This window comes from Peromyscus eremicus, chromosome 15 (genome assembly GCF_949786415.1).
Source record: "Peromyscus eremicus chromosome 15, PerEre_H2_v1, whole genome shotgun sequence".
NCBI classification, from domain to species: Eukaryota; Metazoa; Chordata; class Mammalia; order Rodentia; family Cricetidae; genus Peromyscus; species Peromyscus eremicus.
This window is the reverse complement of record NC_081431.1, coordinates 87,441,312-87,513,400: the sequence shown is the minus strand read 5'-3', so window position 1 is coordinate 87,513,400 and position 72,089 is coordinate 87,441,312.

Genomic DNA, 72,089 nt, shown 5'->3' with positions numbered 1-72,089 from the left:
GGCTTCCTCATTTGTGAAACATATCAATATCTCTTTTGTCTCCCGCGTGTGGTTGAAGAAGTCACCATATAATAAGATTGCCTAGCACATGGTAAGTTCTACATTCGTTAGTTGGTAGAATAGACTGCAAAGCCCGAGGCTTAGGCATTCTGCTTCTTTCCAAGTGTTTGCATATCACAACGATATTCTAAATGACTAAAGTGACATTCTTCTCCATCTCACATTCTGCTCTTACAGGTAGTCAGAGCTGCTTTTTTTAAATGCATGAGTCCATCAAGGAAGTAAAGGCAGGAGAAAGACCTGGTACCCTTGGTTTCACCTTGAGTCTGACTCCTTAGTCTTAAAACTTAGGATAAACTCCCTGCTTACTCTGTAGGAAGAGGTGTTAATCCATCAAGCAGTGTAAACACTGCAGATCCCTGAGCTGTGTCACCCCTTTCAAGGCTAAAGGCAAAAAGCTGAGTCATTTGGGGTATCTTGATGTCAGCTTTTACAATGTCCTATTCCAAACCTCCAAGAAGGTTCCAGAAACTCTGTCATTTTGTCAGCCATCTCTATTACAAGATCACCTACTGATCACTGTATGATGAGTTTACCCAGTCTAGAGAAGCAGTCATCTCATGGGAACCAGACTGGCCCTCTCAAGCAAAGATGGTTTGTAGAACCAGGATGGAGATAATAATTAACCAGAATTAGACCAATACTCCTTAATTAGGCATACATCTCATCCCATCTCTATTTTTCCTATATTTAAACTAAAGTTCTTAATAGTGTTCCAAATTTGGGGTGAGAGGCTTGAACCTGCTCATCTTTCCAATATAGCTTGCCTTTTAATGATTACTTTTGGTTTCTTTGGGGTCAGGACTGATATGTTGGAATCCCGAGTTGTATGTCTGACCTAGGACTCCCATTAGACTCTCACCTCTCCTTCCCACTGTTTACCTCCATAATTAACCTGCTTCTTCGGGCAATTATTCATCCATATTTGTGAGAAGTAAAAGCATATTTCTCCTGGAAGAGCACCCATCTTCCTCAACCCACAAATAATAAGCAAGAAGCTTGCTAGTTTTTCGTGGGAGCTCCACAGGATTCCCATGATGAGATGTGAGTCATCACCTACACCTGTCACACTCTCCAGAGAAGAGTCTCCTTAATGTCAACTGGACAGAATGCTCTACACTGCCCTCTTTGACCAAGAAACAAACAAGGAAAGCATGCTATTCAACACTATTTTTACATTCTTTTCTAAATACATAAAGTTTTCTATCTTCCACCATTTCTATGATGCAATGTTCTTCCTTAAGACTTTTTTTCTACAGAACAATGTTAAAGTGTGTGTGTGTGTGTGTGTGTGTGTGTGTGTGTGTGTGTGTGTTACATGGGGAAGATTTACCTTGTAATTATTTTAGAAGAAGGTAAAAAGCAAGGGCAAGAGACTTCTGGGGAGGCAGTGGAGGTACTTTGGAGGGAAAACAAACTTTACAATGAACAACACTTTCTATTCTCTTGCTCTTCGTAATGGAAGGCATTAAAATAGAAAACAGATCTTTTTTCCCCCCGCAGCCAGGGCTTCTGTTGTCTGCATGCACTAACAATTGTCTGTTTGTTGCCTTGCACCCTCATTAGAATTTGTGTGATTCTTTGTCTTTATATTGTATAATGCAGTGGTTTTCAACTTGTGGTTCATGACCCATTTGGGGATCAAAGGACCCTTTCATAGCCATCACCAAAGACCATTGGAAACAACAAATATTTAAATTATTATTCATAAGTGGAAAAACTACAGTTATGAAGTACTAATGAACATAATTTATGGTTGGGGGACACCACAACGTGAGGATCTGTATTAAAGAGTCACAGCATTAGGAAAGTTGAGAACCACTAGTATAATGTTTCCTTCAGAAGTTTGACATATAGCTCAGTAGCCCTAAAGAATGCTGCAAACTTCAGGGATAAAAATCACAGCAAAGTAAGAAGACTCATGCCCAATTATTCTAGAACTCTGCCAGGCTCCCAATGAAGTCATTCTGGAAACTGACTCCTCTGTGGCTGCCCACTCTTGAGTTGCTAAGGGAGAAAAACACCCACTTCTGAATGCAAAAGTACAGCAACACAAATAGTTGGTTTCCTGGGCACCATTTACTAAGATTGGAATGGACACTGGGGTGTGGCAGCTCCATCAGTCCCTTGCTCCCATCCTGCAAATGCTATCCTGGCTTTTCTCTCTCCTTTTCTTTGGATGAAACCAGTGCTTGGGGAAAGAACCTGATATTTGCAACTGAACTACAGTGAAAACATAAGCTGAAGTTAAATTATTCAGACCTTTATGAAGCTTTCTAATTGTAGACCCAGAGCTGCCACTCACACTCTGAACATTCTTGCATTCTTCATAAGTGTCAGGCACTCTGCTCCATTCTGGAATCAGAAAATTTTACACGTACAGAGTTCTTTGCAACTTACAAAAGCTGTTACACAGTTAAGCTCAGAACACTGAATTCTGAGTCACAAGCTAACAGAAACGAGTTATTTGCTTTGCTTCTTTCATGACTTGAGCACAGTAATCATTGTTCTGTGGTTCACAAAGAGTTTAAAATCTCAAGGTTGCCTCAACTAGATTTCCAAAGAAATTAGACTTGAAACGAACAAAAATAAACATTCTAACTTAGCACTGACTCAATGAACTAGGAAAAATAACACATTAAATCAACAGTTTGCTAAGTGCAGTGAGGGAGAAGGAAAAATGGTGCATTGCATCTGATCAAAAAATGTTGAGTTTTATTTGAACTATTCATTTATTCATAGAAATCTTACATAAGATCTTATCATACTGAACAGTCTTTCAAGAAAAAGAAAATTGTTCTCTATATTCCAAGCACTGAGAAAAATGTCAGAAATGCCAACATAAAAATATTAACTGTGCCTGGCAGTGTGGTGGATGCATTTAATCTCACCACTTGCAGTTGGATCTCTGAGGTCGAAGCCAGAATGGGTTCCAGGACAGCCAGAGCTACACAGAGAAAACTTGTCTTGAAAAAAAACAAATTATATATGTATTTTCACATTTTCAAATATATATATGCATTCAAAATTTCAAAATCCAAGTTAATATAGATAACATATATTATATAATTATATTATTTATATTATATAATATATTCAATATATTAACCTAGATTTGGAAATTTTGAATATATATTGTTGGTTTACAGCCATGTTTTCTTCAAGCAAAAGTTTCTTGGAGCAAAAAACCAAGTCCTGTTGGCTAAAATTGTTTTCTAGTCTCATTTTGACTCTGGGCCCAGGTGATCTGAACCATAGCTTAAAAAGGTATTATTGTTCAGGCAAGAAACATTACCTATTGTGTTTATATAACATGTTTACATAATCCTTTAAAAATCAGTGTAATATTAAATTTTCTATGTAAGTCACTTTGGTGAGTAACATAAAGAGTATAACAAAGCAATGCTGGCAGAGGATGCCTGGGCAATTAGACATACCAAAGTTACATAATGAAGATCAAACAATTAGTTCTATAAAGTATAAAGGAGAAGAACTCTTTTCTTGTTGTTTTGTTTTGTTTTGACATATTGTTAGGTAAATTTCTCAAATTAATATTAAAATTACAATGTACTTTTTAATTTATCTCTTAAATTAATTTTCTTTTTTCTGACATTTTCTTTCCTTTTTTCCTTTTATTGAAAATAGATTCATTTCTCATACAATGTATCCCAACTATAGTTTTCCCTCTTTCCAATTCCTCACCACTTCTTCTCCCCTCCAGATCCCATCTCTTACTGTCTCTCATTAGGAAAGAACAGGCTTCTAAGAGATAGCAACCAAACACAATAAAATAAAATATAATAAGAGGAAGCAAAAACTATCACATCAAAGCTGGAAAAGACACCCAAGAGCAGGCACAAGACTCAGAGACCTACTGGTTCTCACAGTTAGAAGTCCCATAAAAATAGTAAGCTAATAGCTATCACACATGCACAGAGGACCTGATGCAGATCCATGTAGGCCCTGTGCTTGATTCTGATTCTGCAATCTCTGTGCTGTCATATATGCCTTGCTTAGTTGATTCAGAGCACCTTGTTCTTCTGGTATTCTTCATCCCCTCTGACCCTTACAGTCTTTCCGCTTTCTTTTCCAGGCAATTCCCTGTGCTCTGAGGGGAGAAATTTGATGGAGATCTCAAATTTAGACACTCCACATGTTGTCCAGCTGTAAGTATCTGCATCTGTTCCCATCTGCTGCCAAAGGAAGCCTATCTAATAATGATTATATAAAGCACTTATCTATGAGAATAGCTGAATATCATTAGAAATGATTTTATTGGTTTTTTTTACCAGTACTGTTTGGTTTTGCACTAGATCTCTGGGTTACCTAGTCTCTGGTTCTTGGTTACTTAAGCAGTGGATAGAGAGTGGGCCTTAGATCAAACCAGACCTTGGTTAACTACTCTCATACATTCTGTGCCACCATTGCCCTAATATATTTTGTAGGCAGGATGCATTTTAAGCTAAAAGTTCTGTGGCTAGGTTGGTGTCCACATTTCTCTTTCTGTAGCCTGCAGAGTAACTTCCCATACCAAAAAGACTAGAATGTAGGAGTGAGGCCTCAGTGTAGGCACCAGCTTGACTTCTACATGTTCAATGAGTTCTACAGGTATTATCCTCAGCAATGGGGCCCCTCCAATATAACTGAAAATCTATTCTATTTCTCCCTTCTGGGGAGATTGCTGTGTTTCACCTAGATCCCTCCTCTCAGATTGTAGCTTGGTTATCATTTTATTAACAGTTAATATGCTCTTATAAGCAAATAATGCCATAGTTATATTTCTGGGACTGGGTTACTTTACTCTGAATTTTTTCTAGCTCCATCCATTTGCCTGCAAGTTTCATGATGTCATTTTTTTAACAGTTGGGTAATACTGTATTGTGTAAATGTATCATATTTTCTTTATCCATTCTTCCATTGAGGGATATCTAGATTGTTTCCAATTCTTGATTATTATGAATAGAGCAGCAATGACCATGTTGAGCAAGTATCCTTGTGGTAAGATAACATAGTGTCCATTAGGTATATGCTCAAGAGTGCTGTAGCTAGGTCTTGAAATAGATTGATTCCCAACTTTCTGAGAAACCACTATATGAATTTCCATAGTGGCTGTACAAGCTTGCATTCACAACTACAATGGAGGAGTATTCCTCTTACTCCATATCCTTTCCAGCATGAGCTGTCACTTGTGTTTTTTATCTTAGCCACTCTGACAGCTGTAAGTGGATCATAGAGTCACTTGGATTTGCATTTTATAGTGAAAAATATTTCATTGGGTGCTGGCTAACAGTTCAGATGTTTATTCCATATTGTCATGGAAGGAAGCATGGTGGTATGAGTCATACATGGTGCTGGAGAAGTAGTTGAGATTTTACATCTGGATCATTTGGGGTCACTTATACATACTATCATATCATCAATGAATAATGATACTTTGACTTCTTCCTTTTCAAACTGTACCCCCTTAATCTCTGTTGCTGGGTCCTAACAGCTCCCTTGGGGGAAGGGGGTAAAAAGGCATGGTGTCAACAGCACAGACACTAGGAGTCAGGTAAAAGGCAAATAGCAGAATCCTTTTTTCAGCAATGGGGAGAGACTTATATACCCTCCTCCCAGCACCCAGGCTGCGTCCTGATCCAGCGACATTGCATGGTCACCGCTCATTAGCTAGGCATGATCAGGACCTCTGACAGCACCTGTTGCTAAGCCCTTAGGCAAATTCCAGGTTGGCTCATTTCTTGGCCTCTAGGCCTTATCTTCTTACATATCCATCCCTTTTATTTATTACATGGGTTCTCAGTGGGAGCCAGAGTTCTTTGCTCAGGCCTTGTTGACCTTGCCTCAGGAGAGCACAACAACTGGATTGTGCCTGTCTTAAGGTGGCCTGCCTAACAAGATCTTAATCATCATTCACTACAAGCCCTCAAAGAAGATCCATTCCTGGAGAACTGCTCAGGTGGAGAGGATTAGGCAGTAGCTTCTGAATTTCAGATAACCAGGCATGCATAACCTCCTGGAGAGGACTATGAGAAGGATGCCTAAGATCCATTAACACCTGAAGAGTCACCTTAGTTGCTGCCCATTGCTGTGGAATATGCTGCAGGAGACATTTAAAGAGAGTAAATATTAACAATGCCACCTTGACAATCAAAGCATATGTGAGCATCCAGGAGGGATCAAATAGCCTTTTAAAGTTGTACCAGACCTTAGTTAAAAAAATCTGTCTCTGATGGCATAACTGGGACCCTGGTCATATTGAGATGGGATATTTGTTCCCAAAGTAGAAGGGAGTAATTAAAGCAGTGAGGTAAATTGTCTAGATGCAAGGATTGCAGGACATTAGGGACTTGTCCCTTATTAATTCTATTTCTTAGGCATTGGACAAGAAAGAAAGAAAGAAAGAAAGAAAAAAAGAAAGAAAGACTCCTTAGGAATACCAGCCCAACTCAGCCCCAGTTGCCAGTTAGCAGGCAGGGCTCCTGAAGGAAGGCCCCTCCCTCACCAAGACACTACAGTGGACCCTGCAATCTACATGCCCTGTCCCCATACCCATCCTCCCGAGACCCAGCCACTTCCTGAGGCTTTGAAACAAATCCCAGCTCTTATGGGGCCTAGAGAGAGCTCTCATTGGACAAAGAGCTGTCAATGGACCAAAAATAACCTCAGGAGACAGGGAATCTGCCAGCCCTTATTAGAACAAGAGTGGCTTTCTGAGAAGTAGAATCTGCAACATCTGATTGGACCAAGAGAGGATTCCTGAAGCACAGAATCTGTCAGCTCTGACTGGACCAAGAGCCCTGATAAGACCAAGAGCAGATCAGTGAGTCACAGAATCAACTAGCTTGGGTTGACACAAGAGAAGCTCCCTGAGACAGAAAATCTGCCTGCTCCAATTAGACCAAGAGCTAAGATAGGAGCCAGACAGGCCCCCTGAGACACAGACACAACAAGCACAGAGTGGACCAACAGCAACTTACGCAGACACAGGCACCTCTTATACCCATTAGAGGAGGAGATGGGCAGACATCAAGGCAAATGTACAACAACATAAAGAGCAATACAGCATCACCAGAACCTAGCCCTCCTCCAATACAAGATCTAAACATCACAAGGTAGAAAAAGCAGAAGAAAGCGACCTTAAGAATAGCATCATGCTCTGAATGGGTGAGACAGTTGATTGGATTGATCTGTTTGGGAGGCATCCAGGCAGTGGGACCCGGTCCTGTGCTCATTGCATGAATTGGCTGTTTAAAACCTGGGGCCTGTGCAGGATCGCTTGGCTCGACCTGGCAGGAGGGGACTGGACCTGCCTGGACTGAGTCTACCAGGTTGATCTCCTTGAGGGAGGCTTTGCCCTGGAGGAAGTGGGAATGGGGGGTGGGCTGGGGGGAAGGTGAGGGGGGCCGGAAGGGGAGAAGAAGGGAATCCATGGCTGATATATAGAACTGAATTGTATTGCGAAATAAAAGTAAAAATTAAAAAAAAAAGAATAACGTTGTGAAGATGCTACAGGCCTTTAAAGAAAAAATGAAAAATGAAATTGAGGAAAAGACAAACAAAAAAGTGGAAGAAATCAATAAAGAAATTGAGAAAAAGACAAAAAAATTGGAAGAAATCTATAAAGAAATAGAGGAAAAGACAAATAAAAAATTGGAAGAAATCAATAAATCCCTTAAAGAAAATCATGAAAAAGCAATGAAACAGGTAAAGGAAATGGTTCAAGACCTGAAAAGGGAAGTAGAAACAATGAAAAAGACACAAACAGAGGGAATGCTGGAAATAGAAAATCTGAGTAAATGAACAGAAAACACAGATGCAAGCATAACCAAAGAATACAAGAGATGGAAGAGAGGAGCTCTGGTGTAGAGGATACAATAGAGGAAATGGATTCATCAGTCAAAGAAAATACCAATGCTAAAAAGTCATAACACAAAATGTCCAAGATATCTGGGACACAATAAAAAGACCAAATCTAAAAATAATAGGGATAGAGGAAGGAGAAGAATACCAACTCAAAGACACAGAAAATATATTCAACAAGATCATAGAAGCAAACCTTCCCAACTTAAAGAAGGAAATACCTATGAAGATACAAGAAGCCTATAAAACACCAAACAGAATAGACTCCCAAAAAAGTCTCCTTGCCACATAATAATTAAACAACTAAATGTACAGAATAAAGAAAGAATATTAAGAGCAGCAAAGGAAAAAGGCCAAGTGACTTATAAAGGCAAACCTATCAGAATAACACTCAGTTTCTCAATGGAGACTCTGAAAGCCAGAAGGAACTGGACAGATGTAATGCAGACACTGGATGCCAGCCTAGACTAATATACCCAGCAAAACTTTCAATCACCATTGACGGAGTAAACAAGACATTCCAAGACAAAGCCAGATTTAAGCAATACTTATCCACAAATCCACCCTACAGAAAGCACTAGAAGGAAAATTCCAACCTAAGGAAGTCAGATACACTCACAAAAACACAGGCAATAGATAACCCCACAGCAGTAACCCCAAAGAAGAGAAGTACACAGACACTGCCACCAAAAAATAGCAGGAACGAACAATCACTGGTCATTAATATCCCTTAATATCAATGGACTTAATTCACCTATAAAAAGACACAGGCTAACAGAATGGATATGAAAGCAGGACCCATCTTTCTGCTGCATACAAGAAACACACCTTAATTTGAAAGATAGACACTACCTCAGGATAAAACACTGGGAAAAGTCTTCCCAATCAAATGGTCTTAAGAAGCAAACTGGTATAGCCATCCTAATATCCAGCAAAATAGACTTCAAACTAAAATTGATCAAAAGAGATCAAGAAGGATATTACATACTCATCACAGGAAAGATCCACCAAGATGAAGTTTCAATTCTGAACATTTATGCCACAAACACAAGTGCACCCATATATGTAAAAGAAACATTACTAAAGTTTAAATCACACATAAAACTCCACACATTAATAGTGAGAGGCTTCAACACCACTCTCACCACTGGACAGATCTGCCAAATCAAAACTTAACAGAGAAATAAAGGACTTAAATGATGTTATGACTCAAATGGACTTAATTGATATCAACAGAATATTCGATCCTAACAAAAAAGAATATATCTTCTTCTCAGCACCCCATAGAACCTTCTCTAAAATTGACCACATACTTGGCCACAAAACAAATCTCAACAGATACAAAAAAAATGGAATAACCTCCCGTGTTCTATCAGACTATCATGGTTTAAAGTTAGATTTCAACAACAACAAAAATTACAGAAAGCCTACAATCTCATGGAAACTGAATAATGCTCAACTGAATCACCAATAGGTTAAGGAAGAAATAAAGAAAGAAATTAAAGACTTCCTGGAGATCAATGAAAATTAATATACGACATACCAAAACTTATGGGACGCTATGAAAGCAGTGCTAAGAGGAACATTTAAAGCACTAAATGCCCACATAAAAACTTGGAGAAATCTCACAATTGTAACTTAACAGCACATCTGAAAGCTCTAGAACAAGAAGAAGCAGAATCACCCAGGAGGAATAGATGCCAGGAAATAATCAAAGTGAGAGTTGAAATCAATAAAATAGAAACAAAGAGAACAGTACAAAAAAATCAATGAAACAAAGAGTTGGTTCTTTGAGAAAATCAACAAGATAGACAAACTCCTAGCCAAATTAACCAAAAGGCAAAGAGAGCATCCAAATTAGCAAAATCAGAAATGAAAAGGGAGACATAACAACAGAAAATGAGGAAATCCAGAGAATAATCAGGTCATACTTCAAAAACCTCTACTCCACAAAACTGGAAAATCTAAAAGAAATGGATAATCTTCTGGATAGGTCCCACATACCTAAGTTAAATTAAGACCAGATAAACTATTTAAATGGACCAATAACCCCTAGGGAAATAGAAACAGTCATTAAAAGTCTCCCAACCAAAAAAAAGCCCAGGACCAGATGGTTTCAGTGTAGAATTCAACCAGATCTTCAAAGAAGAGATAATACCAATGCTCTTTAAATTGTTCCACATAATAGAAACAGAAGGAATATTACCAAAATTCTTCTATGAGGCTACAATTACCCTGATTCTCAAGCCAAACAAAGATGCAACAAAGAAAGAGAACTACAAACCAATTTTCCTCATAAATATTGATGCAAAAATTCTTAATAAAATATTGGCAAACAGACTCCAAGAACACATCAAAACAATTATCCACCATGATCAAGTAGGCTTTATCCTAGGGATGCAAGGTTGGTCCAACATACGAAAGTTGGTCAATGTAATACACCATATAAACAAACTCAAAGAAAAAAACCACATGATCATCTCACTAGATACAGAAAAGGCATTTGACAAAATCCAACACCCCTTCATAATAAAGGTCTTGGAGCAATCAGGAATACAGGGAACATATCGAAACATAATAAAAGCAATTTACAGCAAGCCAACAGCCAACATCAAAATAAATGGAGAGAAACTCAAAGCGATTCCACTAAAATCAGGAATGCGTGAAGGCTGTCTGCTCTCCCCATACTTATTCAATATAGTACTTAAAGTTCTAGCCAGAGCAATAAGACAACATAAGGAGATCAAGGGGATACAAATTGAAAAGGAAGAAGTGAAGCTTTCATTATTTGCAGATGACATGATAGTATACGTAACTGACCCCCAAAATTTGACCAAGGAACTCATATAGCTTATAAACACCTTCAGTAATGTATCAGGATTCAAGATTAACTCAAAAAAAAAAATCAGTAGCCCTCCTATATACAAATGACAAATGGGCTGAGAAAGAAATGAGTAACATCATCCTTTATAATAGCCACAAATGATATAAAATACATTGGGTAACTCCAACTAAGCAAGCGAAGGACCTGTATGAAAAGAACTTTAAGTCTCTGAAGAAATTGAGATGTCAGAAAATTGAAAGATCTCCCATGCTCATGGATAGGCAGGATTAACATAGTAAAAATGTCAATCTTACCAAAAGCAATCTACAGATTCAATGCAATCCCCATCAAAATACCAACACAATTCTTCATAGACCTGGAAAGAATAATACTCAACTTCATATGGAAAAACAAAAACCCAGAATAGTCAAAAGAATCCTGTACAATAAAACAACCTCTGGAGGCATCACAATCCCTGACTTCAAGCTCTACTATAGAGTTACAGTAATAAAAACAGCTTGGTACTGGCATAAAAACCGACATGTGGACCAATGGAACCCAACTGAAGACCCTGACGTTAATCCACACACCTATGAACACATGATTTTCGACAAAGAAGCCAAAACTGTACAATGAAAAAAAGAAAGCATTTTCAACAAATGGTGCTGGCACAACTGGATGTCAACATATAGAAGACTGCAAATAGATCCATATCTGTCACCGTGCACAAAACTTTAGTCCAAGTGGATCAAAGACCTCAACATAAATCCAGCTACTCTGAACCTGCTAGAAGAAAAAGTAGGAAGTAGTTTTGAACACATTGGCATAGGATATCACTTCCTAAATAGAACACCAGTAGCACAGACACTGAGAGAAACAATCAATCAATGGGTTCTCTTGAAACTGAGAAGCTTTTGTAGAGCAAAAGTATACGGTCAACAAGGCAAAGTGACAGCCTACAGAATGGGAAAAGGTCTTCACCAACCCCACATCTGACAGAGGACTGATATCCAGAATATATAAAGAACTCAAGAAATTAGACATCAAAATGCCCAACAGTCCAATTAAGAAATGGGCTATTGAACTAAACAGAGAATTCTCAACAGAAGAAGCTCAAATGGCTGAAAGACATTTAAGGAATTGCTCAACACCCTTAGTCATCAGGGAAATGCAAATCAAAAGGACTCTGAGATATCATCTTACACCCGTCAGAATGGCTAAGATCAAAAAACACTTAAGACAGCTTATTTTGGAGAGGATGTGGAGCAAGGTGAACACTCCTCCACTGCTGGTGGGAGTGCAAGCTTGTACAATCACTTTGGAAATCAATACGGTGTTGTCTTAGAAAATTGGGAATCAATCTCCCTCAAGACCCAACTATACCACTCTTGGGCATATACCCAAGGAATGCTCAATCATACCACAAGGACACATGCTCAACTATGTTTATAGCGGCATTATTTGTAATAGCCAGAACCTGGAAACAACCTAGATGCCCTTCAACTGAAGAATGGATAAATAAAATATGGTACATATACACAATGGAGTAGTACTCAGCAGAGAAAAACAATGACATCATGAGGCTTGCAGGCAAATAGATGGAACTAGAAAATATCATCCTGAGTGAGGTAAACCAGACTCAGAAAGACAAACATGGTATGTACTCACTCATAAGTGGGTACTAGATGTAAAGCAAAGGATAACCAGACTGCAACTCACAACTCCAGGGAGGCTATCTAGTAAAGAGGACCCTAAGAAAGACATAGGGATCGCCCAACAACAGAGAAATAGATGAGATCTACATGAGCAAATTGGGGGTGGGGGAGTAATGGAAGGCAAGGGTAGGGGAAAGGGAGCTTAGGGGAGCGGGAGGTCCCAGCTGGATCAGGAACAGAGTGGGAGAACAGGGAAAGAGATACCATGATAAACGAAGACCCCATGGGAATGAGAGGAGGTGGAGAGGTCCTCAGAAATCCACAAAGATAACTCGACTATGGACTAGTGACAATGGTCGAGAGCATGCCTGAGCTGACCTACTCTGGTGATCAGATGGCCGAACACCCTGGCTGTCATGATAGAACTCTCATCCAATGGACTGATGGAAGTGGATGCAGAGATCCATGGCCAGGCCCCAGGTGGAGCTCCGGGAAGTCCAGTCGGTGAGAGAGAGGAGGGATTGTATGAGCAAGAGATATTGAGGCCATGATTGGAAAATCACAGGGACAAATAGCCAAACTAGTGGAAACACATGAACTGTGAACCAATGGCTGAGTAGCCCCCATGGAACTGGACCAGGCCCTCTGAATAAGTGAGACAGTTGATGAGCTTGAACTGTTTGGGAGGCCCCCGGGCAGTGGGACCAGGACCTGTCCTTGGTGCATGAACTGGTTTTTTGGAACCTAGGGCCTATGTTGGGACATTTTGCTCAGCCTTGGTGTAGGGAGGAGGGGACTGGACCTGCCTCACCTGAATCTACCAGGCTGGGCTGACTCCTCAGGGGAGACCTTGCCTTTGAGGAGGTGGGAGTGAGGGGTAGGTTGGGGGTGAGGGCTGGGGGTGGGAGGAGGGAGGATGGAGGAATCCATGGCTGATATGTAAAATTAAATTAATTATAAAATAAAAATATTTATAAAGAAAAAAACAAAAAAGAAAGAAAGAAAGAAGGAAGGAAGGAAGGAAGGAAAGAAGGAAGGAGAGAAAGAAAGAAAGAAAGAAAGAAAGAAAGAAAGAAAGAAAGAAAGAAAGAAAGAAAGAAAGAAGAAAGAAAAAGAGAAAAGAAATGTGGGTAGCAGTAAAGCAAAAGGCTTCCTCCACAGACCAGGCACCCTCCAATTTTTTGGTGGTCAGTACCAAGACCAAAAGGACAGGCCTAGGGAAAAGTTGGTGGTAAATATCAAAGGGAAAGCAGGGGATTTAATTGCCACTGGCAACAGAATGGGAGGCAAGGGAACCAGAGCCCATAGATCCTCTGCTTTGGGGGGAATAAAAGGAATAATGGTGGTGAGTATGTACATTATGCATCAATGGTCAATTCTTCTTTGGAGGAGGTGGGCTGGTCCACAGCAGGATGTGTCTCTCTTGTTGGGACCCATATTGGTATAGTTGTACTCTGAGGAAAAACACAAGCATATCCTCTTCCAAAGGTCAGCAGGGAGGCTGGTGGCTGCCATTGGAAGAAGATAGGGTTTTTCCTTCTTACTAGGGGTAGAGGCAAACCACAAATGGCCTGGTTTGCCACATCTCCAGCAAGATCTATATACTTGGGGCCCCTTGCGTGTGTTGTTGGCATGCTGTCTGTCTAAAAGAAGGGCATCCAGGTAAGCAGTGAGGGCAGCAATGGGGCCATTATTGGGGTCAAGTTCTCTTGTGGGCAGTACCCACTTGTGAATGTCCTCATTGTGGACTAGTGTGACCACATTGCAGGTGGGGGCATTAAGCCCTTCCCAAAACAATTGTTTAATTAACATTTCCCTAGTGGAGCCCAGGTCTACTCTTCACTCCATTGCCTCATTCCATGTGAGGAAATCAGTAAAACGTTCCCCTGGCTGTTGAGTAAGATTGTGGAAGTAAGCTGAAGGATCCTGTGGGGTGCATGCCTTAAGAGCCTTGAAGGCCAGGTCAGAAACCTGTTGTAGTGGGCTTGATGGTCAATCTGTGCCTGGTGGCTAAGATGGACAAAGTTACCTCATTCATTGAGCATGTCAAGGGTCATTGGAATGTAAATTAAGAGGTTTGTTTATGCATGAGCATGCTTGACCATCCTAAGCCAATTTCCAGCTAAGAAATGCAGCCAGCTCCAGCACAGCTTTGAACAGACCATACCAATCAAAGTAAGTCTGTAGTTACATTGCTCATTGAGTGAGGACCTGTGCGAAGTCAGGTGAGTCTGGGCCTGACTCATTAATCACCTTCCAGATAAGGGAGAGTCCACTAAGGGGTGGGAATTCAGGGCTGGTTAGTGGCGTTTTGTCCCAGGTTGACCAGAAAGGCTTCTGCTGGCCTTTGAGGGCTGAGATGGGAGTACTGTGGTGGTTGGGGGGCATACCACAGTGTGAGGGAATTTGTACCTTCAGGGGCAGGTGGCCATTGAGGTACTTGACTTCAAGGGTACTGCAGTAGAGATATAGCCTCCTGCAGCAGGAGTGGAGCTGAGGGGAAACAGCACATGCAGTTTTAACACACTCTACAGGAGGTTTTGTGGGGCCTGAACTGTCTGCCTCCTCATCTTGGATGCCATAGAGAGAGCAGACATGGAATAGGTGGGGGTGATGGAGAAGTCACCCATTTTATAGAAGGAGACAGAGGCGAGCAACAGTCAGAGAGAGGATGGCAGTCAACAGGGGTGGAAAACTATGTCAGACCATTTAGGTTTTACGCTTAGTGGGGGACTTCTGTGGTTTGTTTCTTAGGCTATGGTCATATGCCCACATGGTGTCTCCAGGTGAGGGATGGCATTTGGGAGCTGAGCCATGGTTCAGCCTCCTGGGGGTGGTCAGCCCTTATGTGGAGGCACTGAGCAAACTGAAACAGAAAAAAATGTGTCTTCCTAACCAGACAGGCAGATAAACATGACAGACAACACAAAAGAAGGAAAGAAAAGGGGGTCCCAATGTTTACCTGCCAAAGGGACCAAAAACATACAACATTGAGGGCCCTTCTCATTGAAACACACTGTCTTGGTGCTGTCTAGCATCACAAGTAGGGAGATGACTAGAACTGGCACTGGGAAAGCAAAAGTAACTACTCATGCCATAAACAGAAATGGCAAAAACAGACAAAAATCAAAACCCCAAAATTACAGCTGCAATGAAAAAAAAAAAGAACTCTGACCCAGGCAAGCACATAATCTATGCATGCATGAAGCCCCTGTTCAGATGCCAGATGTTGCTAGGTCTGAACAGCTCCCTCTGGGGAAGGGGTCAAAAGGCATGGAGTCAACAGCACAGACACCAGGAATCAGGTAAAAGGCAAACAGGGCAAACAGAAGACTCATTTACTTAGCAATGGGGAGAGGCTTATATACCCTCCTCGCATCACCCAGGCTGCATCTTGATCTGATGACTTTGTGTGGTCACCTCTCATTGGTTAGGCATGATCAGGACCTCTGACAGTACCTTTTGCTAGGCACACAGGCAGACTCCAGGTTGGCTTATCTCAGCCTCATAGACTTTGTCTTCCTACAGATCACTTTCAGTTGTATTATTGCTCTAACTAGAACTTCAAGTAATTTATTGAATAAATATGGAGTGTATAGCCTTGTCTTGTCCTTGATTTTAGTGGAATTAGAATTTCTCTCCGTTTAGTTTGATGTGGTCTATAGGCTTGCTGCAAATTACCTTTATTATATTTAGGTATGTCCTGTAGAATGAAATTTCTCCATCTGCCCAGTCCTGCCTGGGCAGCAGCTGGTTTTATAAAATAATCACTCAGAGGCTTAATATTAATTATAAACTGTTTGGTCTATGGCTCAGGCTTAGTGCTAGCTTGCTATTACATCTTATATTAACCCATTTCTATTAATCTATGTATCACCACATGTCTTGTGGCTTTATCAGTGTTCTATTACATCTTGCTCCTCTAGCAGCTCTCATCATCTCCCCCATTCCACCCTTCTTCTTTCTGTATCTCTCTTGGATTTCCCACCTGGCTATAGCTTCTTCATTAACCAATAGTAGCAACACATATTCACAGCATATAGAAAGATCATCCCACGGCAATGTTCCTTGTATCCCTGGTATCTCCAAGACTTTTATCATGAAGGGGTGTTGCGTTTTGTCAAAGTCAGTATCCAATGTGATGATCATATGTTTTTTCTTTCAATTTGTTTATATGGTAGATTACATTGACAGATTTTCATATGTGGAACCATCTCTGCATCTCTGGGATGAAGCCTACTTGATCATGGTGGATGATATTTTTGTTGTGTTCTTGGATTCAGTTTGCCAATATTTTATTGAGTATTTTTGCATCAATGTTCATGAAGAAAATTGATCTGTAATTCTTTCTTTGTTGAGTCTTTATGTGGCTTGGATATCAAGGTGACCATGATCTCATAAAATGAATTGGGCAACGTTCTTTCTATTTCTATTTTGTGGAATAATTTAAGGAGAATTAGCATTAACTTTTATTTTAATGCATGGAAGAAGTCTGTGCTAAAACCATCTGGCCCTGGGCTTTTTTGCTTGGGAGACTTTTAATAATTGCTTCTGTTTCAGTAAGGGTTATAGGTCTACATAAATTGTTAATCTGATCTTAATTAAGTTTGGTAAGTAGTACCTACTGAGAAAATTATCCGGTTTTTTTTTTTTTTTTTTTAGATTTTCCAATTTAATGGAGTACAGGTTTTTAAAGTATGTCATTATGATTTTCTGGATTTCCTTGGTATCTGTTGTTATGCCCCCTTTTCATTTCTGATTTTGTTAATTTGGATATTCTCTCTTTTTCAGTTAACATGTATAAGGGTTTGTCTATCTTATTGATTGTCTCAAAAGATCAACTATTTGTTTCATTAATTCTTTGTATTGTCCTTTTTGTTTCTATTTAATCAATTTTAGCCCTCAGTTTGATTATTTCTTGCTGTCTATTCTTAGGTATGGTTTCTTCTTTTTGTTCTAGAGCTTTTAAGTGTGCCATTAAGTTGCTACTATGAGATCTCTCCATACTTTTTAATTTTATAATTTAATTTAATTTTACATATCAGCCACGGATTCCCTTGTTCTCCCCGCTCCCGCCCATGTCCCCCACCTTCCCGCCAGCCCACACCCCATTCCCATCTCCTCCAAGGCAAAGACTCCCCTAAGGACTGAGTTCAACCTGGTAGATTCAGTCTAGGCTGGTCCAGTCCCCTCCTACCAGGCTGAACCAAGTGTCCCTGCATAAGCCCCAGGTTCCAAACAACCAGCTCATGCACTGAGGACAGGACCTGGTCCCACTGCCTAGATGCCTCCCAAACATATCAAGCTAATCAAGGGTCTCACTTATCCAGAGGGCTTGATCCAGTTGGGGGCTCCTCAGCTATTGGTTGATAGTTCATGTGTTTCCACTTGTTTGGTTATTTGTCCCTGTGCTTTTTCCAATCTTGGTCTCAACAATTCTCGCTCATACAAACCCTCCTCTTTCTCACCAACTGAACTCCTGGAGCTCCACCTGGGGCCTGGCCATGGATTTCAGCATCTGGTTCCCTCAGTCATTGGATGGGGTTTCTGGCATGACAATTAGGGTGTTTGGCCATCCTATCACCAGAGTAGGTCAGTTTGGGCTTTCTCTCACCCATTGCCAGTAGTCTATTGTGGAGGTATCTTTGTGGATTTCTGTGGACCTCTCTAGCCCTTTGCTTCTTACTATTCTCATGTGGTCTTCATTTATCATGGTATCTTATTCCTTGTTCTCCCTCTCTGTTGTTGATCCAGCTGGGATCTCCCACTCCCCTAAGCTCTCTTTCCCTCGACCCTTGCCCTTCATTGACTCCACTCAAGTCCAGGTTGTTCATGTAGCTCTTTTCCATTTCTCTGTCATTGGGCGATCCTTGTGTATTTCTTGGGGTCCTGTTTTCTAGGTAGCCTCCCTGGAGTTGTGAGTTGCAGTCTAGTCATCTTTGTTTTACATTTAGTATCCTCCTATGAGTGAGTACATACCATGTTTGTCTTTCTGAGTCTGGGTTACCTCACTCAGGATGATTTTTGCTAGATCCATCCATTTGCCTGCAAACCTCATGATGTCATTGTTTTTCTCTGATGAGTAGTATTCCATTGTGTATACATACCACATTTTGTTTATCCATTCTTCAGTTGAAGGGCATCTAGGTTGTTTCCAGGTTCTGACTGTTACAAACAATGCTGCTATGAACATAGTTGAGCATGTGTCCTTGTGGTATGATTGAACCAATTCCTTAAATGTCTTTCAGCCATTTGAGCTTCCTCTGTTGAGAATTCTCTGTTTAGCTCTATAGCCCATTTCTTAATTGGACTGTTGGGCATTTTGATGTCTAATTTCTTGAGTTCTTTATATATTCTGGATATCAGTTCTCTGTCAAATGTGGGGTTGGTGAAGACCTTTTCCCATTCTGTAGACTGTCACTTTGCCTTGTTGACCATATCCTTTGCTCTACAAAAGATTCTCAGTTTCAAGAGGTCCCATTGATTGATTGTTTCTCTCAGTGTCTGTGCTACTGGTGTTGTATTTAGGAAGTGATCTCCTATGCCAATGTATTCAAGACTACTTCCTGCTTTCTCTTCTATCAGATTCAGAGTAACTGGATTTATGTTGAGGTCCTTGATTCACGTGGACTTAAGTTTTGTGCATGGTGACAGATATGGATCTATTTGCAGCCTTCTACATGTTGACATCCAGTTGTGCCAGCACCAATTGTTGAAGATGCTTTCTTTTTCCCATTGTGCACTTTTGGCTTCTTTGTCAAAAATTATATGTTCATAGGTGTGCCGGTTAATATCAGGGTCTTCAATTTGATTCCATTGGTCCACATGTCAGTTTTTATTCCAGTACCAAGTTGTTTTTATTACTATAGCTCTATAGTACAGCTGGAGGTCAGGGATTGTGATGCCTCCAGAGGTTGTTTTATTGTACAGGATTCTTTTGGCTATCCTGGGTTTTTTGTTTTTCCGTATGAGGTTGAGTATTATTATTTCCAGATCTGTGAAGAATTCTGTGGGTATTTTGATGAGAATTACATTGAATCTGTAGATTGCTTTTGGTAAGATTGACATTTTTACTATGTTAATCCTGCCTATCCATGAGCATGGGAGATCTTTCCATTTTCTGACATCTTCTTCAATTTCTTTTTTCAGGGACTTAAAGTTCTTGTCATTTAGGTCCTTCACTTGCTTGGTTAGTGTTACCCCAAAGTATTTTATATCATTTGTGGCTATTGTAAAGGGTGATGTATCTCTGATTTCCTTCTCAGCCTGTGTGTCAATTGTATATAGGAGGGCTACTGATTTTTTTGAGTTGATCTTGTATCCTGCTATGTTGCTGAAGGTGTTTATAAGCTGTATCAGTTCCTTGGTTGAATCTTTGGGGTCACTCAAGTATACTATCATGTCATCTGCAAATAGGGAAAGCTTGACTTCTTCCTTTTCAATTTGTATCCCCTTAATCTCCTTATGTTGTCTTATTGTTCTGGCTAGAACTTCAAGTACTATATTGAATAAGTATGGGGAGAGCGGACAGCCTTGCCTCGTTCCTGATTTTAGTGGAATCGATTTGAGTTTCTCTCCATTTATTTTGATGTTGGCTGTTGGCTTGCTGTAAATTGCCTTTATTATGTTTAGGTATGTTCCCTGTATTCCTGATCGCTCCAAGACCTTTATCATGAAGGGGTGTTGGATTTTGTCAAATGCCTTTTCTGTATCTAGTGAGATGATCATGTGGTTTTTTCCTTTGAGTTTGTTTATATGCTGTATTACATTGATGGACTTTCATATGTTGAACCACCCTTGCATCCCTGGAATGAAGCCTACTTGATCATGGTGGATAATTGTTTTGATGTGTTCTTGGAGTCTGTTTGCCAGTATTTTATTGAGTATTTTTGCATGAATGTTCATGAGGGAGATTGGTCTGTAGTTCTCTTTCTTTGTTGTATCCTTGTTTGGTTTGGGAATCAGGGTAATTGTAGCCTCATAGAAGGATTTTGGTAATATTCTGTTTCTATTGTGTGGAACAATTTAAAGAGCATTGGTATTATCTCTTCTTTGAAGATCTGGTAGAATTCTGTGTTGAAACCATCTGGTCCTGGGCTTGGGAGATTTTAATGACTGATTCTATTTCCTTAGGGGTTATTGGACTATTTAAATAGTTTATCTGGTCTTGATTTAACTTAGGTATGTGGTACCTATCCAGAAAAGTATCCATTTCTTTCAGATTTTCCAGTTTTGTGGAGTAGAGGTTTTTGAAGTATGACCTAATGATTCTCTGAATTTCCTCATTTTCTGTTGTTATGTCCCCCTTTTCATTTCTGATTTTGCTGATTTGGATGCTCTCTCTCTGTCTTTTGGTTAGTTTGGATAAGGGTTTGTCTATCTTGTTGATTTTCTCAAAGAACCAACTCTTTGTTTCATTAATATTTTGTATTGTTCTCTTTGTTTCTATTTTACTGATTTCAGCTCTCACTTTGATAATTTCCTGGCTTCTATTCTTCCTGGGAGACTTTGCTTCTTCTTGTTCTAGAGATTTCAGGTGTGCTGTTAAGTCACTAGTGTGAGATTTCTCCAAGTTCTTTATGTGGCCATCTGGTGCTGTGAATTTTCCTCTTAGCACTGCTTTCATAGTGTCCCATAAGTTTGGGTGTGGTGTCTTCATTTTCGTTGATCTCTAGGAAGGCTTTAATTTCTTTCTTTATTTCTTCCTTAACCCATTGGTGATTCAGTTGAGCATTATTCAATTTCCATGACATTGTAGCTTTTCTGTAGTTTTTTTTTTTATTTTGCAATACAATTCAGTTCTACATATCAGCCACAGATTCCTTTGTTCTCCCCCCTCCCGCCCCCCTCACCTTCCTCCCAGCCCACCCCCCATTCCCATCTCCTCCAGGGTAAAGCCTTCCCCGCAGACTGAGATCAACCTGGTAGACTCAGTCCAGGTAGGTCCAGTCCCCTCCTCCCAGGTCGAGCCAAGTGACCCTGCATAGGCCCCAGGTTTCAAACAGCCGACTCCTGCAATGAGCACAGGACCCGGTCCCACTGCCTGGATGCCTCCCAAACAGATCAGGCCAATCAACTGTCTCACTCATTCAGAGGGCCTGATCCAGTTGGTGACCCCTCAGCCATTGATTCATATTTCATGTGTTTCCGTTCGTTTGGCCATTTTGTCCCTGTGCTTTATCCGACTTTGGTCTCAACAATTCTCACTCATATAAACTCTCCTCATTCTCGCTAATTGGACTCCCAGAGATCCACCCAGGGCCTAGTCATGGATCTCTGCATCAAGATCCCTCAGTAGTTGGATGAGGTTTCTAGCACAACAATTAGGGTGTTTGACCATCCCATCACCAGAGTAGGTCAGTTCGGGCTGTCTCTTGACCATTGCCAGCAGTCTGTTGTGGGGGTATCTTTGTGGATTTCTGTGGACCTCTCTAGCCCTTTGTTTCTTCCTATTCTCATGTGGTCTTCATTTACCATGGTCTCCTATTCCTTGTTCTTTCTCTCTGTTGTTGATCCAGCTGGGATCTCCTGCTCCCCCAAGCTCTCTTTCCCTCTACCCTCGCCCTTCACTACCCCCACTGATGTCCAGGCTGTTCATGTAGATCTCATTCCATTTATCTGTTATTGGGCGATCCCCGTGTCTTTCTTGGGGTCCTGTTTTCCAGGTAGCCTGCCTGGTGATGTGAGTAGCAGTCCAGTCATCCTTGTTCCATATCTAGTATCCTCCTATAAGTGAGTACATACCATGTTTGTCTTTCTGAGTCTGGGTTACCTCACTCAGGATGATTTTTTCTAGATCCATCCATTTGTCTGCAAACCTCATGATGTCATTGTTTTTCTCTGCTAGTAGTATTCCATTGTGTATATGTACCACATTTTGTTTATCCATTCTTCAGTTGAAGGGCATCTAGGTTGTTTCCATGTTCTGGCTATTACAAACAATGCTGATATGAACATAGCTGAACAAGTGCTCTTGTGGTGTGGTTGAGCATTCCTTGGGTATATGCCCAAGAGTGGTATAGCTGGATCTTGGCGGAGATGGATTCCCAATTTTCTAAGAAAGCGCCATATTGATTTCCAAAGTGGTTGTACAAGCTTGCATTTCCACCAGCAGTGGAGGACAGTTCCCCTAGCTCCACATCCTCTCCAGCATAAGCTGTCTTCAGTGTTTTTGATCTTAGCCATTCTGACAGGAGTAAGGTGGTATCTCAGAGTTGTTTTGATTTGCATTTCCCTGATGATTAGGGATGTTGAGCAATTCCTTAAATGTCTTTCAGCCATTTGAGTTTCCTCTGTTGAGAATTCTCTGTTTAGTTCTATAGCCCATTTCTTAATTGGACTGTTGGACATTTTGATGTCTAATTTCTTGAGTTCCTTATATATTCTGGATATCAGTCCTCTGTCAAATGTGGGGTTGGTGAAGATCTTTTCCCATTCTGTAGGCTGTCGCTTTGCCTTGTTGACCGTAACATTTGCTCTACAAAAGCTTCTCAGTTTCAAGAGAACCCATTGATTGATTGTTTCTCTCAGTGTCTGTGCTACTGGTGTTCTATTTAGAAAGTGGTCTCCTATGCCAATGTGTTCAAGACTACTTCCTACTTTCTCTTCTAGCAGGTTCAGAGTAGCTGGATTTATATTGAGGTCCTTCATCCACTTGGACTTAAGTTTTGTGCACGGTGATAGATATGGATCTATTTGCAGACTTCTACAAGTTGATATATCCAGTTTTGCCAGCATCATTTGTTGAAGATGCTTTCTTTTTTCCATTGTGCACTTTTGGCTTCTTTGTCAAAAATTATATGTTCATAGGTGTGTGGATTAATGTCAGGATCTTCAATTCGATTCCACTGGTCCACATGTCGGTTTTTATGGCACTACCAAGCTGTTTTTGTTACTGTAGCTCTATAGTACAGCTTGAAGTCAGGGATCGCGATGCCTCCAGAGGTTGTTTTATTGTACAGGATTCTTTTGGCTATCCTGGGTTTTTTGTTTTTCTATATGAAGTTGAGTATTATTCTTTCCAGGTCTGTGAAGAATTGTGTTGGTATTTTGATGGGGATTGCATTGAATCTGTAGATTGCTTTTGGTAAGATTGACGTTTTTACTATGTTAGTCCTGCCTATCCATGAGCATGGGAGATCTTTCCATTTTCTGACATCTTCTTCAATTTCTTTTTTCAGGGACTTAAAGTTCTTGTCATATAGGTCCTTCACTTGCTTGGTTAGTGTTACCCCAAGGTATTTTATGTCATTTATGGCTATAGTAACGGGTGATGTATCTCTGATTTCCTTCTCTGCTTCTTTGTCCATTGTATATAGGAGGGCTACTGATTTTTTGAGTTGATCTTGTATCCTGCTATGTTGCTGAAGGTGTTTATAAGCTGTATCAGTTCCTTGGTGGAATCTTTGGGGTTGCTCAAGTATGCTATCATGTCATCTGCAAATAGGGAAAGCTTGACTTCTTCCTTTCCAATTTGTATCCCCTTAATCTCCTTATGTTGTCTTATTGCTCTGGCTAGAACTTCAAGTATTATATTGAATAAGTATGGGGAGAGCGGACAGCCTTGCCTCGTTCCTGATTTTAGTGGAATTGCTTTGAGTTTCTCTCCATTTAATTTGATGTTGGCTGTTGGCTTGCTGTAAATTGCCTTTATTATGTTTAGGTATGTTCCCTGTATTCCTGATCGCTCCAAGACCTTTATCATGAAGGGGTGTTGGATTTTGTCAAATGCCTTTTCTGTATCTAGTGAGATGATCATGTGTTTTTTTTCTTTGAGTTTGTTTATATGCTGTATTACATTGACAGACTTTCGTGTGTTGAACCACCTTTGCATCCCTGGAATGAATCCTACTTGATCATGGTGGATAATTATTTCGATGTGTTCCTGGAGTCTGTTTGCCAGTATTTTATTGAGTATTTTTGCATGAATGTTCATGAGGGAGATTGGTCTGTAGTTCTCTTTCTTTGTTGTATCCTTGTTTGGTTTGGGAATCAGGGTAATTGTAGCCTCATAGAAGGAATTTGGTAATGTTCTTTCTATTTCTGTTGTGTGGAACAATTTAGAGAGTACTGGTATTAACTCTTCTTTGAAGATCTGGTAGAATTCTGCACTGAAACCATCTGGTCCTGGGCTTTTTTTGGTTGGGAGACTTTTAATGACTGTTTCTATTTCGTTAGGGGTTATTGGACTATTTAAATAGTTTATCTGGTCTTGATTTAACTTAGGTATATGGCACCTATCCAGAAAATTATCCATTTCTTTTAGGTTTTCCAGTTTTGTGGAATAGAGGTTTTTGAAGTATGACCTGATGATTCTCTGGATTTCCTCAATGTCTGTTGTTATGTCCCCCTTTTCATTTCTGATTTTGCTGATTTGGATGCTCTCTCTCTGTCTTTTGGTTAGTTTGGATAAGGGCTTGTCTATCTTGTTGATTTTCTCAAAGAACCAACTCTTTGTTTCATTAATATTTTGTATTGTTCTCTTTGTTTCTATTTTACTGATTTCAGCTCTCACTTTGATAATTTCCTGGCTTCTATTCTTCCTGGGAGACTTTGCTTCTTCTTGTTCTAGAGATTTCAGGTGTGCTGTTAAGTCACTAGTGTGAGATTTCTCCAAGTTCTTTATGTGGCCATCTGGTGCTATGAATTTTCCTCTTAGCACTGCTTTCATAGTGTCCCATAAGTTTGGGTGTGGTGTCTTCATTTTCGTTGATCTCTAGGAAGGCTTTAATTTCTTTCTTTATTTCTTCCTTAACCCATTGGTGATTCAGTTGAGCATTATTCAATTTCCATGACATTGTAGCTTTTCTGTAGTTTTTGTTGTTGTTGAAATCTAACTTTAAACCATGGTGGTCTAATAGAACACAGGAGGTTATTCCAATTGTTTTGTATCTGTTGAGATTTGCTTTGTTGCCAAGTATATGGTCAATTTTAGAGAAGGTTCCAGGGGGTGCTGAGAAGAAGGTATATTCTTTTTTTTAGGATGGAATGTCCTGTAGATATCCATTAATTCCATTTGAGTCATAACATCAATTAAGTCCTTTATTTCTCTGTTAAGTTTCAATATGGAAGATCTGTCCAGTGGTGAAAGTGGGGTATTGAAGTCTCCCACTATTAATGTGTGGGGTTTTATATGTGGTTTAAGCTTTAGCAATGTTTTTTTTACATATGTGGGTACCCTTGTGTTTGGGGCATAAATGTTCAGAATTGAAACTTCATCTTGGTGAATCTTTCCTTTGATGAGTATGTAATATCCTTCTTGATCTCTTTTGATTGATTTTAGTTTGAAGTCTATTTTGCTGGATATTAGGATGGCTATACCTGCTTGCTTCTTAAGACCATTTGATTGGAAAGTCTTTTCCCAGCCTTTTATTTTTAGTTAGTGCTTATCTTGGAATTTGAGGTGTTTTTCTTGTATGCATCAGAAAGATAGGTCCTGCCTTCATATCAATTCTGCAAGCCTGTGTCTTTTTATAGGTGAATTAAGTCCATTGATATTGAGGGATATTAATGACCAGTGATTGTTCATTCCTGTTATTTTTTGGTGGTGATGTCAGTGTACTTCTCTTCGTTGGGGTTTACTGCTGTGGGGTTATCTATTACATGTGTTTTCGAGGGTGTATCTGACTTCCTTAGGTTGGAATTTTCCTTCTAGTGCTTTCTGTAGGCCTGGGTTTGTGGATAAGTATTGTTTAAATCTGGCTTTGCCTTGGAAAATCTTGTTTACTCCGTCTATGGTGATTGAAAGTTTTGCTGGGTATATTGGTTTAGGCTGGCATCCATGGTCTCTTAGTGTCTGCATTACATCTGTCCAGTTCCTTCTGGCTTTCAGAGTCTCCATTGAGAAACTGGGTGTTATTCTGATGGGTTTGCCTTTATAAGTCACTTGGCCTTTTTCCTTTGCTGCTCTTAATATTCTTTCTTTATTCTGTACATTGAGTTGTTTAATTATTATGTGGCAAGGGGACTTTTTTGGGAGTCTATTCTGTTTGGTGTTTTATAGGCTTCTTGTATCTTCATAGGTATTTCCTTCTTTAAGTTGGGAAAGTTTTCTTCTATAATCTTGTTGAATATATTTTCTGTGCTTTTGAGTTGGTTTTCTTCTCCTTCCTCTATCCCTGTTATTCGTAGGTTTCGTCTTTTCATGATGTCCCAAGTTTCTTGGACATTTTGGGTTATGACTTTGTTGGCTTTAGTGTTTTCTTTGACTGATGAATCTATTTCTTCTACCGTATCTTCAACGCCAGAGATCCTCTCTTCCATCTCTTGCATTCTGTTGGTTATACTTTCATCTGAAGTTCCCGTTCGTTTACTCAGATTTTCTATTTCCAGCATTCCCTCTATTTGTGTCTTCTTCATTTTTTCTATTTCCCTTTTTCAGGTCTTGGACTATTTTCTTCATCTGTTTCATTGCTTTTTCATGATTTTTTTTCAGGGATTTATTGTTTTCTTCTGCTTTATTTGTCCTTTCCTCTACTTTTTTATAGTGTTCTTCACATTTTTTTTGTCTTTTCCTCAATTTCATTTTGTTTTCTTCTATATAAGGTTCTAGCCTCTTCATGATGTTATTCATAAGGTTGCTTTCTTCTGCTTCTTCCATTTTTTGATGTTCAGGTCTAGCTGTTGGAGGAAGGCTAGGTTCTGGTGATGCTGTATTGCTCTTCATTTTGTTGTATGTACTTCTGCCTTGATGTCTGCCCATCTTCTTGTGGATTTGTTCTTGGTCTTATCAGCGCTCTTGGTCCAGACAGAACTGAAAGATTCAGGAAGCCTCTCTGGTCCAAATGGATGCTCTCTTGTCTAGATGGGAGGTCCGAGGCGGGATGGAAGCTGTGGGCTGGTCTCTAAGTCTCAGGAAGTGGCTGGGGTCTCGGGCAGATGGGCATGGGGACAGGGTGTGGAGATTGCAGGGTCTGCCAGGGGTCTTGGAGAAGAGGAACCTTCCCAGTGGGGGTGGGGGTGATCCTCCCAGATGGTCAGAACCTGGGGCCAAGTTGGGCAGGTCTTCCCTGGAATGGCTGGTGCCCAGGGATGGGGCCTGGGGGCAGGCCTCTCTGGGTATGAGCCCAGGCACTCACCTCTTGTCCAGATGTGAGGTCCGGGGCCAATCTCTCCTTTTTTTAATGTAGGCCCTTAATGCTATGACCTTTCCTCTTAGAACTGCTTTCATTGTGTCTCATAAATTTGGATATGCTGTGAATTCATTTTCACTGAATTCTAGAAAGTCTTTCATTTCTTTCTTTACTTATGTCTTGACCCATTTTTTCATTCAGTAAACAGTTGTTCAGTTTCTGTGAGTTTGTAAGCTTTCTGATGTTTCTGTTGATGTTAATATCCAGGTTTAATCTTTGGTGGTCTAATAGGATGCAAGGAGTTATTTCAATTTAATTGTGTCCATGGATAATTGTTTTGTGTCCAGATTTGTGGTTGATTTTGGAGACTGTTCCAGGAGGTGCTGAGAAGAATTTACATTCCTTTGTATTTGAGTGTAATGTTTAACTATCTATTAAGTCCATTTGGTTTATAACATCTGTTTGCTCCAGGATTTCTCTGTTTAGATTTTGTCTGGATGACCTGTCTATTGGTGAAAGTAGGGTACTGAAGTCTGCCACTATCAATGTGTGAAGGTCAGTATGTGATTTAAGCTGTAATAGTCTTTCCTTTACAAACTTGGATGCCCTTGTATTTGGGGAATAGATGTTAAGAATTGAAATGTATTGGTGTATTTTTCTTTTGATGAGTATATAGTGTTCTTCCTCATCTCCTTTGATTAGTTTTGGTTTAAAGTCTATTTTGTAGATATTAAAATGGCTACACCAGCTTTCTTCTTAGGTAAATTTGCATGGAATATCTTTTTCCAACCCTTCACTCTGAGGTAATTTATATACTTGATGTTGAGGTGTGTTTCTTGGGTGCAGCAGAAGGATGGATGGTATTTTCATATTCATTCTGATATTTTAATTGGGGAATTGAGATGAATGATATTGAGAGATATCAATGACCAATAATTGTTTATTCTTTTTTTAAAGATTTATTTATTTATTATGTATACAGCATATGTGACTACAGGCCAGAAGAGGGCACCAGATCTCATTACAGATGGTTGTGAGCCACCATGTGGTTGCTGGGAATTGAACTCAGGACCTCTGGAAGAGCAGTCAGTGCTCTTAACCTCTGAGCTATCTCTCCAGCCCCCAATTGTTCATTCTTGTGTGCATATATGTGTGTGTTTGTGTGTGTGTGTGTATGTGTGTGTTTTTTTCCCTTATTTACATTTTGCTGGTATGAGATTATTTACTTTCTGTATTTTTCTGTGTGTAGTTAACCTTCTTAAGGTATTTTTTTCTTCTAGAACATTTTGTATGGCTGGATTTATAGATAGATATTGTTTAAATTTGACTTTAGCATGAAATATCTTGTTCTCTCAATCTGTGGTGATTGAATGCTTCCCTGGGTATAGTAGTCTGGGTTGCAGTCTGTGATTTCTTAGTGTTTTCAGGACATTCATCCAGGCCCTTGTGGCTTTTAGAGGTGCACTGAGAAGTAAGATATTGTGATGATGTTTTATCTGTGTAACCCCTTGAAGCTTTTCTGAGAATCAGAGGAAAAAGCTAGCCACTATAGTAAACATAGAAGTCAAGCAATGGTAGGACATGCCTTTAATCCTAGCATTTGGGATGCAGAGATCCATCTGGATCTCTGTGAGTTCAAGGCCACACTGGGAACAGAGCCAGGCATAGTGGCACATGTCTTTAATCCCAGCACTAAACATGGAAGTTTGGAGGTCTGTACAGACAGACAGAAAGTGACAGAGCTGGTCAGAAAGAGGAAGTGATGTAGCAGGGCAGAGAAAGGAAGTGAGATTGCAGGGACGGAAAAGCATATAGGCATGGGTATACAGGAAGTAGGTCTCTTTGGAGGCTAAGGAGTTGGTAAGGTGAGGTTGGCTGTGGCTTGTCCTATTCCTCTGATCCAATACCTGGCTCCAGATTTTTATTCATAAGACCATTTAGCAATTTGTCTTGCAGGGTATAGTCTACCCTGTTTACCTTTATAAGTTACTTGATCTTTTTCTCTTGTAGCTATCAATATTCTTTCTTTTTCTGTGTGTTCAGTGTTTTGATTATTATGTGGCAAATGGACTTTCTCTTCTGGTCCAGTCTATTTGGTGTTAATATGTTTCTTCCACCTTTATAGGCATCTACTTCTTTATGTTAGGACAATTTTCTTCTATGATTTTGTTGAAAATATTTTCTGGGCCTTTGAACTAGGCTTCTTCTTCTTCCTCTATATCTGCTATTCTTAGGTTTGCTCTTTTTATGGTGTCCCAGATTTCCTGGAAGCTTTGTGTCAGGAGTTTTTTTAAAATTTCACACTTACTTTGACATATATATTTATTTTTTCTGACATATCTTCAATGTCTGAAATTCTTTCTTCCATTTCTTGTATTCTGTTAGTGAAGCTTGCCTATATAGTTCCAGTTCCTATATGTTTCATTTCCAGAATCCCTCAATTTGTGTTTTCCTTATTGTTTTTATATCAATTCTTAGGTCTTGAACATTTTATTCATTTCCTTCAACTCTTTTTTTTGTGTTTTCTTGGATTTCTTTGAGGGATTATTCATGTTTCCCATCTATTTGTCTATATTTTTCTGGATTTCTTTAAGGAATTTACTCATTTCTTCTTTAAGGATTTCTATCATCCTCTTACAGTTGGTTATAAGGTCTTTTTCTTGTGCTTCATCTACATTAGAATATTCAGGGCCTATTGTGGCAAGACAGCTGGTCTCTAGCAGAGACATATTGCCCTGGCTGTTGTTGATTGTGTTTTATGCTTGCATCTTGGCATCTTTGTTTGGGATGATTAATGGTCTAGGTGCATATTTCTGAATTTGTCTTTGTTGGGTGAGTGTTTTGCTCCTTGGTTTGTGTTTCCTCTCTGGAGTTTTCGACAGTGTGATGGCTGTGTGTTGCCTGTTTTGCTTTTCTGCTCAGTGCTGTCTTAACAGGGAATCCCTGCTAGTGTTGGATGCTGGAAAATTGAGATGAGTTGGGGGAAGGAAGTTTGGAGGAGAAGGAAATTATCATCTGTTGGGGATGGGGTCACAGAGGAAAGCGAGACCACAACAAGTTTCCAGTTACACAGCTGGGGATGAAACTGGCAATATTGGATCTCAGGAATAGTAGGAGAGGTGTGGGTCTGTCTTCAGCCTACTTGTTACCTTGGGAGGAGCTGCCCTTGGGCTAGCAGATGTGCCTGCTGAAGTTGGGGTCTGAGAAAAAGTAATAATTGGGGGTAGTGAGGTTAGGAGGGAATGGTCTCTAGAATCCACAAATATGAGGGGGTTAAAGGAAGGGTGCAGCTGGTGTTCTGCTGGAGCACTAGGGATGAGACTGGAGGGTTGAGTCTGGGGGAGCAGAGAGAGTCTGTGGGCAGTCTATCTGGTTTTCTGCAAGATGTGGCCTGTGGTTTAATCATATCTTTTATTTTTTTGAGATTATAATATAATTATATCATTTCTTCTTTCCTTTCCCCTCCTAAAATCTTCTCATAATAACTCTACTTGCTCTTTTTTATATTTATGATCTCTTTTTTGATAAACTGTTGCTAAATGAATATATAGATATGTATATAAACACATACACATACACACACATATTCTACACAAAGAACTACAAGAAAATAGGGAATGTTGAGAGTGGAAGAAGTAGTCTTCCTCAGGGAAAACACACCAATTGGCTAAATCAATATGAATCATCAATCCTGAAAACATATATACAAGTAACATTTCACAGACTGAACAGGTCAGGTTTACGAATTATATAAATGTGTGTATTTATGTATGTGTACATATATATGATATATGATATGTATATATTGCATATAACAACAATGAAAAAAGAAGCTCTGAATTTGAAAGAGAGCAAAGGGGTATATAGAAAGGTTTGGAGGGAGGAAAAGGAAGAGTTATTATAATTGTAGCATAATCACAAATAAATAAACAATCATATCTACTGTGTATATTAGGAATCAGTGCAATGCTTCCATAGTTCTTTCAGTTTTACTACATCACTAGAGTTTCAAAATCCTGAGAGCAGTGTTTATTTCATTCTTTATCTGCAAGTTCTAGGATTGTTGCACCAATTGAGAAAATGACTTCTTCACCTTTCCAGAGTTGTAAGCAAGTCTTGAGTTGCTTATTGCTTATTCATTCCTCTTTTCACAACTATTAACTGATTTGAGTAGAAGCCTAAGCTGAGAAAGGGATGCTTGAAATACTGTGCACTTGGAACTGGGCACTGTAGGCCTCACTGCTGCTGCCATGGTGTGGTCTGCCCTTTCACAGGAAGGACACCGTCTGTCCTTAGAGAAGAACCTTGACTGGCATTGCTTACTCCTCACAAAGCCAAAGTGTGTTTATTTGCTGGTGCACTGTGAACTCTGCAGTATGAATGGAGATATATCATACAGCTTTTAAAACAAGTGAAATAGACATTACATACATTTGTTAATAAAATTACTCTTTCTTTGTTTTACATCTCAATGCTTCCAAGCCAAGACTTCTATCAAACCCAGTAAAGCTCATGTCTATATTTAATGCAAATACAAAAGGAGGGAAGAAGAGATCTATAGTGGGCAGCTGTTCAAGCTTTGACGTGGAAGTGCTACCCCAATTGGGGCTTCCAGTAACTGTCATGCCTACAAGGCAGGGCTGAGACAGGAGCCCTTAAGACCCAAGATCTGGTTGTGCCAGCTCTCTTGGTTCCTGGTTCCTGGATGCTGCATGTAGACCAAGCAGAGTGCTCCAGATAACACTGCTGGACTGCATTTCACCTCTCCTGGACCCTGTAACCTACCCCTTTACTTGTAAATTACCCCACAAAATAAACCTTCCTTTTAACTATGTGAAGTTGCCTTAATACTTCCCAATAGAGATCCCTGGAAGATAACTAAATGCCTGGCAATTTTGGTAGGAAATGAGTAACATTAATTAAATCACTGGCATTTTGGACCCAAAGTAACCAACTTACTTTAATCATAAAATCCCTATTCAGCAAATATTAATGGGATGCATGGTGGAATAAGGAATGCAAGGAATTATGACTAAGAATTGATAATTTTATATGAAATATAGAGAAGCAAGCAAATAGGGGTGTTTAGAAAATGAAATACTTAAGTCTGGTAATAAGACAACTTAATTGGAAATAAATTAAATCTAGAAGTAATAACCATATACTTGCATATTTTAAAAAGATTGATCATTTTGTGTACTGTGAGCTTGCCTTTTAAATATCCATAACTGCAGTAATTCTAATTGTTTCCTCATAGTTACATGTGCAGGCAACTTGCACCCTGCAATTGGCCTTCCCAGGATATGTAAGTGCTGGAATGAACAAAAATTCTGAAAGGGGTGTTCTGTTGATTATAAGCAGAAGAAAGTAAACCCACAATAATTTTGTAAAAGGACAGTATTGTGTAATACACCATGATGTGCTCCTTCATGAGACCATCTAGAACCTCAAAGAATATTGTTTTGTGTCTTACTTCTTTCTTGTTTTCTTCATCTCTGTCCTTATCTCTGTCTTTGACTGGATTCTGCCCCATATTCTGAGGCCACTGAGTTGAACCTCTGGTCTGCTTTAGGAAGCTTCTAATTTCCTCGTTGTAGAAGAGAAGGTCAAAGATAGTTAAGGACACATGTAAACTATGGTCATAGTGAAATGGTCTCAGGACTACCTATATATTGAACAATCACTCAGATCAAGTTGAGGTAACTGTATAGATGAGAGGAAAAAAATGTCCCCTAAATAAGCATTATTTTTTCTCTAGCATTTGAAGCTATGTGTAATAAGTTTAGAGGGAAGCAAGTACTTATCATTTCCGAGTAGTGTTATTTGTCATTTCATAGCTAGATAAGAGGCTGTAAAAAAATATCTACATGAGAAATATAGAAATATAGTCTCTGGCTTGATGTTCCTTAAGAAATACCATGGCTGTAATATCAAGTTATCCTAGGATCCAGGGGTTTCCTGGCATTCCGAACTTGAACTTGAACTTGTCCCAGTCCTATATAAACCATGACAACTAATCACATTGGGATCAGAGTAACCCATCTCAAGGTCCTCAAACAAAGTGATAGAACATTGACTTTTCAGGTGACTAGTTTGCAGAAGCATCTGAGGAACATCCGCTACTTTGTGGAGACAGTATGGTGTCTGTTCAGTTCTCCAAGACAACATGAGTTAGGTCTCTAGGAGTCATGGTTCCACTTCAATATCAGAGTCTCGAAACAATCAATAATAACTTTCTCATTTCAATTTAAAGATTCTGTTTTATGTCACGTTTTCCAGAAAAATTCATTTCTATCCACACCTAGAGAGAAGGGGAAAACAGAGAGAGTAAAACACTCCGTCCAAATTGACCTTGGCAAGGCAAGGAGGTCACTTGAGCTACTCCAGGTCCACAGGTGCTGCTCATGCAAGTGAAATCACTAGTGTTCTCTGTGCAACTTGCTGGCAGCTATTCACAGAAGACTCACCTCTCTACCCAGCAAATCTTTCCTGATTATATAAATTTAACAGAAGAAACCAGTGACTTCTACACCTTTTTGGGAATTTTGAGAGCCTTCCCCACTCCTTCTATGTAGGAATGTTCAATCTTCAGGAAATAGCTACAAGACATGTTATCCCTTTCCTCTGATTCATAAATTCTTTGTACCTCTTTGTCTATGATGTTCTCAGGCCTTTGAAAGCCAGGAGACATTTGTATGATGCCTTACTGAGTGAGCATCACACCACCATGCTACAGAAATAGTAAGATACTCTTAGCAGTTTGACTGATGAGTCTCCAGCAGAAACCATTACTTCACCATTGTAAGAATTTTCACAACTAATTCCAACAGCGGCAGAAATCTATGGGTGTAAACAGAAATCTTTAGAAGGCAATTTGGCAGGCATATCATATCTGTTGGACTAAACAATAGCAGTACTATCCCCACTGAGACCTATGACCTTTCCAACCATTGGGTTTTTATCCTAGTTACAGTATCAAATAGCTTTCTTCCTGTGAAGTGGGCCTTAGATCCAACCAGAAAGCAGTAGATTGCATCCATCATAATTGTGCCTCCATTGCACCAGCAGGCACACCCTGCCTGGAACGTTGCTGATACACTATGTATTGTCCATAATGAAGTAGCACTATTGGTGGCAGTTTCCCCAAAACTACCTTCTGACAAGAAAAAAAAAATGGCCAGTAGGAGAGGATATTTTCAGCTTAGTCTCAGCTTGATTTCTTCATATCCTATAACCAAAAGTAAGCAATAACTTTAGCAATAAAAACTCATCATCCAGTTCTGACGTGAGACCAAAAGCAGTGACAATAATCTTCATGTTTGCATAGCATCAGGGACCTTCCTGGTCTATAACTCACCAGGGTATAGCACATACTCAGCAATGAGTTTTTCACTAAGAACTTGACAACTTTGGGTGGCTCTTGGGGTGTTTTCTTTCACCCATATAGAAGGACCTCATTCAAGATTCCAACTACTATTTTACTGGTTTTCCAGATACATTTTCAAATTTGTAAGACATAATAGTACTATATAATCAAACTGTCTTATAAGAGTGGGCAGGATCTTTGAATGTGTACTGCCCATTTATTCCAAGAAAGCATAAATAGATCTTGAGATTCATCAGGAAATTAATAATAATATATAAATATAATAAAAATAATAAATAAAAGACTATTAGCAAGATCTAATATTTCACAACTTGTATAAATTGTTTTTAATTTTTAATAGCATAATATTGGGGTATGGTGGTATAGGTAGGGGAATTCAGTCCATATAGGTCCCCATAAGCCATAATCATTCTCCATAAATGGTCTGTCCTTTTTTTAAGGCACTGTGACAGGGTTGCCATGCATCTTTCCATTCCAATAGGCTGTAGAGGACTAACTCCTTCTGGGGGTCCCAGCTCAGTGACAAGGAGGAGGAGAGCCACAATCAGACTACTGCACCTGCCACTTGAGCCAGATCCCCAGTTCCAACAGATTCTGAAGCAGTACTGTTGAGACTACATCTCTGTCACAACTGGTTACTGAAAGGCCCCTAAGCTGTATGAACAGTCTCTACTTCAGTATACTGTCATACAGGGAGAATTACAGAGCATCAACATACGGCATGGAGATAATTACCTAACACCAGAACAAGCTCCATCTTTTCCACCTGAGCCACTGTGTGATACAAACTTCTTTAGTGAACTGTTGAACTTCTAAACCTCAAAGAGTTTTATGAACATTTTATTTGACTTCCTATCAAAGACTTCCTTAGAAACTCTAGCTTCACACAAATCTTGCTACACTTACTTTCAAATGTCCGGGTCAGGCATCACTGTCTGCTTTCTGATTTGTTCATTCCTTCCTGAATACTTTAGTACCTCATGGACCTAATCTGCCAACTGATCCAATTCCTTCAGACATGCCACAGCTGCTCTACATCATAAACATCGCATCCTATCAACGGACTCACTCGAACCACTACCATCCCCCATAGTCCTCAGGTCCTGCTGAATTCACTTCTTAACTCTGTTGTTGTGAGTTTAGTCCTTTCTGACTGGGTGAACACAGCATCCAACACTGCCGCTCTCATGCCCAATTTCTCCAGTAATGCCTGTCCTTGTCATAATGTCTTCCATTCCCTGATATTCGTGGGACCTCAGCCAGCTATTACCAAGAGTCACTAATGGCTTCTATGAGCCAGTCCATCATGACTGATTCCTTCACAATGCTTCCAATTATGCAGTCTCCTTCTCAGAATACTAAGCAGTTTTATTACTTTGTTTCTTTGTCTACACAACACTCAGACTGGTCCTGTCTGTTCCCATATTCCACCACTTCACAGACAAGCTCTTTAAATTTCTTCTTGAAAGTATTTCTCAATTCAAGGAGTTCTTGATCAGAGTGTTCCTGATTATCACAGTTTCCTAGGCTAGTTCATCACTTAAGACTCCATTTACATGCTAAGTCATGTATTTCTCCTCATCTGAACTAGGTATAAGACTGAGGTATATCTTCTATCACTTCTGCTTTGGTCTCATCCTCCTCACTGCTCAGTTTTTCCTGTGTGTTTCAAGTTTTTTAATGCCAGACAGGACTCTTTAGCACAGATCCAACTTGTATCATCTTTCCCTTATGGTCTGTCAGCTGGAAGAAATGGCACTTCTAAGTCAAAGACATTCCTACTTTTAGTGCCTGAGCAACGGCTGATGAGGAGGCTAGAAGGTATCCATATTCCTTTTCCTGTTCTAATTCCCATTAATTGAGGATGCATGCTATCCTGAATTACCCAGAAGAAGACAGCCATCTGGGATTCCTCCAAGAGATGCTCCAGCACCAGATAGGTCGACCAGTGGAATGTTTGTCATCAACAGTGGGAGCTACACAACTAACACTGCACGGAGCACACCGTTCCACACTGATGAGGAAAGGCGGGTGTTTTGCAATTCCCACCACATACATTCCACCCTCACATTCAACATCGGCTCTGTTGATATCCACTTGGGAACCAATTATATTTTCTTATTTTTCCTGTGAGTCTATTTCTATTCACCCTAGAGGACAAAGACAAACAAAGAAGTGATTATGTACAATCCTTGTTTGGGGGTCAGTGAGTTTATTGAGGTGATTTCTTGGATCATTGTTGACTCAAGCACCTCCTCAGCATGGCCCACAATTCATGGAAGCTGCTTCCTCGGAGCTCCCTGTCTGACTCTTGGGTGGTCTCACCGAAGACTCTCCCTAATCCCAACAATGGGTTACTGTTGATGAACTTTGAGAAGCAGCTTCAGAAGACCTGCAGGCTTCTTGTGAGTTTTATTTATTACCCTCTTTCCCTTACAAGACAATGTTTTAATCCACGGGCAGTAGCTACGAAACGGTACTTCAGCATAATTGGAAACTATCCTGGCTACCTAGCCATAAATCTAGATCTACAGCTATTCCACAAGATATCACGTCTGTAATATGTTACCTTTCATCCTAATAGTGAATTGAGTTCTGAGTTTTACAACAAAGAATCATGTTAATATACTGTGGGTGTGGAAAATCAGTTTACCTAAGTCTTAACTTCATCATTAAGAAGATAATCTTCGTAGTTATCTTATGATCTTACTGTAACTCTCAAAAGGCAGAGTGTATGTCAAAATACAACAGGATATGAGATTCAGTAAATGTGCTAGATAATTATTAGAAAGTTCACTAGAGTCAATGGAAAGGTCTTCAAGCAGTTTAAGAGAATAAGTATTTAAACCTTTCATAAGCAGATTTTGACTATATTCTCATATTGTCTGGGAAACACACTATACCCTGAAAATGTGATTTCTGATATTTTGATTAATCATCTCTTATAACTATACCCTCAAAGAATAACATATATTTAGGAACAAAAGGATAAAGTATGTAACTTTTTGAATAAGGATCTATAATAATCTATGATCCTGATTTTAAAAAATATAATGCATGCCACCATTTTGAGATGGAGATATAAATTATCAATTATTATCATATGAAAAATTATAACTGATTTTAGATGTATATCTTGTAAAAGATAATGACATCACATATCAAAATGAAAATAGGCATTTCAATACAGAGAGAAAAGCCATGTTAATATCATTAATACATCCTATTTGGAAAATGTGTTTAATAAGCAATAAATCACTGAGGAATGTGTATCATTATATCTGTGATGCACAATGTAATGGGTTACTAGATCTACTTTATATATTTACTTCTAATATAGTCCTATAAAACAAGTCATAGGCTTTGGTTTGAAAGAATTATTTTGTAGAAAGACAATACACATAATGGATATCAATGCATGCCCTCATTTTTCCTTAATAGAAACTATCTTCCCACCCATATGTTCATCAAAGGAGATTTCTTATTAATCAAACATGTTCATTATATCCAGCCACAGAGGTGTCTGACCTGTGTTCAGCTCACCCACACCACACATTCTTTCCTGGTCTTTTATTGATAACAGATACTTTTCTTATACAATATATCCTGATTACAGCTTTCCCTTCCTCTACTTCTCCCAGTCCTTACCTCCACACAAAATTCCTCTTTTATCCTGATCTGCTCCCTTTCTGTCTCCTTAGAAAAGATTAGGTTTGTAAGAGATAACAATAAAACATAATATAATAAAATATAATAATAGGATAAAACAAAATCCATCACATCATAGTTGGACAAGGCAAACTAACAAAAGGAAAAGAGTCCCAAGAAATGGCACAAGAATCAGAGACCCACTCATATACACACTTAGGAGTCCCATTAAAATACTAATCTGAAGGTTATAATATATTCAGAGGACCTGGTGCAGACCTGTGTAGGTCCTGTGCTTGCCGCTTCAGTCTCTATGAGTTCATATGAGCTTTGCTCAGTTCATTTAGAGAGCCTTGTTCTCTTGGTTTTCTCCAGCCCCTCTGGCTCTTATACTTTCTGCCTCCTCTTCCACAAAGTTCTCTAAGCTCTGACAGGAGGCATTTGATGGAGACATTCCATTTAGAGCTGTGGGCATCACATATTCTTACTTAAGTGCTCAGTAGTCTAGAGTTCATATTCCATGAAAGTTTGGAAATAGCACCATTTCTAGACAAGAGTTTTGGAATGATGTATCTACTGTGTCTCTAAAGTTTGACAAAGTAAGATGTAAAACTTGGTAGCTATGATTACCAGACATGTGAGACAGTGAAGTACCAAATAACTATGACTGCAGAAAGAGGTGCAAACAAGCTGGTTTTCACCTTGCTGTTGGGTCCAGAGACCATTCATGTTCCAATGAAGCATGTTCCTTCTAAAGGGTTAGATCTGGCATCAGATCATTGGCAATGAAATGTACTTCTTAAGCCAAAGCTTTCAAATTCAGAAAACTTTAGATTCCAACTGTCATTATTCTCGGTCATTTGATCATCTGATTTCTAAGACTCACTTCCCTCATACAGTACAACACAGTCAGTATGTCCCCAATAGAAAGTGATGACTAAAACTACAGTTTAAGTTTGAAGAATAGTGACACAATTTTCCGAACACACACTAGTCAAAATGATGTTCATTGTCTTTTAATTTTGTTAAAATCCCTGCAGCTGCTTCTCAGCTTGACGCCTCACCAGCAGTCTCTCTTCCTCCACAGCTGGCCTTCACACCTTGACCAGAACATTTCCCTAAAACATTCTGAACATGTTTGTCATTCACTGCATCAAATGTCATAAGTGATATTTCAAATAAAAATGAAACTTCTCCCCTTGAAGTCTAAGACTCCAAATTTTCCTTTTTCAGACTTCACAACAGCTCACCCTACTAGAACATGGCAGCTACTGAAAAGTTTTCTCTAAATGATCAAGGTCAGACATAGTTAGGTGCTCAGAGAGCACACACACAGGCAACATTCATTCATACATCCATTTACTCATTATTCATTCTCTGAATTATTTCAACAGCCATTCATTTTTGAAACTGCAATCAACTAGCATCATTTTAATATAAACTAGATCTAACATTAAAAAACCTACTAAAATCTTCTGCCACATCTAAAGATTACAAAGTATAAACTATTTTTTTTTCTCATTGTGTGCCATATCCTTTGGTATAGACGACTAGTTACCTAAAAGGAATATAGTAAAAGTTACCATTTATCAATAGGTATAGCTTGAGGGTTTGTATACAATTCCTTGTTGGCTGTTTCAGTGAATCTGCAGGTTTCTATAAAAATACTTATTTTACAAATGATAAGATGGGATTGTTGTTTTAATAACTTGTAAAATATTTGATGAGGAGCCATTGCCTTTAGTGACTGGCTCCTCCCTCTCTGCTGTGTGGCTTTTGCATTCCACTCACAGTTTGACAGAATCAAAGAGGTCAGGAATTTAAACATGCTGCTTCCCGACTTCATATGAAGAGAACAAGGAAGTCCTAGTGAAATCCATCTAGTTGCTTCAAGTCTCTAGTTAGGCAGTAAAATTTCGAAATGATGCTTCCACTCCACATGGAATAATGGCATTTGTCATTTAAGATTTAAACAATAGGTAGAAATGCCTACCCCATCAGAAGCCAAGCCAGCATCATGAACCCCAAGTAAGACTGATACACCACCTAAGCCCAGTTCACCCAGCATAACCCCAACTGCCCTTTCTCTCCTTATCATCATATCCTAGATAAACCTCTAGCAGAAGACTCCAACTCCACTGGAGACCAGGCTATCTCCTTGAACCCAAGATAAGACCACCCTCTCAGCTTGCCCTAGACTGCCTAGCACAACCCAAACTGTCTCTCCTCTCTTTGTAACATTATCCAGGTCCATACCTCTGGAGGAACCCTTCTACTTCACCAGAGGCCAGGCCAGCTCATTGAAAACCAGGCCACTCCAGCCAGAAGACCAAAGAAGAACAAAAACCGAGAAAAAACACCCACCTAACAAAAACAAGCCCATAAATCAACACCTAGACCTATAGTCACTCCAAATCAAGATGACTGGACATCAGTGTAATAACATAACAACAGGCAAACAATGTATCACCATGAGAGCCCAGCCATCCAACTACACCAAGCCCTGAATATTACAACACAGCTGAAGCATGAAAAAATGATCTTAAAACTAACTTTATGATGATGATAGAGGTCCTTAAAGAGGAAATGAATAAATCCCTTAAAGAAGGCAAGGAAAAGCTGATCCAAAAAGTGGAGGAAATGAGTAAATCCCTTAAAGAATGTCAAGGAAGTCAAGAAAAAATAGTTGAAGGAAACAAATAAAACTGTTCAAGACGGGAAAATGAAAATACAACCAATAAAGAAAATGCAAACTGAGGGAATTCAGGAAATGGAAAGTCTAGGTAAATGAACAGGAACCACAGAGGCAAGCATCACCAGCAGATACAAGAGATGAAAGGAGAACCTCAGGCATTGAAGACATCATAGGAGAAATAGATACATTTGTCAAAGAAAATGTTAAATCTAAAAAATTTTCTGGATGAAACATCCAGGAAATCCAGGACACTATGAAAAGAATAACAAGAATAGAAGGAGAAGATCCCCAGCTCAAAAGCTCAGAAAATGTCTTTAACAAATCATAGAAGAAAATGTTCCTAACCTAAAGGACATGCTCTAAAGGCACAAGAAACTTACAGAACATCAAATAGATGAGACCAGAAAAGAAAGTCACCATATCACATAAAAAAATCGAAGCACTAAACACAGAGAACAAAGAAAGAATAGTAAAAGCTGCAAGAGAAAGAGGTCAAGTAACATACAATGACAGACCTACTAAAATTACAGTCAACTTCTCAATGGACACTCTGAAAACAAAAAAGGCCTGGACAGATGTGCTGCAGACTCTAAGAAACCACAAATGCCAGCACAGACTACTATACCCAGCTAAACTTTCAAGCACCATAGATGGAGAAAAAAAGATATTTCATGATAAAGTTAAATTTAAACAATATCTATGCACAAACCCTGCCCCCACAGAAGCTACTAGAAGGAAAACTCTAAACCAAGAAAAGCAATGACACTCCCACCCCCCCCAAAAAAAGCAGGCAATAAATAATAGCACACCATAACATAATATGTTATAATTACATATATAATGTGTTATAATATATATAATATATAATATAATAACATATATAGCATAATAACACACATCATAACATAACCTAAAGAAAGGACACACAGATTCACACATACCACCACCAACTACAACAAAATAACAGGAATTAACAATCATTGGTCATCAATGTCTCTCAATATCAAGGGACTCAATTCCCCAATACAAACACACAGACTAACAGAATAGATGTGAAAACAAGATCCATCCTTCTGCAGCATACAAGAAATACTCCTAAACATCAAAGGTAGACAATCTCTCAAAAGAAAAGGTTGCAAAAAGATTTTTCCAACTAAACAGCTCCAAGAAACAAGCTGGTGTAGCTATTCTATATCTAACAAAATATGCTTCAAACCAAAATTAATCAAAGAAATGGGGAAAGATACTTCATACTCACCAAAGGAAAAATCCACCAAGATGACATTTCAATTCCAAATATTTATACCCTAAATGAAAGGGCACACACATTTATAATCAGAGCCTTTTTTCTGTTCCATTTGGTCCCACAGAAGCTTATAAAATAATCATGCAGAGGCTTAATATTAATTATAAACTGTTTGACCTATGGCTCAGGCTTATTACTAGCTAGTTCTTATATCTTAAATTAACCCATTTCTATTGATCTGTGTACCACCATGTGGCTGATGGCTCACTGGTACTTTCACATCTTGATTCTTGGGCAGCTTGCTGGTGTCCCCCTGCCTCCACACTCTTCTCCCTGGATCTCTGCTGTATCTCCCACCTGGCTGTATCCTGCCTTGCTATAGGCCAAAGTAGCTTCTTTGTTAACCAGTGGTAATAAAACATATTCATAACATAGAGAAAGACATTCCACAGCATTCCCCCTTTTCTGTCTAATCAAAAAGGAAGGTTTTGACTTCAACATAGTAAAATTACATATAACAAAGCAGTTATCAAACAAGAATTATAGGTATAATATTCAGTTACTTGTATTTGACAAAATTAGAGAAAACATTTAATTATCTATCTTATCTCGGAGAATCTAAAGTCTTTTATCTAATTTATCTTTTATCATTATTAAGGAAAATTATAATTATAAATATCTTGTCTTTAACTCTATTAAAGACCCCAGAAGGATATAATATTACCTGAGTACATAGGAATTACATTGCAAGCAACTTACAAAACTCTAGAAATGACAAGAGACATCTGGCTCCCTGGACAGTCACCCAAAGTTCTTTTGTAATGTTGAGGCTTCTATCTTCAGTCTACAGGCCTAGAGTATCTGGCAGACTTTCCAGTAAAGCAAGAAATTTGAAGTACTATCCCATCTGTTTTGATAAAGTTTGTAAGTCACTTTCCTCTGTGTCCTGAAGAATATCCAGCAGTTTCTACTGTGAAACAGGAACCTGAAGGGTCATCTTGCCTTGTTTTGGCAAAGTTCAGTGGCCATTTTCCTATGGATCCTGCATGTCCAGTTTATACAACATATTGCCAAGCAGTCCAGGCAAGAACAGTGTTTTGCCCAAATGCTAGATTTTGCCATATTGAAAGCAAACTCCATAAGGAATTTCTTCAATGCCCATCATCCTCTTCGAAGTAATTGGTGCTGCCAGGAGCAGATGTGTCTCATTGTCCAGAAAAATTTAAATTTTTAAAACATTTTAAATGTCATATTCTGTAAGTCTTTGAAGTGTTTGAAGATTACCTATCTATCTGAAATATATCTCTGCATATCTAGAAAACCTAACTAACATGACTATAAGTTTAAGTATTATAAATGACTATTAAATTGTATTTTTAACTATACATTTCATTTTAAATGAGTTGTATAAGTAATAATCTTAACCAAAAGCAGAAATATATATATATAAATATTACAAAATTGACCTTAAATTTGTATCAATAAATCAAAATACATACCAATGTAAATTATTTTAGGATTAACAGGTTTTTTTTATTAAAGTAGATTCAATAATCTACCTTTTTATCATTTCTATATTATATCCCATTTTTTCTTTAGAAAGAGATTGACTATAACAATTAACTATTTATAACCAACCCCGTTTAAATGAAAACAAACATTCATAAACAGTATTTTGGGAATTTGGATATAGTTTTCTATGTTATTTCTTGTTGATTGGGGTTGCTGGTAATCTTATGGAGATTCTGAGAAAATCTGAGATAATAGTCAAGTCCTGGGAAGACCAGCTATACCTTTTGTTGATAGATACCATCTGTCAAGGTTCAGGAGGGCTTGCTTGATCAAATCAGATCCATCTTAACCTGGACAGAATCCACAGACTCTTGCTTTCTATGTAAACAAAAGCAGTCTCTTTTCCAAAGCAACATATCCCTAGACCCAAATTTTGAAATCAAGATACCTTTAAAATATATATGTTGGTTTAACTTAGTATCCCCCATAATCAATGTTTCTCTTCAGTTAGCTCATTAATAGTCAAAAAATTCAAAGAAAATATAATAATATATACAATCCAAACTCTTTATGTATTTTCCATCCTTATGTGGCTTATTTTTTATATATTATTTTATCATTTTTAAGACTTTATTTTATTTTTTTATGATTATCTATACCCCTTTTTTCCCCAAGAAAACATACTGTGACCCATTTAGAGTTTTTTTGTTGTTGTTAAAATTTGTCTGTATTGCATATCTGTAATTCTTTTCTGACTATTGCTTTAAACTGTTAAAGGCTAGGACCAAAGCAGCAAGCCTTGGTGGCTGGCTCTGCCCCATTCCTTTGTTCTCTGAGTGCCCAGCTTCATGGTGGATGTATCAGCAAAGAGCCACATTTATTGCCCCAACTTTGGGAACCAGCATATACCTGTGTTCTTTTCCTGTGACTGTGCTCTGAAGCCTGCAGGAAGTGGTTGGGAGAAGCTTCTTTGTACTGAGGCCCATGAGAGACTATGAGAGTCTGTCATGTTCAGCTGAGGCCCCCATGGCCAGGGAATGTGGTTCTATACCACAGCCTGCAATGTGAAACATGAATTAGGAAGTTGCTTTTGGCTCCATTGCAGTGGGTAGCCATTCCAACTTTGATCTGGAAGTTCCAACCCCCATTGAGGCTTCGGTAACTGTCACACCTACAAGGCAGGGGCAAGGGAGGACCACAAAGGCCCGAGATCCAGATGTGCCAGCTCTCTTGGTTCTTGGACCCTGGACGCTGGAGGTAGACTGAGCAGAGTTCTCCAGAGAACACCACCGGACTGTGCCACACCTTTCCCAGACCCTATAAACTATCCCTTCACTTGTAAGTTACCCCACAAAATAAACCTCCCTTTTAACTATGTGGAGTGGCCTTAATAATTTCACCAATACTCCATTTTAGGACTTTTTGTTTTTTTAAGCTCTCTCAGGTTTTATGTGGATATTTGGTGCCCACATTGGGTGTCAAATATAGCCAGAGCATTTCTTCTGTCCTGCTTGGTCCGCAGCAGCTTATAAAATAATCATCCAGAGGTTAAATATTAATTATAAACTGGTCTGTGGCTCAGGAATATTACCAGGTAGTTCTCACATCTTATATTAATCCATTTCTATTAACCTATGTATCACCACCTGACCGGTGGCTTACTGGTACTTTCACATCTTGCTTCTTGGGTGACTCATTGGTATCTCCCTGACTCTGTCCTCTTCTTCCTGTGTCTCTGCTTCGTTTTCCCACCTGGCTATATCTTGTGTTACTATAGGAAAAAACAGCTTCTTTATTAACCAATTGTAATAAAACATATTCATAGTGTAGAGAAGGACATCCTACAGCACACATTTGTAAAAGAAACATTACTAAAGTTTAAATTACAAATTGACACTCACACATTGATAATGGGAGACTTCAATACCCCTCTGTCATCAATGGACATATCACCCAGACATAGACCAAACAGAGAAACAATGGAGTTAACAGACATTATGAACCAAATGACTTGACAGATATCTACAGAACATTTTACCCAAACACACAAAAAAATACCTTTTTCCAGCACCTCATAGTACATTCTCCAAAACTGACAACAAACTCAATCACAAAGCAAGTATCAACAGATACAAGAAATTTGAAATAACCCCCTGCATCATATCAGACCACTACAGATTAAAGCTGGGTTTCAACAATGAGAGAAACAACAGAAAGCCTACACACTCATGGGAACTGAACAACTCTAAACTGAAGAATGAGTGGATCAAGGCAGAAGTAAGGAAGAAAATTAAAGATGTCCCAGAATTCAATGAAAATGAATGCAAAACATACTCAAACTCATGGGACAAAATGGAAGCTGTGCTAAGTTCATAGCACTAAGTACCTTCATGGAGAATCTGGAGAGATTCTTAGCAGCACACCTGAAAGCTCTAGAACAAAAAGAAGCAGACACACCCAAGATGAGTAGAAGGCAGGAAATAATCAAACTGAGGGCTAAAAACAGTAAAATAGAAACAAGGAAAATAATTTAAAAAATCAATGAAAAGAGGAGTTGGTTCTTTGAGAAAATCAACAAGATAGGCAAACATTTATACAAACTAACTAAAAGACAGAGAGAGAATATTTAAATTAACAAAATAAAAAACAAAACAGAGGACATAGACACCAAGGAAATCCAAAGAATCACTAGGTCATAATTTAAAGCATGTACTCCACAAATTTGGAAAATGTAAAAAAAAAAAAAAAAAGGACTGATTTCTTGATAGATACCACTTACCAAAGTTAAATCACATGTGGTAGAATATTATTTTAAGATGTGTTACATTTATTTTGTGGAACATTTGCTTAATGGATGCAAAGATACATTGCATTCTTTTATGTTACATTTGTTTGACTCGGTGAAACTGTATTATTTTGCCTGTCTAAAACATCTGATTGGCCTAAGAAAGAACTGAATGGCCAATATCAAGGCCGAAGAAAGGTTAGAACAGGATGGCAGGCAGACAGAATAAATGGAGAAAAGAGGGATTGGGAAGCAAGAGAGATCAAGGAGCAGGAAAGAGGGGGCCAGCATGAGAGCCACAGAGCCAGACATGGAATAAGAAGGAAAGAAAGATATAGAGAAACAGAAGGTAAAAGCCGAGAGGCAAAAGATAGATGGAGATAATTTAAGTTAAGAAAAGATGGCTAGAAACAAACTAAGCTAAGGCCAGGCATTCATAAAAAAGAATAAGCCTCCTCAGTGTGTGATTTATTTGGGAGCTGAGTGGTGGGCCCCTCAAGAGTAAAAAAAAAAACAAAAAAACAAAAAAACAACCAACAGCAATCAAGATCAGATACACAACTTACATAGACCTCTTAAGTCTAAAGAATTAGAAGTAGTCAGTGAAGTCCTCCAACAAAAAAAAAAAGTTCAGAGCCAGATGGTTTTAGGACAGAATTCTATGAGTCTTTCAAAGAAGAGCTAATATCAATAATCCTCAAATTATTCTACAAAATAGAAACAGAAGGAATATTACCAAATTTATTTTATGAGGCCACAGTTACCTTGATACCCAAGCAACACAAAAACTCAACAAAGAAAGAGAATTACAGACCAATTTCCTTCATGGACATTGATGCAAAAATACTCAATAAAATACTTACAAACCAAATCAAAGAACAATCAAAAAGATCATCCAGTATGATCAAGTAGGCTTCATCTCAGAGATGCAGGGATGGTTTAACATATGAAAATCTATCAATGGAATCTACCATACAAGCAAATTGAAAGAAAAAAAATATGATCATCTCATTAGATGCTGAAAAATCCCTTGACAAAATCCAACACCCCTTCACAACAAAAGTCTTGAATAGGCCAGGGATACAACCAAAAATAGTAAAGGCAATATACAGCAAGCTGATAGCCAACATCAAATTAAATGGAGAGAAACTCAAAGCACTTCCACTAGAGTCAGGAATAAGACAAGGCTGTCCACTTTCCATATATATTCAATCTAGTACTTGAAGTTATAGGTAGAGTTATAAGACAACTAAAGTAGATCACAAGGATACAAATTGGAAAGGAAGAAGTCAAAGTATTGTTTTTTTGCAAATAATATGATAGTATACATAAAGGACCCCAAAATTATAACAGGGAACTCCTACAGCAGGTAAACACCTTCAGTGAAGTGGCTGGATACAGGATTAACTCAAAAATGTCAGTAGACCTCCTATATACAAATTATAAACATGCTGAGAAAGAAATTAGGGAAAAAACACCCTTTACAATAGCCACAAATAATATAAAAGATCTTGGTGTAACTCTAACCAAACAAGTGAAAGACCTATATGAATGACATGAACTTCCAGTCTTTGAAGAAAGAATCTGGAAAAGATATCAGAAGATAAAAGATCTCCCAAGCTCATGGACCAGTAAGATTAACATACTAAAAATGGCCATCTTACTAAAAGCAATCCTATAGATTGAATGCAATCCCCATTAAATTCCAACACAATTCTTCACAGACCTTAAACGAACAATATTCAACTTCACATGGAAAATAAAATATCTAAGATAGCTAAAACAATCCTGTACAATAAAAGAATGTCTAGAGTTATCACCACCCCTGCCTGATTTCCAGCTCTACTACAGAGCTATAGTAACAAAAAACTGCATGATATTGGCATAAAAACAGAAAGATGGATCAATGGAATCAAACCAAAAGCCCAGACATAAAACCATACACCTATGAACACCTGATTTTTGAGAAAGAAGCCAAAATTATACAATGAAAAAAAAGAAAGCATCTTCATCAAATGGTGCTGGCCTAATTGGACATTGGCATGTAGAAGAATGAAAATAGATCCATATCTGTTACCCTGCCCAAAACGAAAGTCCAAGTGGATCAAAGTCTTCAACACGACCAGTACACTGAGCCTAACGGAAGAGAAAGTGAGAAATAGCTTTGAACACAATTGAACATAGGAGAAGACTTCCTGAACAGAACACCAGTAGAGCAGGCACTAAAATCAACAATCAATAAATTTCATGTCATGAAACTGAAAAGCTACTGTAAGGCAAAGGACACCAGGAATAGGACAAAATGGTGACCAAAGAATGGGAAAAGATCTTAACCATTCTCACATCTGACAGAGAGCTAATTTCCAAAATATATAAAGAACTCACAAATCTAGACATAGAAAACCAAATAATTCAGTTTTAAAAATTGGATACAGATCTAATCAGAGAATTCTCAAGAGAGGAATCTCAAATGGCTGAGAAACACCAAAAGAAATATTCAACATCTTTAGCCATCAGGGAAATACAAATCAAAACAACTCTGAGACTCCATCTTACACATGTCAGAATGGCTATGATAAAAAACACAAGTGACAGCTCATTTGGGTGAGAATGTGTAGCAAAGGGAACACTCCTCCATTGCTGTTGGGAGTGCAAACTTGTACAAGCTACTTTGGAAATAAATATGGAAGTTTCTTAGAAAACTGGGAATAGATCTATCTCAAGATCCAGCTATCCCACTTTTGGGCATATACTCAAAGGATGCTCTATATCATAAGGACACTTGCTCAACTATGTTCATAGGGGCCTCATTAGTAATAGCCAGAAACTAGAAACAACCTAGATGTTCCTCAATGAAAGAATGGATAAACAAAATGTGGTACATTTACACAATGGAGTATTATTTACTTGTTAAAAACAATGACATCAGAAAATTTACAGCCAAATGTATGGAACTAGAAAAAAAAATCATCCTGAATGAGCTAACCCAGACACAGAAAAACAAACATGATATGGATTCACTTATAAGTGGATATTATCTGTAAAGTGAAGTATAACCATACTATAATCCACAGACTCAGAGAAGCTAAGAACCAAGGAAGACTCAAGGGAGGATACATAGATCTCCCTTTGAAGGGGAAATAGAATAGATTTTGCAGGTGAAGTGGGGGTGGATGAGGACACGAACTGGAGGTATCAGGTCGGGGTAGGGTGGGATTAGAGTACTGGAAGAAATGACTGGAAAAGAGGGTCATTTCATGGTGAGGTAGAAATCTAGTGCAACAGAAACTCCCAGGAATCTACCAGGGTGACCCTAGATAAGACTCCTAACAATAGGGGTTATATAGCCTGAACTGGCCATCTTCTGTGATCAGGAAATACTTCCAGTGGAGGGTTTGAGATACTAACCCAGCCACATAATCTTCAACCCACAATTTGTCCTTCCTGCAAGATGTGCTGGGGTAAATATGACACAGAAATTGGGTGCCCACACCTGACACTGTCTGGAGCATCAGGACCCACATGCTGGATAGCCCAGAGACCTATGATAAAACCAAACAGGACTGTCAAAAAAAAGTCAAAGTAATGATTCCTACTGATATACTATTATACTCATAGATTGGTCCCTAGCCCAAATGTGATCAGAGAGGCTTCACCCAGCAACTAATGGAAACAAATTCAGACCTACAGCTAAACATCAGGCAAAGCTCAGGGAATCCTGCAGAAGAAAGGAAGGAAGGACTGCAGGAGCCAGAAGGTCAAGGACACCAAAAGAAATCCCGCAGAATCAACTAAGCTGGACTCATAGGAGCTCACAGAGACTGAACACAGAGCCTGCATGGGACTGACCTAGGTACTCTGCATATATGTTACAGTTATGTAGCCTGGTCTTCTTGTAGGACTCCTAACAGTGGGAACAGATGCTGTCTCTGACTCTTTTGCTGTCTTTTGGGACCCTACTTCTCGTACTGAGTTGCCTTGCCCAGTCTTAATACTAGGGGACATGCTTAGTCATACCTCAAATTGATATGCTATATTTGGTTGATACCCATGGGAGGCCTGCCCTTTTCTGAATAGAAACAAAGGAGGAATTGCTCCGGGATGTCTTTCTGTATGCTGTGAATATGTGGGGCTCCCATTGGATAATAAATAAAGCTGTTTTGACCTATGGCAATAAAGCTTACAGTCAGGTGAGAAATCCAAGCAGAGATACAGAGAGAAGAGTGGAGTCAGGAGAGACAGACTCAAGCAGCCTCTGAACGAGCAACAGGATGTCCGCAGATCAGTAATGCCATGGCCTCGTGGCAACATATAGATTTTTAGAAATGGGTTAATTTAAGATGAAAGAGCTAGCTGGCAAGAAGCTTGAGTCATAGGCCCTACAGTTTATAATTAATATAAGCCCCTTTGTAATTATTTTATAAGCAACTGTGGGACTGTGGGCGTGAGAGATTCATCTAGACCTGCTGGGCAAGGTAGGACCAAGAAACTTCCCTCTATAAGGAGTCAATGGGAGTTCAGGACAGAGGAAGAGTGGGGGCAGGACTGGGAGGAGAGGAGGGAGGGAAAACTGTGGTCAGATCAAAAATACTAATAATAATGATAATCAATTCTTAAAAAGAGAAAAGGAATGAATGGCAAATAGCAAAACTTTAGGTCAAAAGTTTTTTTCTACTGCTTTAAAATGAACTAAAGAGATGTTTCCTCTTACTTTCATTATATATAGACGATAATCTGCTTTCTACAAAATAATAATAATGATGATAATAATAATAATAAAATGCTAAAAGTTCTATTTACAAAAATAAAAATTGGATTAATCCTTTTTTTTAAAAAAAAAAGACTGAGCAACCATTTTGATCTTTACATCAGCGATGCTACCTCTAATTAACAAATCCCATTCGCCAGCCTCACTGACAGTGTTTACACGAGAGCCATTGTATATGCTCTGCACACTCTCTGGAAGAAGCATAGAATCTTCTACTGGATAAAACACTGGGGGCTGCTGACCTCATTTGCCTCTGACGGCATCACACCTGCAAGGCCTTGTGAGAGAAAGGCAAGGGCAAGATCCTGTTTGCACTTGGCAAAGCTGTTAAGTGGCTTGACCTTCATAAAGTACTGTTTAACTTTCTCTTTCAACCTTTCCCTAAGAGGCCTTTCCTCTGGACAGGGAAGAAACACAGACTCCTGTGGTCTCAGTAGCAGTTAGGTTTTGAAATATTAAGTATGAGCAATAGGCACAGATGCTACTGGGCTAGATGGCCATTTGATGTTTTCAAAGGAGACTGGAAGTCATTTCTGGTCATGCTCCCCAGCTGCTCATGTAACACCAGGCCAGCTCATCAGAGCTCCTCTACTTACCTGGGTAGTAGCAGGGAGCCACTTTACCGGCAGAAATCGCTTTGCTGCTGCCTCCCCTTCTTCCCTCACACGCTGTAAAGCAGACCATCTCCCTTGTCCAGAGGTAGAGATTACACAGAACATGTCTTCTAACTTCAGAATCACTGGTGAATTTCTTTCAGTACTGGGCAGTAGTGAAAGACACACCTGGCCGAGGAGTTTGCATAGTCTACCAAACTAGAAAACCCATGAACTCCGATCAAAGATGGATGCTCCAAGAAAGCTAGAAAACCCATGAATTCTAATCAAAGATAGGTGCTCCAGCAAAACCTACCCATTTATGCATGTTTGAGAGGGCAATTTGGTCACTCAACTGAAAAATATTGTCTTAGATGTGTTTAATAGTTTGGCAATGGTTTCATGAGAAAAAATAGTAGATTTTCTCAGAGGTGAACTTCTCAGAACTTCAAATCTGTGGGTTGTTATTTTTTTAATTCATTTATGTATTTACCTGTGTGTGTTCATGTGTGTGGTCATGTACATGAATGGCACATGTCTGGAGGTTAGAGGATAACTATCAGAGCCCAAGGACAACATTAGGGAGTCAGTCCTTTCCTTCTGCCTGGTGCACCCCAGGATTCTGACTCAGGGCATCAGTCTTGGTGCAATACCTTTGTCTGGGGAACCACCTCACAATTACGGGGGCTTGCACTGTTTTATTTTCCTTTAGTTTTAGTGGGTTTTTTTGTTTGTTTGTTTGTCTATTTGTTTAGTTAAATGTATAATTGCAAGAGTCAGGGAATATATCATACAAAATACTGAAATGATCTCGTTAAACATGACTTACAATGATAAGAAGAAATGATTTTGTGCATGTCCTTACACATGTGTCTAGAATCCTCATACATTTAGGTGCTAATTTCCTCAGCTGCCGAGTGTTTTTGTGATATCTTCCATAGGAACTTTGAGAAAGAAGAGAGGATTCTGGAACCAACTACCTGTATTGAATTGGAGGTCCTGCACTACCCCTGAGCATAAGGCTATAGTTTGTGAGGCACTCTGTGTGTGTGTGTGTGTGTGTGTGTGTGTGTGTGTGTGTGTGTGTGTAAATCTATGTGTATGTACTCTTTTAACTCTTAAGGCTAAAATTAGAAATCAAAAGGTCAGCTTTCCCTTTCCTGCCCTTTTCCAGGTCGATGGCCACAGGCATTCCTCAGCCTCTGGGTGTGTCCCTGCAGTCTCTGCCCCCAGTCTCCATGCTGCTCTCCCCACATGTCTGCACCATTTCCCCTTTCCGACTCTCTCTCACAAACACCTTCTCCCAGTGTGAACTTAATTCAACACATTGCAATAGCCTGAGTTCTGAGGATGACCAGACTGTGGGGTGCTGCAGGTTAGTATTTCAACACTTCTTTTGGGGGATACATAATTATTTCTTTACAGTTTAATATCTGTACTTGGAAATTAGAGTAACAGGAACAGATTTTTAAAAGCCGTCAGTGACTTCCAGACATCACTGCCATTACTGTGTCTTAGGACCTAAGATTTGTCAAAGGGGGTATAGAAAGAGAATATATGTAGCCACAGACCCAGGGTATCAGCACTGTTGTACACACTATTTGCTTTAATCAACTTCATAAATGAAAGAGGGAACATGTAAAGGAAGTAAAACTAAACTGTTCTCCCAGCATTAATTATCAGTCATTTTGAAAACTTAAGTGTGTGCTTTGTAACATCAATTACAAAGGTTCCTAACTGTATTCATTTTCATCCTGGATTAATCCTCTCCATATCAGGGCTGGTCCTCATCTCTGGAGTGCTGTTCAGTGCAGGCGTTCTGTGGTCCCAGTGTTGAGAACACAGAGCATGGATATGTTTGTAGATTTCTCAGTTTTCTAATTTGTCTTTACAACGCATTTTTACCTGATCTTGTTTTCCTTATGATTCTTCAGACTTTTCAAATGAGTGAGAGAAATTATATTCTGACTATAAATTCAATCTTGATAAAGTTATGCACCTTAAAGTTTGTTTTTGATGACATTGGAAATGACATGGGAAACAAATGGTCTTTGAAAAGAATTGCCTGTTTTTACCACATAAATACGAGCAATTTGAGGCAATTTATGGTAAAATATTGCACACACACACACACACACACACACACACACGAACACACACCATGCACACACACACACACATATTGATTTTTTTTTTTTTTTTACTCTTTGCTAGTTGCTACCTAAAGAACTGGCTTCCATTTATGGAATATAATAATAAATTTTCTTTTATATATGTTTATAGCACAAATCTTAAATGGTCTTATTAAAAAGAACAAACCTGGGGCCAGGTATTGAGGTGAACGCTGGAAGATCAGAGAAGCAGAACAAGACACAGCTTCCTCACCTCATCAATTCCTCAGCTGATCCTGTTTTCTCAGACTGGAAGCCTCTGTGTCTTCATTCAAATGGATCTCAGTTGAACTGCTTCTCAAAAGCCTAAAAGCTTAACCAGCTCTAGTTCCTGGTCCTCATGCCTTATATACCTTTCTGCTTTCTGCCATCACTTCCTGGGATTAAAGGCGTGAGTCACCATGCCTGGCTGTTTCCAGTGTGGCTTTGAACTCACAGAGATCCAGATGGATCACTGCCTCTGGAATGCTAGGATTAAAGGTGTGTGTGCCACCATTTTCTGGCCTCTATATCTAGTGGCTGTTTTGTTCTCTGACCCCAGATAAGTTTATTAGGGTGCACAATATTTTAGGGAACACAATACCACCACATATGTTCTTCAATTTTATAATATAAGCTCAAAGATTACAGCATTTCCGTGTGAAATTCCCTATAATGAAAGGCTAAATTAAAACACTCAGCAAGTAATTTTAAAGGTACTTTTTAGGGAAATTCTTGCTACATATTCTGGCTGGTCAGGAATTAGTTATGTGACTGGTCAGCCTCAAACTTTCTACTAAATTACTGCAGAATTATGGAAATTCTGGAATTCCTTGAATAGCAATTAAATCATATGACATTTGACTTTTCTATATAGAAACTGGCCACTATCTTTATTTTTACCACATTTTAATTTGTTTTTTTAAACATGCAAGCAAAAAGCAGTATGCTTAGAATTCTATTCATTCTGTAAATGCTGTTGACTTTTTTGGGTCAACAAAGCATATCTGGAAATTCCCCTCCAAGTGCACTGTATTGAATGGAATTCAAATCAATGGATATTATTGATCACTTTCTCTTTCCAGGAAGATGGTTTGGAGAATGATGATACAAAGAAATACAATAGCTATCTGTTCCTGTTTGAGCAAGAACTACCTCTAACAGGCTTCTGTTTGAACTTAGTCCTCTGGTGATGGTCCTATCTGGGGACATGGGCTCTCCCTGGGTGGAATAGACAAGTGGAGAATGCCTCTGAAGATTACACTTGGTCCCTATTCCCTGCCCCTCTTTCTTTTTCTGTCCACCATGAAGTGAAGAAGCTTCTTGGCCACGTGCTCCTGCTGCAGTTACAAAGCTCTGCCCAAGTGCTTGTGTTTGAGTAATTACCCACTCTGAGCTAACTAAAGCCTTCTTCCCTCAGGTGCTTCTGTCAAGTATTTGCTCATAGCAACAATAACTAATACCATAAAACAGCACCATGGCAATGTAGCTGTACTTTCTGTATGTATTAGTCAGTTCTCCATGGGGTATGTCATGGTTAATATTGATTGTCAACTTGATAGGATTTAGATTCACCATGGGGAAAAAAAAATTCCTAGGCATGCTTGTGAGGGATTGTCTAAATTAGGTTCACTGGGTAGGAAGGAGACTCACCCTATATATGGGCAAATCCCTTTTACAGGCTGAAGTTACCCACCTGAATAAGGAGAAAAACAAGATGAGAAGAAGCATTCACATCCTCTGCTTCCTGACTGTGACTGCAATGTGTATCCAGCTCCTGCTTGCCACACCTCAACTGCACGCTTGGCAGTAAGTAAACCCATCCCTCTTTAACTTGCTTTTGTTGGATGTTTTGCACAGCAGCCATGCAAACAACAAAAATTAGGATTGGGTAAGTCATGGGAGAAAGCTATTTAGTAGGAGGAGCAGGCAGCCAAGGTGCAATGTGAACATGCCCACACACAGCAATAAAGACCCTAGACTGACTCAGACTAGATGGTCATAGAGAATAGAAAAGTTTAGTAGGGTTGGAAGCTTGCTTCCCATTCCAAAGAAACCGCAGATCACCCATTGAATAAAGCAATAAATGGTCAGTGATTGCAAAAGAGTTATTTTTTGTCAGTAAGTGAAATGAGTGAACTCCATCTATTATATATTCACTAAGGACATATTAAGTGCATATTATACACAGTTAATGTAAACGAATAGCCTTAAAATTGTTTCTGAACAGAGAAGTGGTGGAACTAAGTGCAATTTTGAGTCTAATGAGCTGGTCAAGTCATATGAACTTTAAAATCTTATACTTGTCTTCTGTTAAATAAATATAATCAACATAGAGTTGTTGGTTTATTAAGCAATGTTACCAAAATACCTGACACATTATTTTTGTACAGAGTTAATACCAAAGGAGTCATTGTGAAGTCCCATGTAGAGAGACACAAAGTATGGTAGTGTGGGGATTTTCCCAGGATGGCCTAGTATAATGTTAAGAACTGAAAATGTATATGAGAAAGAGACAACAGTAATAGTAGAATGTAGTGTCACAGCTGAAAGAGGCAAGGGGTAGAAATTCCAAATAGGCCATGGAAGGTTGAGTATTGTCTCTGATCCTGGGAAGACCAGTTTCAGGAGCATGATACTGCAAGTGTGTAACTGGAGATTGGAGAAGAGAAGAGAGGTGAGGAAACTGGAGAGACATGGAAAACCCAGGACCCAGAGGCCCATTTTAAACATAAAGTTTAAAAGGCTTTTCAAGGAGCTAGAATCAATCAAAACTGGGAGGTTGGCTCTGGGGTCACTGGCTCCATCACAGCACCTGACATGGACTGCTCAATCCACACTTTCCTGAACTTCTCTTCCCTAGATCAGCAGTGATGCAGGCAGCTCCAGTCCTCCTGTCTAGGGATTAAGAAAAGCCACACAAAAATATTAAAAATATCTACCTTCCCATTTCTTCTTAGGCTGTGTAATTTGGCTTCACAGACAAACTCTTCTATGCAATGCACACCATGATAAGTGATGGTCAAACAACATGTTTCAAAAATGCCAATGGCTCTTGAAGAAGATAGATTCACACAGACACAAAATCTGATCCATCACTTCAGTCTAATTTCTCTTATCACTGAGGAATATGACTTTCTCTCACAACTGCATGGTGCTTATGCTAAAGCAAGACTGAGATATTTTATAAAATGGAAGACCTTCTGGACACATTTCAGCATCAGTGTTATGCTGTGCTGCTTCTTCCAAAACTAGTCTTAGGCTTATTCATGAGAAAAGGCAAACTAGACTAACCATCAGAACTTCAGGAACTATGACTACTGAACAAAGTTCCAATGTGAGAGGAATCCGTTTGGAGCAGGGGATGATTTAATATATGTAGCTTTATTATAAAATAAGAATATCTAGTGAAAGTATCATTTATTGAGTTATTTTGAGAAATAGTCACTCTTCCAAAAGCTCTCCATTTTTTAATTGAAAAAAAATCCATATAACATATTCTGATTATGGTTTCTCTCCCCTAAATTTTCCCAAATCCTTGCCACCTCCCCAACCACCCAACTCCACACCCTTTCTTTCTCTCTCACTTTATAAAGCAAAAAGCAAGAAAAATTAGTTAAAGAAAAAAAAACACAAGAAACACACACATATACAAAACCCATAAAAAGACAAAATCAAGAAGTGTAATATACAAAGGACCCCTAAGACAAAAAAAAAATGCCCAAACAAAACAATATGAGACAAAAATTCTACAAAATACCATTGAGTTCATTATGTATTGGCCATCTGCTGCTGGGCATGGAGCTAACCCTTACAATAAACCCAGTTATATTGCATCAGAGAAAGTTATTTTTTCTTTTGTGGGCAGATGTCAATTGAAGAAAAGTTCTTGATTATGGATGGGAGGACATCTCCACTTCCCTCCACCAGATCTGGAACACTATATGGCCTACACATGCTGACACAGACTCACATGTATATCCATCCTATTGTTTCAACCTGGAAATAGTAACTGGTATAATAGAGTGTTCTGCATGATGAAGGGTTTCCCACTGAATGTGATTGATCATTTTATATAGTACATATAGCTATATATTTACCAAGTTCTCAATTGTTCCTTCTTACATTGTTTCAATTTTGTCCAACTATTTTGAACAAATACAACCCTCCAGATATCACAATTATATTAAAAAATGAGAAAGTTATTCATAAAGTTTTTTCTCCTATCTTTATGTTTACTAAGGGTTACTCTGTACCTGAGATCCACCTCTAGCCTAGTCACTGGTGATCACAAATGTGATCAAAAATGTGCTTCACTTTTGAAGCATTCATTCTGCTCTAGCCACGTGGAGTATCTGTGTGTCCCCCCACCATGTTCTTAATACATAACATGGGTAGCATGATGTCTCTCAGGAACCATCATAAGGTAGGCCAGGTATTCTCACTGCAGACCACACATAGTGCCCACACTGGTGCCCACAGTGGTACACTTTTGGGTTTTTGAAACCATTAATCAATGACCAATTAGCCAGAATGATCATGGTGTCCAGGCTGGGATGAAGATGGTGCACAATTCTTGAAGATGCCTAACTTGTTACGTTCGGTTCAAAATCCTCTGGAATTTTACTGTAAATGTCTTAAAACTGTATTTTATGACTAGGAGTTAGATACTTTCAAGCTGAGAGAAAGCGAGTGGGGAGATAATGTGGAGGGCAGGTAATTCTGGGGTTGGGAAAGTGAAATATATAAAGCTTGTAAAAGGATGTTTAATATTATGCATACACCCTTACATTCTGAGGTAAACATAAAACACCAGTTATCTCCTTAAAACATGTCACAGAGATTAAAGCTTAAAAAAGAATTTCTTGATTTGATTGTAAATAAATACAAGGTACAGTGATTTCTACCTGAATATTTGATTAGAGAAGTTGCTGGGGATGCTTGCTTTGAGAAAAAAGGACATTGTGTGCTGTTTCCCACAACCAGTTCAACCCTAAGCAAGGCAAATGCCAGCCAGCATATATCTAGTACTTCCCCACCCAGTCCATCGACTCCCTGACCTCAGTCCTGTTCACTTCTTCAAAATGAAGAGTCTGTATTTGTATCAATGCTTTCAAGTAAGTTTCAGATCCCTGAAATTCCAGGAAACAGCTAATCTCTGAAAAGACACTACCATCAAATGGTAATTTTTATCTTATTGTAGCTCCAAAGTGCCTACATAGTACAAATGAATGACATATACAGAGACATTTATGAATAAGAGACAGGATTTTTGTGCAAATATCCCTTTGTCCTATATTTACACCTTTGATTTTTCATTTCACAATCTATCTTCAAGGTCTTCAACACACGTATGTATTGTTTGTGTATGGATAGTCAGTAGTCCACTAAGTGCAAGTTCTACATTAACTTTTTCAATGTTTATGGTTCCAAACTCTGTGCCAATATGCAAGTGCTTCTGTAGAACATGTTGCCAATGAAACAAGAAGTTCTAGGCTAGCCAGTACATTCTTACACAGTAATTCTTATGCAATAGTCCCTCCTACAAAGATGGCACCAATTATATGCTAATCACATTTATATGAATGATCCTGACTTCCAATAACTTTGTCACTTTGCTTTTTACCAACTATTAGATTCACAGTATATAACATCATTTTAATGTTCACTTGTAGCTCTCTTGTTATGAATGCAGAAGAGGCTTCTCTCCTCCTGGGAGTACTATTAAGTTTTCCTTCCTGTGATGCTTTTGAAAAGATGTTTTGCCTTTATTTTGTGTTGTTGTTATTTTTGACAATGAAATTTAATTATAATGTTTCTCCCTTCCCTTTACTACCTACAAACCTTCCCATATACCCCTCTCCACTCTCCTTCAAATTCATGGCCACTTTTTTCATTAATCACTATTGCATGCATGCGTGTGTGTGTGTGCACGCACGTGTGTTTGTGTGTGTGTGTGTGTGTGTGTGTGTGTGTGTGTGTGTGTGTTTCCCTAAATATGACCTGTTCAGTATATATAGTGTTTTTTTATGGAATAGGATGGTTTTGCTTGTTTATTTATATGTGTCTTTCCCCAATATTAGAGATCAAAATCAAGGCCTAGTACATGTTTTGATTTTTTTTGTTTGACTTTGTTTTTTTCTTTTCTTATTTCTAGGTGTTCTTCATATATTAGAAACATAAATTTGTAATGGCATAAATTGCAGATAATATTTTTTACTTTGTCATTACATTTTGGCATGATGAAATACCAAAAGTACCAAAAGGTATTTTTAGCCACATTTAAAGATTTGTTTTTGTTTTGTTTTGATAGTTTTATATTTTCCTTGAGTGCTTGTTTTTGTTTCTGTTTTTTTTTTGGTTTGGTTTTTGGTTTTGTGAGACAGGGTTTTTCTGTGTAAAAGCCCAGGCTGTCCTGGAACTCACTTTGTAGTCCAGGCTAGCCTCTAACTCACAGAGATCTGCCTGCCTCTGCTTCCTGCATGCTGGGATTAAAGGTGTGCCACCAAGTCTAGCTTTTGAGTGTTTTTTATTTAGTCATAGATAATTAATAGCAGGATGTATCCATCTTCATTTATTTTCATGGAGAACAAACAAATAAATTTAAAAATAAATACTCTCAGTTCCCAGAATTTTGTTGAAATTATAGACTTTAATTTTTTCATTTCTCCACTTTTCTCTGCCATTCTTCTGAGTGTCCTGCAATTCAAAGTGTGCTGAAGGTGTAACAGAGGTTTGCCCACAACAAGGCCACATTCAGCTTAGGTTTGTAGATGCTTCTTAGACGAAATGCCAAAAATCACCTTGTCAGCTCTGCTGTCCCCTTGCATTCGATAGTATACAACAGTATAATTTTACAGAGCGGATCGGCTGGCACCCCATCAGTATCTCCCCTGTAGGTATTTGCTATAGTGTACAACACCTATAATTTTACAGGGTGGATCAGCTGGTGCCCCATAAGTATTTCCTCTATAGGTATTTAGTTACGTTCTTTTATCACTGTATATGGGAAAATGGCCATTGTTTCTAAAGAGTAATAGTACAGTTTCAACACAATGTCACTGAGTGGGGAATTGAGTTACCTGGAAATTTACCTCCTATTGTCTCTGAAGGAGAGAGAGAGAAAAAATATTTTGGTCTTCAAGTTTGGAAATCTGGCTTTTACTCTGTCTTCATTATCAATTCTCATTCTGCACAAATTGAGAACTAGGGTTGCAGAGGTCTGCAAAGCTAATAGAGTGTGGACTTTTTGTTTGAATTTATTGTTCTCTTCATTATTTCTGGATGACTTTCAAGATGGAAATAGAGGGGGAAACAGAGTCTTATTCCTCTCACTCTTGGATCCTTTTGGCTAACAGAAGTGATACTTAAACCAAGATCCATTTATCAAATAAAAATAAATCCATTCATAAATTCATTCCTGCTTTCCTTGTCTAAATTATTCATCCACACTCTAAGAACATTATGGCAACTCAGGAACAATTTCATTTTATGAGAAATTAGTTTCAAATTCAGCTGCTAATATCTAAAGTTCTTAAAGAAGCTTCTATTAAAACTGGTAGTAATACATTATAGTCAAAAAGTAATTTCCTCAAATGGAAATAGTCTCAATTATGTTACGTTCTTTTATCACTGTATATGGGAAAATGGCCATTGTTTCTAAAGAGTAATAGTACAGTTTCAACACAATGTCACTGAGTGGGGAATTGAGTTACCTGGAAATTTACCTCCTATTGTCTCTGAAGGAGAGAGAGAGAAAAAATATTTTTGGTCTTCAAGTTTGGAAATCTGGCTTATAATTTTCCTTTTGCATACAAGTAGTGAGTTCTCAAAAATATGTATAGCTCCCACTAAGCTCCTACTTTTCTTGTGAAAAGTAGCATATATGAATGTGCAGTGTGCTTCCTTGTGCGGCACATAAAAATTAAAACCAAGCTCCATAAACCACAAATTAGTGTCACTAATCACCAAAGTGTGACCTTGTGGTTGCTTGTTATACAAACTGCCTTCAGTTGTAAAATCAATACCGCACATCTGAACTTGGATTTTTCCAGGTGTAATTCTCAGTTTGTTAATAAAGAGAAATTTATCATTACCATTTAGAATGTTCTTGAAAATGACAGCAAAAACACTTCAAAAAATTTAATTTTTTCATACAATATGTTTCAACCATATTCTTTCCCCTTCTCAACAAAAATGCTTTTAAGGTGGGATAGAATATTTATACTTCAATTTCCAAATACTGCAAATAAGTAATTTGTTTCACCTAAGGCATCTGTACCAAGACTTACTATTCACTGATGAAAAGCTTGAAGCAAGTAGTCCACTAAGAGGCTTGATTAAAGTAAATTCTCAACTGCAAACATACATGAACCACATCACTCTTACCTAATAGATGTTACAGCATTACACACTGTGAGGTTTATCCACCTGCTAACACTAATGGACTCTTCCCAGTTAGTTCACTTCAATATTTACAGTTCTTCAGAATAATCCCTTGTCTCAGTTAGGGCTTCGATTGCTGTGATAAAATATCATGACCTAAACCAACCTGGAAAGGAAAGGGTTTATTTCCTCTGACACTTCCAGGTAAAACCGTCCGACTCTGATGGAAGTAAGGGCAGGAACTCAAGGCAGGAACCCGGAGGCAGGAAGTGATGCAGAGGTCATGGGGGAGTGTTGCTTACTGGCTTGTTCTCTTAGCTTGCTAAGCTTTCCTTCTAATGGCACCGAGGACCACTAGCCCCAGAGTGGCACCACCCACAATGGGCTTGACACTCCCACTTTAATCACTAATATCTCACAGGCTTGCCCACAGGCCAATCTGATGGGGGCATTTTCTCAGCTGAAGCTTCTATTCCCAAATGACTCTAGCCTGCATCAATTTGTCATAAAAACTAGCCAGCACATCTGTCCTGTCATGAGTGACTAACCTCCAACCCAAGCAACCATCATCCTGAGGAATTCAGCTGTGTCTCAGGTTTGCAAAAGATTATGCCAGCTGGGTATGCTAATGTTGTAGAGCCCCACATGGAAGAGTAGAGTTGAGCACAAGATCCTCACCTGTGTAACCAGCTGCTCTCTAACATATGGCACCATTGCATGTGACTTTGCGGAAGGGGATGTAGTAGATAGTTGGGAAGATTCACATGGGGGATCCATCCATGTGCCTACAGGGAATCCCTTGCTTGTGTTGAATGAGGCTTTTCAGGTGCAACTAGTTGGGGAAGGAGTGACCACACACCTCTAAGTAACCCCTGACCTAGGCTCTGTAATAAAGTTTAGTAAATTCATTGAATCCCCATTGTGAACTTTTGTGGAAGCCTCAGTTTGTCATTAGGACCCAAGGAAGAGGAGTAGATGTTGCTTTATGTCTTTCCTAGGGAAGGAATTCAGCAGCACCCCCACATCAGCATGGAAAACAGCACATATGGTTTGAATTTACAAGATTATTTAAATTTTGCTAAGCCTGGTTGGTGAAGTTCTACTAGCTGTTTTTTGGCAAGAGATCGTGTTTTTGAAGTGGATGACTTTGATAAATAAATGTGAGAACACAGAGAATGGACTTTCAAAGTAACATTTTCCCGTTTAAATAGTTCATCGCTTAAGATAGTATCAAGGGGTTCTGTGTGAGCTGAACACTGTTTGACCCTTACAACTATTTTTCTAGAATGGCTTAAAGGTCAAGACTAAGAAAGGATGTATTCTGTGTGAGTTTAAAGACTCCTGGCTAGTTGCTAACTGCACCCGTGTTTAAGCTCTGAATTGGTCTATTTGGGGGCCAAAATTGAATTGGAATGAAAGGCCACGCAACTGAGTATCATCATCAAAAGCAAAAGGATAGTTTAAAAAGAGTGAATGATGGAACAATGACCTAATGATCCAGATCACATGGGAAAGGGGTCAGACACATTTCACTCATTTTCTTTCTAGTAGGAAGACAATACGGTCACGCACTTAGCTAGGCAGTATCAAATAGAACCTGTGAATTCTAATGTATATTTAAGTCAGTTTCTGGTAACTCTTATAACAATGGGAATGACTATGTTCTAGAGATTCAATTAGATTATATTTTAGACAGGATAAATGTTTTTCTATCTAGAATAACTTCTTGTTCCCAACAATGACAGATGTTGCTGAGTATCAGGCAGATAGGAAGGTAATGAGAGAGGTGAACCATTTCTACAACAGTCTGATAAGAATGTGAACAGGCAGCAGCATCCAATAATTGTCCTACTGGTCAAGACCTTATCAAAACACATAACAGTAAGCAGGCAAGGCTTAAAAATAACATTTGTGGTCAGAGCAAGGGCTGTCAGCTCTGTAACAAGGCCAGTTAAATCTAGGAGTCTATCTGGGAAGAGCAGTACTCGGGAGAGGAAAGGGAGGAGGGTCCAGTGCCTGGTAGAACATTGTCAGAACACACTGAGAGCCAATGTAAATACCAGCAATTACAATGAAGGATTTCCGGTCCTTGTATATGCAAATAACATTCTCTAGAATGGCATCCCACCTGGGTTAGCAATATATATCCCATTGTGCTCTACAGACATGTTACAATAGAGAAGCCAACAAAACATTAGGAAGTCCTATCATCTAATTCACCCCATGATTCTTCTTTTGCATGCAAAAAGCAGAATCTTAGTTATAAAGAACTGAATCGCTCTCTCTCTGTGTGTGTGTGTGTGTGTGTGTGTGTGTGTGTGTGTGTGTGTGACAATACAGGTAAATTCTATTCATTATCTCTCTATATTCCACATCTGTTATGTGGAAAGAAAATAGGGCAGAGAAAGAATCAACAAAATCAGCATATGAAAGACCAATGACAGAAAGACTGGAAACTCCCCCCTCCTTACCTGAAGCTTATATGTAACAGAGTAAGAGCAGAAAAAGTGCGTGTTGCATGAATGTCCCAATCTGCCCATCACATGTACCACTGAGCTTCTGACCTTTCCACGCTCTAGCCACTTCCATTCTCAGAGGTGCTTTTCTCCCCAATGAGTCATGGGTTTCTACTACTCTCCATGTGTCTCTTTGTTGTGGAACACAAGAACCCAGAAATCCTAGTGTGTACCCTACATACTCTGATGAATGCCTATAGTTTTATGCACACACATGCATACATGCACACATGTACATCTATCTTTTTTCTAATCTCATGAAAATCGAGATGGCTACTAAATTCCATCATGAAATTGTAATTGAAACAGTTTGTTAATACAATTAAAAAGGAATATATCTAATTTACTTTTCAACTTTATGATTAATTGTAAGCTATCACTCTACTTTTGTATAGTCACATATCTCAAGTTCTCCCAAGGTATATTCATGCTGTTCTTTCCCTGGGTAGTAATTATAAAATAACACGTAAAACTGTATTAATAATGTGGTAAGTGTATTAAATAAAATAACAGCATCCTAAAGTTGAAACTGTATTTGTCCTTCATATGTCTAAGAATATATATTTTAGAATGTGAAAATGAAATTAGATTACTGGCAAAGAAGAATTTACTTCAAAACAGTAACCGACTATTGCTTAAGGCTTCAGCATTTGAGATCCACAATAGACAGATGTGAGACAACCTAGTCTCATGTATAAATCTCAAATGGCACATTAGTATAATATATTTACATATTATAATCTTTAAATTATTGAATATTTTACTGAATTTTATCTTCAACAACCTCACTACACAGATAGAAAAAGCATTACAGTCTCTAATTTTATCAATGAGGAAAGAAACAGAGGGCAGGTAAGTTAAATGACTTTTTAAAGGTCACTAAGTGAGTCTGTAGAAAGAGTGTGTATAATAATTAATGTCCCGTAAGTCCTGGCATCTGAATGTGAATGCTGTCTTCTCATTAATGAAGAAATCTGAGCTCCCAAGCTGGAATATTGATGTCAGATACATTTAATTCTCTTGTGAGTATAATTTATATTCCTCTAACATTTTTACTCACACATCTCACTTGATTTATATTTGTGAGGAAATCATTACTTCCACTTCATCATTAGAGAAACTGTGGTACAGGGAATTTGAGTGCACTGCTGAAATCAAGAAAGTAGAGCATGTGTGTTTACGGGTTTTTGTTTGCTTGTAAGAATGCAAAGAAGGAAGGAAAGTACAGGAGAGGGGCCATCACGGGGGTGGAAATAAGTGGTATTAGAGTTTAGCTTTCGTTAGTGGTTAATGTCTTTCATGTCCTTTGCTTTCTCCTCTTCGGTGCCTCCTCTACTCCTTAAGCTTCTTTCCTCATGACTTGACAGTGGCCAGTGCAGTTCCAAACTGAAGAGCAATATTAGAAGGAAGAATTGGTAAATGAGGCTGGCAGGAGAGTCAAAGATCAGAGCTTTCTGCTTTTAGTCACCAAGAAAGATAAGTATTTCCCAGAAACTTCACTAAGATATGTTTGACCATAAAATCATCCAAAATAGGATGAGAGAGACATGAAAAATGAACGGCTCAGTTGTTTTATGGTGCTATGATGGAATACTCAGTGTTGGGAAAATTACAATAATCAGAAAATAATTTTCTTGCAGTTCCTGAAACTTTGAAGTTTAAGACAAAAGCAGGACCCCTGCTTCAAAAGCAGTATCTTGAAAACTATGTGCTCCAAAACGGAGAGATGCTGTTTCTCACATACCACAGATAAATGGCAAGGATGTGATGGACTCCTTGTTAAGTACTTGCATGAGGACTTACTTATGTTAAAGAGCTCATGAGACTGGAACCCTCTTGAGCTAAATTCTTGCCGTCAGCCCCCTTTCCACCTTACTGATGATTTCTTTAGCTATACAGGAACTTGTGAGTTTGGAAGGCTGAAGCAGTTGCACTACTTAAAGAAGGAAGAGTGTATGTTAGTTCACAGCTAAAGGGACAGTCTACAAGGCATGGAAGTCAGGGTATCTAGTCACACTGCAGTCAGATAAGAGCAAAAATGCATGCCACTGATCAGCTGTCCATCAGACAAAGGATTAGTATCCAGAATATTCAAAGAACTCAAAAAACGAAAGGTCAAAAAAAGTGACCCACTCAAAAATTGGGCCTGTGACCTGAATAGAGAGTTCCCAAAAGAAGAAGGAAAACCATGGCTAAGAAATGTCTCAAAAAATGTTATGCCAGAAAATGTTCATCATCCTTAATAATGAGGTAAATACAAATTGAAACAACATTGACATTTTTATCTTACCTCAATCAAACTGGCGAAGACCAGTAACCAGCAAATGGAGCCCTCCATCAATGTCAATGGGACTATAAACCAAACCAGCGCAGCTACCATGTAAAAAAAAGCTAAAAAGAGATCAACTACATGCTTTGGCACGAGTCATTCATTGGCACATAGCCAAGGGACTTGACATTTGTTCTGTACACACTTGCACAGCCATGCTCCTTGCTGCTGTATTTGCAACTTTTAGACAATGGAAACAACCTGAAAGTTCTACAAACAACAAATGAATAATGAAAATATGATACATATACACTATGAAATACTATTCAGCCCTAAAGAAAAATGAAATCATGGACTTAACAGGTAAATGGATGGAACTAAAAAACACCATATTGAAGGAGGTAGCCCAGACCCAGAAAGACAAACATCTCATGTTTTCTGTCATTTAAGGCTCTTTGCTCTGACTCTTAGATGTGAGTACATACAGAAACCAGGAAAGTAAGACGGGACCGTTTCCAGAACAGAGATTTTTGGAAGCAATAGAGATGTGAAAAGCGAGATACAAGACAGCCCGTTTATCTGAGTCCCCCACTAGAGTCATAATAAAATCTAGTTATCAGTATATTTTGGGCTGGGACATTTTAGAATTTACCTATCAGCATAGAGCTTATACACTTAGAAAACTGCAAGATTTTTTAAAGACTTATTTTTATTAATAAATACTGACATTTGCCAAGAAAATATGCATATGTGGAAGTAGACTCTGAGAAAATAAAGCCTTGGAGAAGAGTGGTTATTAATCTAATTTACCCACATATGCACACTCACACGGCTTCTGGTTTTAATGTGCTGTTTGATATATTTCATATGACAGTTCTTTTGCTTGGTTGTCTAAAATGTTCACTTATTGAGTTAAACGTAGAGAGCATAAGGTGTTAGATGGCTCTTGGCATAGTACATATACAGGAAGGAATCTAAAGGGGTTGGAGATAGGAACATAGGCATTGATACATAATGTCAAAGCACACCTATACAAACATGTACACACGTGTGTGAATACATATACACACGAGAGAGAGAGAGAGAGAGAGAGAGAGAGAGAGAGAGAGAGAGAGAGAGAGAGGACTATTCCTAGAGGGACTGGAATACAGAGGTCCCATAGAGGGTCTCCGTTTTTCAGTTCATTGAAAAACATAATAGCTAAAGAAAGAAAGAGGCTTTTCAGTAATCTCTCTATAATCCATGTTTATGTGGACACTAAATTGAAAGTAATTCCATCAGTGAAACTGAGCATGTAGACAGCACAGAACAAGCACTTATCAAAAGAAAAGATGAGGACTCCAAGAACAAAACAATATACATCATGCTTTAACAGGTAAATATTGGTGATGACAGCAAATTAGAAAGCCTGCAACCAAAGTTCTCAATGAACAGCCTGCTAAAATGTTGATCTTTAAAACAGATCTGTAGTCCGCAGAGCAGACCTTAGTGACTACATCCTTTGCTGAATTACAAACAAAGCTAATAAATAGGAGTATGAGGATAAGGAAGGCTGCATATTATTGAAAATTGATTCAGAAGTGAACTCTGCATCTATTTGTGGCATTACCTTGGACAAATCGCTTAGTTTCTTGTGGCTAATACTCTGACTTATAAACTGGGACTTTAGCTCTGAGCTGCCTGTCCAGAATCTCTTTGTAGCTATGATTTCTGCTGCACCTGCCTCCATATGAAATGCAATGCTTCTCACTTCTGTGCTGTATAGCCACACTTCCTGTTATTTTCTTTTTTACCAGGCTCCAGATCGTTAATGATTATCTATTTCTAGGCCAATCACTGGCAACCTGCCTGCTCCAGCCCTGTGACTGACAAGCATGCTTAGGGTGATATGAATGTTCTTTTACAGTCTTAGTCTCAGGCAGGTAGCTCTCAGCTGTGGTTTGTTCTCATAAATCTCATCCTGACCCTGGAGTCTTATTCTTGGCTGGCTTTTCTGAACACGAAATTAGCTTGGGGAGTAAGTCTGGGTCATCAGGACTGCCCCTGCACCACAAGCTCTTCTCCATTCCCCTTGAAGCTGAAGTGCCTGGTGGTTTTCTGCCAGGAATTTCTATTCCGTGTCTAACTCTTTGTTCCTGACAGTGTAACAGCATGTTCTACTAGTGTTGCACAGGTTAGTATTATAATAATTTACAGTTTTGCCCTCCCTTCAAATGATGTATGGAGGACTTCCTGAATGAACAGTGACTGTAATTGCCGGGGATATTGAGCTTCATCAGCCAATTACTGTGCACAGATGATTGCTCTCAAGTATTCCTTGCAGCATACTTGAAATAAAAAGCAACTGGCCCAGTTATGTCAGTGAATTTCATTGCTTTCACCCATGGGCTTGAGGGGGAGAGAAGCAGAGGGAAAAAGCATTTGCACCAGAGAAGATAAATTCAGCATGCCTAGTCTTTGCTTTCCAATTCCTGTTTCCTATGACCAGCATTTTCACAGAACCTCCAGGGCTGCCGTTTTCTGCTCTTTTATAATCCATTTCTTTAATGGCAATGTCAGGCAAAGGTCTTAGTAAGGAAGCCTTTAGCTTGTGCTCTTTAAAAGGGCAAAAACAACAAAACAGTTTCCGGAGAATGAAGAAAATAATCTCCTCACTTCTGTCCTTTTTGTTATTCTCAGTTTTGTCTACTTCTCTTGATTCTTACGGTCAGAACAATTTGGAGGACCTTTCTGCCTTTATTATCAGTTTTTGACAGCTGAGTAATTCCTTGTGTTTGCCATACAGCTTTCCTTTGTACTTTTGATGTAGTTTAATCATTCATCTATACAGTCTGGGTCTAACTACTGTAAGCACTGTGACTGAAATCAGTAGATCTTGTATTTCATTACTGCCTAGCCATGCATCATGTTCAGTCAGCTTATCACCGATCTTAGAACATCCTGGAAATAGGAAACTGCAGTATACAAAAGCATGGCTGGATGAATGAGGGAGAATATGCTTAGCCCAAATCCAATCATCTAAATGTTGGTTATCAGCAGCAAAAGATGCCCTTATCAAATGCTCGAATACCTACAAAAGGAACTAAAATTCACAGGATATGTAATGTCAGGCGAATCACATGTTAACCAGATTCTTTCTGAAAAACCTCTGTACTGTTGTAAAGAAGCTTGGGGTAGGCGTTGGTGGTGGAAGTACAAGCCTCAAAATACAGGCTCAAGCTATAGCAATCCAATATTATCAGTAGTCTTTCTTTAGAAGAGAGAGGGTGTAAATTCCAAATCCTCTCATTTAGAGGAAAATGCTGTCAGCAGTCAACCTCTTTCCTCTGTCTTTCCCCAACTCACTAGACATCTCCACTGAGTAAGGAACAAACGTTTGAAGACAACAAAACTGTGGCCCTACCAGAAGCTCTTGGTCAAAGTCTCTGTTTTCAGGAAATCTGTAACATTGTGTTAGATTTCCTGATTGCATGAAATCCAGTATTTTAACATTATGCCGGAGACCATGTGGATATCCATGGTCTGTGCTATAGCCAGAAACCTTGCAGAAGTCCATGATCCCTGCTCTCGCTGACTGTAAAGGGCAAGGAAGCTTCTTTTGCAGTGGTATCGAGGACTGCAGACTCACAGTTGAGAAAAACAGACACAGAAGGCTTCTACGACAACCCCCACCCCAAAAGTAACAGCCTAGACAGGAAGCCATCAAAGAGAACTCTTAAAAATTGGGGTAAGGATGCTGAAGTATAGCTCTGCACAAACGGTGGCTTCGGGCAGGGATGGAGGTGGGAAGGACTCAGTGTTCTTTAAGGGCTGGACACTGAAAGTTTGACCATGCTCCAGTGACTATATAGACAACACAAATTGGATGTGTTGTTCTTTCTCCTCCCTTTCTTTCTTTCTTTCTTTCTTTCTTTCTTTCTTTCTTTCTTTCTTTCTTTCTTTCTCTCTCTCTCTCTCTCTCTCTCTCTCTCTCTCTCTCTCTCTCTCTCTCTCTCTCCTCTCTCTCTCCCCCTTCCTTTCTTTCTTTCTTTTTGGTGGGGTGGGTCACAAGAGTGGGGAGTACACTGAGAGGACTGGGAAGTGAGTGTGATCAGGGTACAATATGTGAAATTCCCAAATGAAAACTAAAAATAATATTTTTTGAGGGAAAAAAAGAAAATTTGTTTGATTTTAAAGTAATAACTTTTTTGTCATTTTTATTTAAAAAATTTTTTATTCATTTTACATACCAACCATAGATCCCCCTCTCATCCCTCATCCCACTCCCCCTACTGCTTCCTTTCCTCACCAGCCCCCCCCCCCATCACCTCCTCCAAAAGGTAAGTCTTCCCATGGGGGACAGCAAAGCCTGGTACATTCAGTTGAGGCAGGACCAAGCCCCTCCCCGCTGCATCAAGGGTGAGCAAGGTATCTGACCATAAGTAATGGGCTCCAGAAAGCCAGCTCATGCACCAGGGATAGATCCTGATCACACTGCCAGGGGCCCCTCAAACAGACCAAGCTACACAACTATTTCCTGTATGCATAGGGTCTAGTGTGGTCCAATGCAAGTTCCACAGCTAATGGTCTAAAGTTCGTGAGTTCCTATGACCTTGCTTCAGCTGTCGCTGCAGAAAAATAAATAAATAAATAAATAAATAAATAAATAAATAAATAAATAAATAA